At 32.4% G+C, this 72,089-nt stretch overlaps 4 protein-coding genes and 1 non-coding gene across 5 annotated transcripts; 3 read left to right on the top strand and 2 right to left on the bottom strand.

Annotated features, from left to right (window-relative positions):
• Positions 1 to 1,941: 1,941 nt before the first annotated feature.
• LOC149904835 (uncharacterized) lies at positions 1,942 to 4,624 on the top strand. The gene is made up of 3 exons (XM_090107581.1): positions 1,942 to 2,155; positions 2,308 to 2,421; positions 2,538 to 4,624. The coding sequence occupies exons 1-3, from the start codon at positions 1,942 to 1,944 to the stop codon at positions 4,607 to 4,609; spliced, it is 2,400 nt and encodes a 799-aa protein (XP_089963707.1). The 3' UTR covers positions 4,610 to 4,624.
• Positions 4,625 to 18,937: 14,313 nt separating this feature from the next.
• On the bottom strand, positions 18,938 to 20,327 carry LOC149904834 (peritrophin-1-like). The gene is made up of 3 exons (XM_090107249.1): positions 20,239 to 20,327; positions 19,585 to 20,159; positions 18,938 to 19,052 (listed from the first exon to the last, which is right to left on the bottom strand). Exons 1-3 carry the CDS (start codon positions 20,243 to 20,245, stop codon positions 19,002 to 19,004), a joined length of 633 nt encoding a protein of 210 aa, XP_089963375.1. The 5' UTR covers positions 20,246 to 20,327; the 3' UTR covers positions 18,938 to 19,001.
• Positions 20,328 to 23,492: 3,165 nt separating this feature from the next.
• On the top strand, positions 23,493 to 28,249 carry LOC149904833 (antichymotrypsin-2-like). The gene is made up of 8 exons (XM_090107099.1): positions 23,493 to 23,621; positions 23,987 to 24,130; positions 24,676 to 24,879; positions 25,472 to 25,570; positions 26,452 to 26,583; positions 26,926 to 27,138; positions 27,456 to 27,597; positions 28,119 to 28,249. The coding sequence occupies exons 1-8, from the start codon at positions 23,493 to 23,495 to the stop codon at positions 28,247 to 28,249; spliced, it is 1,194 nt and encodes a 397-aa protein (XP_089963225.1).
• Positions 28,250 to 29,479: 1,230 nt separating this feature from the next.
• LOC149904832 (netrin receptor UNC5C-like) lies at positions 29,480 to 38,290 on the top strand. The gene is made up of 12 exons (XM_090107580.1): positions 29,480 to 29,804; positions 30,063 to 30,273; positions 30,887 to 31,086; positions 31,538 to 31,616; positions 32,331 to 32,513; positions 32,851 to 32,907; positions 33,225 to 33,386; positions 33,845 to 33,976; positions 34,231 to 34,375; positions 35,498 to 35,610; positions 36,161 to 36,409; positions 36,891 to 38,290. The coding sequence occupies exons 1-12, from the start codon at positions 29,559 to 29,561 to the stop codon at positions 38,054 to 38,056; spliced, it is 2,943 nt and encodes a 980-aa protein (XP_089963706.1). The 5' UTR covers positions 29,480 to 29,558; the 3' UTR covers positions 38,057 to 38,290.
• Positions 38,291 to 46,573: 8,283 nt separating this feature from the next.
• On the bottom strand, positions 46,574 to 46,647 carry TRNAI-AAU (transfer RNA isoleucine (anticodon AAU)). Its single transcript has one exon. It is a non-coding gene; the product is annotated as a tRNA-Ile (tRNA).
• Positions 46,648 to 72,089: the final 25,442 nt, after the last annotated feature.

The raw sequence follows: 72,089 nt of genomic DNA, 5'->3' as shown, positions 1-72,089 counted from the left end.
TTACTCACCGATTGGCTGAGTTCCCGATGGGGAACCACCAACGCAAGCGGCGAGCGTGCACGGTGTGCAAGAAACAGGTGCGTACGTTCTGTGTTGGTTGCAGTAAAACTGTATGTATGGACCCCTGTTTCCTTTCTATTCATTCATAGTTACATAATTTATGTTAAATTAGCTTTTGCCCGCGACCCACACACTAGTTTTTACACGCCCTAGATCTATATTTATTTGTATAAATATGTCCATCCACAATTGTAGCTTTTGTTGCTGGTTAGGTATTCTTACGAAAAGTTGTTTTTCTAACATTTACGACCCTTTTTAAACCTTAGTAATTTTTATATTAATAAAGTTGTCGAGATGAAAATTCTTGACAAGAAAGTTCAATAGTAACACAATACGTGTACCGTTTTAGAAACATGATTCCATGATATTTTCTTGATAGAAAAAAAAAAATACCTAGTTTTCATTGTTATTTTTTTAAATCTCTGGCATCTTCAAAATAACAAACGTAAAGTTACGACTTTTTGGATATTAACTAAATAATAAAGAAACTAAAAAGAAGACACATAAAGGTTGGAGGAAAAAGAATGCTTACAATTGAAACATATTATAACTTAAAAAAAAATTCCATCCGGGTGTCCCTTGACACCTCGCAAGTTTTTGTTATTTTTTTTTTAAAGACTCTCGTCTGCAATGTTTTGATTTCATTTTGTCTTTTAATTTATTTTCTTCTTCTTTTTCTTCATGTGTAGATAAGTGGCCAACCCTGGTGTCGAAATTTCTAAACCGCCCAGGCTTTCGACATGGTCTAACGATTGTTACCAACCAAGACCGACGGCTTACGTGCCCTCCGTACTTCCGTAGCATGGTAGCGCTCGATTGAAATGCCACTTTGCGACCACCTATCCAAGGACTGACTGCGCCCAACGTTGCTTAACTTGAGTGATCGATCAGTTACGATCGACAAGCCAAGCTAGGCAACGAACTTCATTTATTTTAATTTTATGTTCATATTATTGGTTCAAATGTGACAGTCTTGGTCGTATCCGTACTATGTTAGTCATGTACTTTTTCCCCGTCTGTTGAGCGATCTCTAGGAGATTGATTTTGTGGTGAAATTGTTTAATTTAGTAGTTGATTTTAGAAATGTTTTACAAAGGCTTCATGTCTTTTATTGTGCTGATCGATTTGTAAAATTTATCATTAAATTGTAGAATATTTTTTTTATTATATCATAGGGATCTAGAATATTATAAAATCTTGTATGATGTAGAAACAAATGAATTAAAGGAGAAGATAGACTCTTTAAGTCATATCGCCTCTTTGCGAGAAAAACGTGATATTTCGCAAAATGTTTTTTTTTTTTTATTTGATAATCGAAACCGCCGTATTCAACTTTATTTTGTGCAAAAACGTGGTGTTTTAAAAGTGAAGGACAGCGAGACCATGAGCGAAAAGGACGTCACTACAGTGGTACGTTGCGTTATCGCGTTGTCCCTTTCACATAGTACTCTGTTTTCAACACTGTGACAAGTTAGTTTTCTCTTTAAGCGCCAAAGGTAAGGAGCTCTCAGTTTTCTGCAAAAACGTGATATCACGAGTGTACCACAGTTTTATTGCAAACATATCTTTAAATTCAGTGATATTTTTTGTTATTATACTGTGGTAAAGCAATATAACTCGGTTTTCTTGAAAAAATGTTTCAAATGCAACTTTTTATAAAATCTGATATCACGTTGTTGTTGAAATAATAACATTTTTGAATTGTGATATCATAAGGTGTAACATTGTTGATGATGAATGGTTTTTTATTACAAGAAATGAGTGATGGTCATTTATTGTTGTTCCGTTTTTATAGATATGTTTCTTATTTCAATGCAATACATAATGATTTATCACGTTGTAAGCACTAAAAGAAAATACTATTAAGACTTATTTTTTCAGATGGGGACGCGGTCCAAATACTTAGTTTTATTAGCAACAAAAGAAAATAATGACGGAGAACAAAGCAATTCCATTTCTCAAATGGAAATACATGAAAATGAAAGCGACAACAATAATATCGAGCAAGGCGATTCAACTTTTCCAATGGAAACTAACTATGAAAGCAACCGAAATGAGGAGGTGACTGGTTGCAGCGCTGCAGCAGTTGCCGAATGTAAGTAACATTATTAGTTAATTTTATTGTATGTAATGTTATTCGACGCCCGTCTTTTCGTGTGTTTCGTGTGAGGCTTATAGATGGTAAAGTGAAGCGTGGAAAACATTATGGTAGTTATCATAATATTTATCATTTTGATATTGTTTTAGACAAAGAAGACTCAATGGTCACTAATCGTCGCCGTTGTGAATCAACTAGTAGTAGCACCAGTAGTTCCTCAAGTAGCAGTAGTTCATCAAGCAGTGGTCCGTCTTTCTACGAAGGTATAAATTTAATAAAACTCATATTATTGTGGGTACTCGATAACTGTATCTTACATTTATTTACTGACTTATAGATAATTGAAAGTTTAATAGATTTTTTTTGGTTTTTTTTTTAGATAGTGATGATTCCGTAAAAGACCCCAACTATGAAATTATGAAACCAGCACGTGTGAGCTCTTCAGAATCTGACGACAACAATGACGTCTATACCAACATCGACTTTCGAAAGGATCAAGACGTTTTTCATTCTAGTGCAGCTACTGTAAGCACAGTACTCAATGCTATAGACCTGAATGTGACCCCAACAGATGAGCATGAAATTGTATTTCATACCGTAAATCAACAGGACCTGCTAATATCAGAAAATGAACCACCTGCCTTCGAAAATGTTAGCACCACGCAAGTAGAGTCAAATGAACCAGATAATACCCCTACTAAAAAAGGTAAAAAAAGGCCCAAAAGAGAATTATTATGGAAAAAAAATGTTGCGAAGCGACTAAGAAACTGTGGAAAATCATACAAATCAACAAAAACTAATAAAATTATACCGGAACGTAAACTAAAACCATCTTGCAAAGAAACATGTACATTTAAATGTGGATCTAATATCACTGAGGAGCAAAGACAACAACTTTTAAAAGAATACTGGGATTTAGGCGAGATTGAAAAGCAATGGTCTTTCATCGCAAACAATATCGAAGTAGTCGTCCCTAAACATCGATACGTTAAAGTTAATCCGGACGGAACCATAGCATTAAATCGTGATAATAATAATGCTTTCTTTTTGACTGTTTCTGGAGTGAAGATTAGAGTATGTAAACTGTTTTTTAAGAACACTTTGGGGATTAATAATCGCCCTATAGAGACGGCTTTAAAGAAAAAAAATAAAGATACTAACATTTCATTAATGAAAGATAATCGTGGGTGTCATCAAAATCACAACAAAGTGGATGAAAATATAAAAGATGGTGTAAGAGTGTTTATTGAGTCAATACCAAAAATTGAATCGCACTACATTCGTGCTAACTCGAAAAGACATTACATCGATGGTAGCAAAGCTATTACAGATCTCCATAGGGACTATGTTGAACAATGTAAATCCCAAAATACCCGTTTTGCAACATACTTGATGTTCTATCGCATATTTACACAAGAATTTAACATTTCATTCTTTATTCCAAAAAAAGACTTGTGCGATATATGCGAAGTAAATAAAAATAGTACAGCTGAAGAGAAGGAGTTAGGAAAAGAAATCTATGAGATGCATCTAAGAGAAAAGCAATTGTCACGAATTGAGAAGGCAAACGACAAGAATAACAAAAATATTTTAGTTGCTGTTTACGATCTTCAAGCAGTCTTTCAATGCCCTAAGGGTGAAATTTCAGTTTTTTACTATAAGTCAAAACTGAATGTACTTAACTTGACAATTTATAATATTCAGACTAACAATGCTGAATGTTTCGTATGGGATGAATCAAACGCTAACAGAGGCGTAAACGAAATCGGCACTTGTGTATTCAAATATCTGATGAAAGTTTCAGAAACGGCCAAAGATCTGGATGTTGTCTTCTACTCAGATAACTGTGCTGGCCAGCAAAAAAACAAGTTTATGATAGCGATGTACCTATATGCTGTACAGACTTTGCCAAATCTCAAGTCAGTGACACATAAATATTTAATCAAGGGTCACACACAGAATGAAGGCGATTCAGCCCATTCTCAAATAGAAAGAGAAGTAAAACGTCAGTTAAGATCAGGTCCTATGTATACCCCTGACGCATTTATTGGTGCCATAAAAGCTGCCAGAAAAAAAGGGGAGCCTTTCCATGTGAATGAATTGAGTTTCTGTGATATAAATGACTGGAAAAATGTATGCAACCTGATGAACTATGCGCTGGTAAAAGATGAAGATAATAACGCAGTGAAGTTTTCAGGAATAAAGGTAATACAAGTTAAAAAAGAGGACCCTAATGCCATATTTTTTAAAGATTCGTATGCCGACGTACAGTTCAAGAAGGCCATCGTTTTGAAGAAGAATAAGAAGATAAGTAACAATACCAATATTGAATTGAAAAAAGCTTATACTCGGAAACCTGGATTAGCCGAAAAAAAGAAAAAGGATATCATGGATTTGGTTAATAAAAACCTCATCCCAAGATATTATAAGCCATTCTTTGAAGCCTTGTAAGTTTTAATAATACTGTTTTGGAAATGAATGGCATATCAGCACAAAATATGAGTGATATGGTTTTATCTATTTAAAGTTTTAATAGGCGATTTTTATGTTTTTTGTTATTATAATGTTTAAGATTTTGCTCATAGAGGAGATTTATGTTTTGATAATTATTATTTTTTGTTTAGAATTTTGCTTACTTTATAAACATACGTTTATAAAGTAAGCACTTAATTGTGCAAATTTACTGATTACTTAGTTTATGACCGAGACTGAAAACTTAGATTACTAGTTTTTTGAGATTATATAATTAAGATGATTACAATGTAAGAAGAAATAAGCATAAAGTGAGAAGAATATTGATTACATTCAATAAAGGCTGACTAACTGTTGATTAGTAATAGTTTTGTCCAAAGAAACCACTGTTTAGCTACAACTATTTCATCTGTTTAATAAATGTTTCTAATTTCAACAATGTGTTTTTATATTATAATTTAGCATAAAATAAAAATAATAGCATCAACAACGTGACAGATTAATTTGCTACATCGTTCTTCTTATACTTTTTCAGAAAAAATGTGACATATTTTTTCCTTTTTTTTTTAATGCTTTTTTTGTCCTAAAATCTTTTAAATTAGGGTATTTTTTTTGCATTATGCAATAGTTAATAAGATAATTCATATAATTTGTTATAGATGTAACCCATAAAAACGTTCATTTACCTAATATACCTTTTTGAAAGTTTAAAAATGCTCTCCTGTAAAATCGCCTTTTTCGAAATAACACGGTTTCGTCGCAAAGAGGCGATATGTTAAATGATGTCAACCAGAAATATTCTGCTGCCCAATTGCAAATTAACGAGCATATACAAGAGGCAGATTACTTGATTAAGTTGAGCAATGAAAATATGGATCGCTTTGAGTCGCTGACCAATAAATATGTATGTCAGTGTTCAAAAAGTGACAATGAGCAACCGTCGCCCCATAAGCTTGACTGCACTGACATACATAGTGTTAAACCCGTGACAACAATTTCAACTAGTAAAACTAAACACCTTTCCGAGCAGGAAATTATTGTGTTGTCAGATAATATTGGTCAGGGTTTTTGGCGCTATGCTCAACAACTTAGGGCTTAAAGTCACTAATATTTGCACTCCTAGCAGTTCATTTAGTTATATCGTCAAATCACTTGATCATTTCAGGTTTAATAAGAATAATATTGTAATAATACTATTTGGAAATAGTTTAAATATAAAAAATAAGGATATTAATGTAGGATTTCAAAAAATGTTGGAAATTAGTAGTAAGACTAAATGTAAATTTATGTTGTGTACATTGCCATACCTACCTGGTTTGACACAAGAACAAAATAGATTAATTCATAATATGAATTTAAAATTGTATAACATAACAAATCATCATCGTGATGCATTCATTTACTTTGACATTAACTTATGTATTAAATCGTTTACTTTGACAAAGAATACAGTGTATCTGCCATCTAGATATAAGCGAGAACTTGCTATGTTAATAGCATATAATATTAATCAGTCTGGTACATGTTCGGTATCAGACCATCGATCTACTATAATTTTATGTAGTAGTAATTATATACATCAACCTAGGTTAAGTGTTGACAGACAATCTAGCCCTAAGCTAGATTTAAACTAGTTTATAAGACAACAGCTAAGCAGTCTTTTTCCATTGTGCATCAAAATATTCAAGGCTTGGCTAGCAAATTGTCAGAAATAGAATTGTTTCTGAATGATAACAATATTAAAATATTTTGTGTAACAGAACATTGGCTTAAACAATGTCAGTCGTTAGTAAATATTGAAAATTACAAATTAAAAAGTATATACTTTAGGACACAGGCTATTCACGGAGGTTCTGTTATTTTTGTACATGATAGTGTAAAATGTAAAGAACGAACTGACATTGTTAGTCTTTCTGTAGAACGGACCATTGAACTGTCCTGTGTGGAGCTGGAGCGTTATGTTATTGTTTGCGTTTATAGACCCCCTTCCAGTGACTATAATATGTTTGAGACAGTCATGGAAGAAATAATAAAGCGTTTAAGTAGGAGTAAAAAAAAAGTTATAGTATGTGGTGATTTTAATATTGATATACTTTTACAAACACAAACGGCAACACGAATTGTTAATTTGTTTCAGTCATTTAATCTGTATAAACTTTTTAATGAACCCACACGAATTACACCTACTTCTGCAACCTGTATTGATAATATATATACTGCAACTGCAACTGTTTAGAGAAAAATATTCTCAATACACTCACTTCGGATCACTGTGGCCAGAAAGTAGTTTTTGAATGGGATTGTTTACCTGAATTTAAAAGAATTAATGTTAGGCCTATAACTAAAAAAGGCATTAATAAATTTAGAGATAATATTAATAAAAACCTGCCCGTACTGAATGATCAATCCTGTCATAATAATCCTTGTGAAATGTTTAAAAATCTTTTTAATTTAGTGCATAATGAATTTGAAAAAATATTTAAAGTTAAATCTTTAAATATTACCAAGGATTTACCATTTAGTAAATGGGCGACACCTAGCATACATAGGTTTAGGATCGTTCTTTATGAGTTATATGGTATGAATCAATATAATAAAGACCCATCTTTTCTTAGTTATGTTAGAAATTACAGTGAAACCTGGTTAAGTGAGACATCAAGGGACCTGCAATGTCGTTTCACTTATAGAGGTATTCCACTTACCCAGTGTCTCAGATATACAGGTATAAATAAATATCTGTCTCATTTACAGAGGGTTCCATTAATAGAGGTGAGAATACAGGTTATTTCAGTTATACAGGTGCGATCATTTAATAAAATATATGGTAGGGTAGAATAGGAATGAGTAAACAAACAATGTTATCTCAGTTACAGAGGTTTATGCTTATAAAATTTACTCGTTGTCTCAGTTATAGAGGTAACTATGATGATAAATCGAAAGAACAAATCCCAGATACGGAGGTTTACCTCGTCCCACTAACAGAGGTAATTCAGTGCCAAAGTGTTGGGACCTCAGCATGAGTTCCAGTTATGGAGGTTTCTCACTTATCCAGGTCCCACTTAACCAAGTTTCACTGTACTCAAAAACTTTTAAAATTGTTTGTTTTACTGCGAAGCGTTTGTATATCAGAGATAAAATACGTGACTCGGATAATAAAGTTAAAACAGTTTGGTCTATTATTAATGGTGAAATGGGTAAAAGCAAATCAAGTAATACCATAAAACTTGTTAATAATGGCATGGTTATTGACAAAAATGTTGATGTTGCGATTGCATTTGAAGATTTCTTTAGTAGTGTCCCTGCTAGCATTACTAATAATTTAAATTCGTCTTCAGCACTTGCAGAGACCTTTTTGAGGGACCATGTTGCGGGGTGCAGCACATTATTTGAATTGCGACACGTAACTGCTAATGATATTGTTACAGCCTTTAAGACACTAAATTTAAAAAATACTTGTGATCTTTGGGGAATGTCCATAAATTTAGTTAATAATATAATAGAAAATATTGCGAACAATTTAGCTTTTATATTTAATAAGTGTTGTGACTATGGTACATTTCCTAATTTATTAAAGCTTAGTAAAGTTATACCTCTATTTAAGAAAGGCGATCAAGAAGACTGTAACAACTATAGACCTATCTCGATTTTACCAACATTAAGTAAGGTATTCGAAAAGTTAATATTAAACCAATTGACTAGTCACTTTGCATCTAATAGTTTGCTGCACACCAAACAGTTTGGTTTCACGAAGGGGCGCTCAACCACAGATGCTGGAGTTGCACTACTAACACATATATATAAGGCATGGGAAAACTCAAAAAATGCTTTGGGGATATTTTGTGACCTCTCCAAGGCATTTGACTGTGTTGAACATTGTACTTTATTGCGTAAACTTGGTCACTATGGGATTGAAGGACGGGCTCGGAACCTCATAGCCTCATACCTGCATGATAGGATACAAACTGTAGTTGTTAATGGAGAACGTTCTAGCGGTGCGTCAATTAACATTGGTGTTCCACAGGGATCTATTTTAGGACCCTTCTTGTTCTTGGTATATATCAATGATCTACCTTATTATTTACAGGATAGGTGTGAAATAGTTCTGTTTGCAGATGATACCTCATTAATATTTAATGTGGATAGGCATGACCCAAATGTTGACGAAGTGAACAGTGCTCTTTTACACATATCCGACTGGTTTACTGCTAATAATTTATTATTAAATGCCAAAAAAACAACTTGTGTTGAATTTTTACTACCAAACGTTAAAAAGTTAAGCAGAAATATTACCTTGAACGGGGAGGTATTACACCCTACAGAATCGACTGTATTTCTTGGGTTAACATTGGACGAGAAACTACAGTGGGGAGCCCATGTCAACACCGCTGCAGGTAGGCTCAGTTCAGCAGCATCTGCGGTCCGAAAGGTAAGGCGTCTCACCGATGAGGATAGAGCTAGATTGGTTTATTTCAGCTACTTTCATAGTATTATGTCCTATGGAATTCTACTATGGGGCAGGGCAGCAGATATAGAAACTATATTTATCTTACAGAAAAGAGCCATTCGTTCTAAATATATATAATTTACGTGCTCGGGACTCACTAAGAGATCTCTTTAGGAATACTGGTATCCTTACTGTACCATCACAGTATATATTTAATAATATTTTGCATGTACACAAAAACGCCGACTTACACACAAGAGTAGGAGATAGACACTGTTATGGCACAAGAAACAGAAATAGAATTGAAATGCCATTTTTCCGATAAGCTAAAGTTAAAAATTCATTTATGGGTCAAGGTATACGCTTTTACAATAGAATTCCTCATAATATTAAGGAGTTTAGTAGTTCTAAATTTAAAACTTATATAAAAAATGTACTAGTTCAGAGAGCGTACTACAGTATTCAGGAATATATGGACGATAAAAACCCATGGAGGGTTGTCGCGAAAAAACCACAGGACAGTTCTTTGGCATGTTATTATAATATATTATGATGTTACATATGTATTTTGTAAAATTGTGAAACTGACATGATTTAAAAGAGCAACTATGGAGTTTCTTGCCGGTTCTTCTCCGTAGATACCTACTGCTTTCCGAATCGGTGGTAAATTTTAAAATATGTAATGACGTTTCAAAAGTGCTTCTATAAGAAGTCTAATTGAATGAATAAATGTTTGAGTTTGAGTTTATTTGAAATAAATGCAACAGAATTCATCCTGATAACCAAAGTTTAAGAGGATCTTTTTTGCGCTTAAGTGCTTTTATTATTGTTTCATTTCTCATAAAATATACACTTCCTACAGCCAAACCTCTTTTTTAGGCAAGTATGTGAACCAAACTATAATATAAGTAATTAATAACCTAAGCCACTTGACCTACAGTATTCTCAGTTCTCAGATATTTTTGCCCGGCACTCGGACCGCTCGGAATGGCTAACCGCTAATGTATAATATTGTAAGCCTTGTATTGTAAAAAAAATGTTAAGGAATGTATGTTTTTATTATTTAACTAGCGACCCGCCCCGGCTTCGCACGGGTGCAATGCTGATACTAAATACACTACAGAAAAACTGTGAACGTTGTATATAAAAACATAGCGGCCCGGCCGGCGCGGCGCCGCGCCCGGCCGGTACCGCCGCAAACGCTACGTCCCGCAATTTTTAAATCTGTAATATCTTCGAAAATATTCACTAAAATCATACGGTGTAAAGTGCCATATAGATCTATATTAAATGAACAATGTATTCAAGGTATTTAATTAGTTAAGGATTAATGCTGTATTGGTGAAAATCGCTTCGAAAATTAGCTATTATTTGTCGTAAAAAGTAAATGACAAAAAAATGTTATTGTGGGTTATTCATAAGAGATAGACATATGCCATCGCGGACTTTTCTGTAGACCTTTTCAATGTGTATAATACTTAGTACATTATTTTGATAAAACTCGTAGGGTTCAGCCTGCGTTTGCAATATAAGCGGAAACAATGTAATTTTTTACGACATCACATTAGAAACCTCAAAAATAACAGTACTTCTCCACTATTTAATGGATGTTATTATACATATAAACCTTCCTCTTGAATCACTCTATCTATTAAAAAAAACCGCATCAAAATCCGTTGCGTAGTTTCAAAGATTTAAGCGTACAAAGGGACATAGGGACATAGGGACAGGGAAAGCGACTTTGTTTTATACTATGTAGTGATGATGTGTTTGTATATTTATTATTGTAAATACAATAAAACCTTTTTGTACGAATAATTGTTTATTTATTTATTTTTAAAGAGTTTTGTACAATGAACTAAAAAAATTTGCTCATCCTGATTAGCTTGTTTCATAACGTATTCCGAGAACGATAAGAGTAGCTCCTTACAAAATTTTAGAGATATATCGTCATTAATTGCCTCAATAGATGCGTGAACCATACAAAATGGCCGCCACAGTTGAGAGGACATAATAATAATATAAACAACGGCATATTTGATATTGATTGAAGATTAAATGTTTCGGCTAATTTAATCGTGGTATGTAAAATGAGAATAACTTTTATTAACGAGAAAGAACAAAACATCACAATTTACACGTTTTTTACTTAAATTTAATATTTTACATAATAATTAATATCTCTCATATAAATTAATGTAATTTTTTGAAACAAAATAAATTTTTAACCGACTTCAAAAAAAAGGAGGAGGTTATCAATTCGGCCGGTATGTTTTTTTTTTTTTTTTTTTTATGTATGTACACCGATTACTCCGTGGTTTCTGAACCGATTTACGTGATTCTTTTTTTGTTCGATGCGGGATGGTGTCGAATTGGTCCCATAAAAATTTTATTCGGATAGGCCCAGTAGTTTTTATTTTATGAGCATTTTTGTCTGTATTTGTAAATGTTGCAAGTGCAAGTTTGAAGTCCGTTGTTTTTAACGCAGTTATTGACTTGTTTCGGATAACTAAATCTATTCCCAATTTATAGATTACTAGCTTTCCGCCCGCGGCTTCGCCCGCGTTTTCAAAGAAAAACCCATTCCCGTAGGATTTCCGGGATAAAACCTATCCTATGTCCTTTCTCGAGTATCAAAATATCTCTATACCAAATTTCATGCAAATTGGTTGAGTAGTTAAGGCGTGATTGAGTAACAGACAGACAGACAGAGTTACTTTCGCATTTATAATATTAGTATGGATTAAATTAATATACTGCCGCCTACTCTAATTACAGCTATCTTACTGATACTTCATTTATTTTATGCATAATTAGGTACATACAATAAGTACGCGTAATAGGCACTTGACTGTAATGCGTCTTGCCTTAGGTGTGCATTTACGGAAAATACCCGAAGCGGCTGTCTATAATACCTATATTATGTGGTGAGCCGCTATATGCATCTTGCAGTATTATTCTTATATTTTGAAGTGAAACTTCTTTATCGGGGTTGGAAAAAAATTTAGTGTAATATTTTTCCGTTACGCACCATCTTGTTTTTATCCCTACCACGCGTGATTGACGTATTTTTGTAAAGTTGCATATAAGTAGGGTGATTGCGCTGGTTTTCGTCCAGTTATGGGAGTTGCCAACTTTGTGATGCGAAATAAATATTTTGGAGCACCCTTCCTTAAACATATAATATTTTTATTTAATCCTTATATAGTCTTCTTTAAGATGATATTAAGTGAAAATAAATCATTTTGATGTATCTTTTTATTTAAATTATTTTCTGCAAAAGTAGGGTATATGCTAGTTTTCGTCCAAAAAAACTGATTTTCGTCCTAGTGTAAGCTAGTTTTCGACCACCGTGTAGAAAAAGGAGGGTAGGTCAATTATTAAGTTAAAAACCAATTACAGGTAAATATATACTTTTATTTAATCAACATCACAATTTCTCACTACCTTACAGGTTTATAGTTTTACTAATAATAATCAATATAACTAGTCAACACTGAGATCTATGTAGCACTTGGCAGTCTTTATATGCGTTCGTGATGACTGTTTAATCATTCGTAATAAACTAATAAAGAAAGGAATGCGTTACTTACAATGTAAATGAATAAAGTAATAATTATAGGACTGAGAAATTACATCAAAAAACAGAAATATTCATTCTAATACTTTGTTTATCAAATGAAACGTACTATATTAAACACAGCCATAATAATACGTTTTAGCTACTAAAATAAACTATACAGGGTGTAATCGTTAAGTGTGCACAAGCGATTATTCCGTAACTATTGCAGATATCAAAAAACTTTAAACTGATATCGAAAGTACTTAACCTAATGAGTAAAATGGCCATAATAAATTTTTAAAAATAAAACGAGAAATAACCAAAAATGTTACATTAAACGCTCCCATACAATTTATTTCCCATACATTTTGTATTCATAGTAGATTTTCGAAGTGACGTCCTCATTGTGCAATACAATGAGGAGCTCTATTTACAGTTTCTAAATGAACTTCCCTCCAAATTTGCGAAGTAATTAAAGCAGAAAACCAAAAAAACAAAAAAAAAGCTAAAATCTTTCATATTAAATGTATAGGTTGATCCAAAAGTAATGATAATTGGGTATTTTCTGTGCACATAAAAATATAAAATAAATGTTTTATGCTTGCTCATGTAATCACTAAGTTATCACAAAAAAATTATATCTACAGGCCACGTTTCCAAGTATTAACATTAATTTTAATGTGAACAGTGCGAGCCAGAATGTTTCCCGACGAAAAGAAGAAACAACGATTCGACATTTAGAGGGTGAATTTCTAAATTTTTAATGAGATCAGGATAATTTTTTGTCACGATTTGTGACCATGGGCGTTACCTGGGTTCACCATGTTTATGCTGAAACCAAGAAACAATCAATGGCCTGGATGCGAGCTTCCAAAGCTTTTTACTTTGACAAAGAATACAGTGTATCTGCCATATAGATATAAGCGTGAACTTGCTATGTTAATAGCATATAATATTAACCAGTCTGGTACATGTTCGGTATCAGACCATCAATCTACTATAATTTTATGTAGTAGTAATTTTATACATCAACCTAGATTAAGTGTAGACAGACAATCTAGCCCTAAGCTAGATTTAAACTAGTATATAAGACAACAGCTAAGCAGTCTTTTTCCATTGTGCATCAAAATATTCAAGGCTTGGCTAGCAAATTGTTAGAAATAGAATTGTTTCTGAATGATAACAATATTAAAATATTTTGTGTAACAGAACATTGGCTTAAACAATGTCAGTCGTTAGTAAATATTGAAAATTACAAATTAAAAAGTATATACTTTAGGACACAGGCTATTCACGGAGGTTCTGTTATTTTTGTACATGATAGTGTAAAATGTAAAGAACGAACAGACATTGTTAGTCTTTCTGTAGAACGGACCATTGAACTGTCCTGTGTGGAGCTGGAGCGTTATATTATTGTTTGCGTTTATAGACCCCCTTCCAGTGACTATAATATGTTTGAGACAGTCATGGAAGAAATATTAAAGCGTCTAGGCAGGAGTAAAAAAAAAGTTATAGTATGTGGTGATTTTAATATTGATTTACTCTTACAAACACAAACGGCTACACGAATTGTTAATTTATTTCAGTCATTTAATCTATATAAACTTTTTAACGAACCCACACGAATAACAACTACTTCTGCAACCTGTATTGATAATATATACTGTGACTGCATCTGTTTAGAGAAAAATATTCTCAATACATTGACTTCGGATCACTGTGGCCAGAAAGTAGTTTTTGAATGGGATTGCATACCTACATTTAAAAGGATTAATGTTAGGCCTATAACTAAAAAAGGCATTAATAAGTTTAGGAATAATATTAATAAAAACCTGCCCGTACTAAATGATCAATCCTTTCCTAATAGTCCTTGTGAAATGTTTAATAATCTTTTTAATTTAGTACATAATGAATTTGAAAAAATATTTAAAGTTAAATCTTTAAATATTACCAAGGATTTACCATTTAGTAAATGGGCGACAGCTAGTATACATAGGTGCAGGAACATTCTTTATGAATTATATGGTATGAAGCAATATAATAAAGACCCATCTTTTCTTAGTTATGTTAGAAATTACTCAAAAATTTTTAAAAAAGTTTGTTTTACTGCAAAGCGATTATATATCAAAGAAAAAATACGCGACTCTGATAATAAAGTTAAAACAGTTTGGTCAATTATTAATGGTGAAATGGGTAAAAGCAAATCAAGTAATACCATAAAACTTGTAAATAATGACAGGGTTATTGACAAAAGTGCTGATGTTGCTCTTGCTTTTGAAGAATTCTTCAGTAGTGTCCCTGCTACTATTACTAATAGTTTAAATTCGTCTTCAGCACTTGCAGAAACCTTTTTGAGGGACCATGTTGCGGGGTGTAGTACATTATTTGAATTACGACACGTAACTGCTAGTGATATTGTTACTGCCTTTAAGACGCTTAATCTAAAAAATACTTGTGATCTTTGGGGAATGTCCGTAAATCTAGTTAATAATATAATAGAAAATATTGCGAAAAATTTAGCTTTCATATTTAATAAGTGTTGTGACTATGGTACATTTCCTAATTTACTAAAGCTTAGTAAAGTTATACCTCTATTTAAGAAGGGCGATCAAGAAGACTGTAACAATTATAGACCTATCTCTATTTTACCAACATTAAGTAAGGTATTCGAGAAGTTAATTTTAAACCAATTGAGTAGTCATTTTGCATCTAATAATTTACTGCACACCAAACAGTTTGGTTTCACAAAGGGGCGCTCAACCACAGATGCTGGAGTTGCACTTCTAACACATATATATAAAGCATGGGAAAACTCAAAAAATGCTCTGGGGATTTTTTGTGACCTCTCCAAGGCATTTGACTGCGTTGAACATTGTACTTTGTTACGTAAACTTAATCACTATGGAATTAAAGGAAAAGCCCAGAACCTCATAGCGTCATACCTGCATGATAGGATACAGACTGTAGTTGTTAATGGAGAACGTTCTAGCGGTGCGTCAATTAACATTGGTGTTCCACAGGGGTCAATTTTAGGTCCCTTCTTGTTCTTGGTATATATCAATGATCTTCCCTTTTATTTGCAGGATAGGTGTGAAATAGTTCTGTTTGCAGATGATACCTCATTAATTTTTAATGTGGATAGGCATAACCCAAATGTTGACGAAGTGAACTCTTTTACACATATCTAAATGGTTTACTGCCAATAATTTATTATTAAATGCCAAAAAAACCACTTGTGTTGAATTTTTACTTCCTAATGTAAAAAAGTTGAACAGAGATATTACCTTGAACGGGGAGGTATTGCATCCTACTGAGTCTACTGTATTTCTAGGGTTAACATTGGACGAGAAACTACAGTGGGGAGCCCATGTCAACACCGCTGCAGGTAAGCTCAGTTCAGCTGCATATGCAGTCCGAAAAATAAGGCATCTCACCGATGAAGATACAGCTAGATTGGTTTATTTCAGCTACTTTCATAGCATTATGTCCTATGGAATTCTACTGTGGGGCAAGGCTGCAGATATAGAATCTATATTTATATTACAGAAAAGAGCCATTCGCTCTATATATAATTTACGTGCTCGGGACTCACTAAGAGATCATTTTAAGAATACTGGTATCCTTACTGTACCATCACAGTATATATTTAATAATATTTTGCATGTACACAAAAGCTCCGACATACACACAAGAGTAGGAGATAGACACGATTATGGCACAAGGAACAGGAATAGAATTGAAATGCCATTTTTCCGATTAGCTAAAGTTAAAAATTCATTTATGGGTCAAGGTATACGCTTATATAATAAAATTCCTCACAATATTAAAGAGTTTAGTAGTTCTAAATTTAAAACTTATATAAAAAATGTACTAGTTCAGAGAGCGTACTACAGTATTCAGGAATATATGGACGATAAAGACCCATGGAGGGTTGTCGCGTAAAAACCACAGGACAGTTCTTTGGCATATTATGATATATTATTATGTAGTTAGATATAAGTTACATATTATGTAATATTGACATGATTTAAAAGAGCAACTATGGAGTTTCTTGCCGATTCTTCTCCATAGATACTGCTTTCCGAATCGGTGGTAAATGTTAAAAATACTTATGTAATGACGATTCGAAAGTGCTACTAAATAGTAGTCTAATTGAATAAATGAATGTTTGAGTTTGACGGTGAAGATTTTCAAAGTGAAAATTAGTGGGATAGATTAAAGCCGTAGTTTTTTGGGACGCTGAAGAAATGTGGAATATTTTAAGAAGGTAGCCACTACTACACAGGGCTCTTACTACACAGACCAAATTAAAAGATTGCGGGTAGGTTAGTAAGAAAAAGAGACATGGCAAACTTCGGTCTTGAATGTTGGTTCACCAAGACAACGCACCAGATCACAAAGCGTCAGTTGCGATGGCTGCCAATCAAAAATCGGCATTGAAAATGCTTGAACACCCACCCTGTTTGTAAGATCTAGCTCCTAGTTAATTCTATCTCTTACCTCGGCACAAGAAACACCGTCGATACAAGAAATTTTAAGACGACAGCGAAGTGATGGCCGATTTTGAGGGGTTTTTGTAGATGAAGTCAAAGTTTTTTTTTTTATAAGTTAAGGAAAAAAAAATATCAAAGTATATTATCTAGTTAGAAGACTATCTAGAGAAATACATAATTATTTTAACTGTAATGACCTTGTTTAATATTGATTATCATTACTTTTGGATCAACCCATGTACATGGGATATTCATATCTCATACTAAATGTATGGGAGGGTTTAAAGTTAATTTTTTAGATATTTCTCGTATTATTTTTAAAAATTTATTATGGCCATTTTACTCATTAGGTTAAGTACTTTCGATATCAGTTTAAAGTTTTTTGATATCTGTAATAGTTACGGAATAATCGCCTGTGCACACTTAACGATTACACCCTGTATATACTATACCTTACTGAACTATGCATTATTGTCTTACTGATGCCTTTATTAAAGATTCTTCAGTGTACCTACGTAGGTACTACGTAGCGTTTTTTTTTTCTAGCTTTCTTAGACTCCTTCGAGGCCATCTAAAAACAATAAGATCTTTCTTAGGATACGTTGAGTAAGTAGAATAAAAAAATATTGCATTGGCAAAACAGACCTAGAATAAAAGATGATACTCAAGTGAATGATAATCAAGAAAAATACAGTGTATTATGTCTGACCTACCCCCATTTATGCTACGAATAATTGACTCTACTTCACATAAGGAGAATGATACATGACTGAATGAATGACAATATTAGGTACCTACAACACTCTGGCCCTCACCAATTATTTATAAGGAAGATACTGAATAGAAAACTTTTCAATACGTAAAAAAGACGAAAAGTATTGCAAAAGAATAGCTATTTTTAATTTTTGTCCACTCCAATACTCATTCATGGACGAAAACTAAAGCGTTTAAAGCTAAATTTAGTTTTCGTCCACTTCTTTAAATATTTTTTTATTTTGGCAGCACTGACAAAGCAGTGGACGGAAACCAAAAAATCTAAACTAATAGCAATAAAGATCACTTCGGGAGAAACTATTCAGTATTTTAAAGGTCCGATACAGTAAAAAGAACCTAACAAATATTCACGTAGCTGTTTGAGTTTTCGTCCACTTGGACGAAAACCAAATATTTGGAGAATTTGGTAACCTAGTATCCGTCCACTTAATTTTTCGAAGAGTATTATAAAAAAAGTATGATAAACACTTCTAATTGCGTTTAATAGGCTTATAACTAAACATACGTACCAAAAACATTACGTAAACTAGCTAAAACAGTGATTTAACTTACCATGAACTTTTCTCGCCGGCAAATTTTTCTCTCACGCGATGACATCTGCAAGGCACGGATGGGAAGCGGCCACTTTTACGTTAATTTTTTGAACTCTCTTCTTGTCAAATCAAATTTTCATGTTGATAGTACTGTTGCTTACACATTATGGACCGTAAAAAGTGCAAACTTGCGCGTGAAGGTAGGTTTGTATTCAAGTTTTACGCACGTGATTGTAGCAGGTCAGTCAAATGGACGAAAACCGAAACTGGACGGCAAACCAGCGCAATTACCCTATAGTAAATTATTTTTTGAAAAATAAGGTCATAAAGAAGTTTCACTTCTTACGTGTGTACCCTAGTACACGCACACATTTTTTTATATTCTGTAGTAGGTACTAAGTATGTGGTCAAGGTAAATAAAAGCAAATTCCAATTTGAAAAATTATGTCTTTTATTCAAATATTTTACATTAGTAAGTTTCAAAATCTTATTGATATTGATAAAATGAATTTTAAAATCAATTTAATATTTAAATATTATCTTCCTTAAAATAATATGCTGTAACTTATCTGCTTGCAGTTTCGTTGCAGCCAGCTCTCTGGGGATAATCGCAAACCTGGGAAAGGGTAGAAATTAAGCGTAGATATAGTTTTAGATTCATTTTAAACTAGCATTTCGCACGCGGCTTCGGCCGCTTACGCTTGTCTAAAACCTAATAAATTAAACTATTCTAAAACTTGTGTGTGCCGAGCATACGTGTCAGAAGTGAAACTTCTTTGGTGAAATTTACTTTGGAAAATATACGAAGATCGTCGCCTTACTCCATTACGTGACGGTTTTGCCATGACTCGACCTTGAAATTTTACTCTCAACGCGCCTAAAGAAGTTTCACTTCAAAAAAACTGCATAAAAATTAGTTGTGTAGTTTTAAAGATCTAAGCATACATACAGACAGAAGAAGGAAGCGACTGCTTTTTATTTGTAATGGGAGTTATGAATTCGCCGAATATGTACATACAAAATTTTATAGCACGATCTAAATTAAATTAACTATTTCATAATTTTACTTGTTAAAATGATCTTAACTTTCGTATATAAACTGATGTAAGGTAGATAACATATACAATTCAAAAAAGAAACATTCATACCTGAAGTTCTCTATTGAAGTGTGTCCCAGGTGAACATTGTCGCAGAATTTTTGTATCCCAACCACAATAGTAGAACAATGTACAATCGTCTTCATGAGGCGTCAACCAATGGATGAGAGGATCTACAGGGCAGCCGTTTTCTTTCAACTCAATAGATGGTAATGTGCTAGTTTCTGGAAGCGCCTCTTCAGGACTCTCGACTTCTTGTTCAATTTCAGCTGGTGTGTTTTCGTCAGTGGCGTTGTTTGGATCGTCTAGGCTTACTTCGTTTACATTCATATTGGGATCTTGCATGCCAATAGCTCCTGCAGCTTCCCCACTTTGTTCAGATGATCCTGGCTGTTCGCGGCCGGTACAGTCCACTAAAGATGGCCAATCGCATCTTAGTGTTTCCACGTTGAAGACAAGAATGTAAGGGCAATGCATCTCCACGGGCTGACCATGAGCGCACTTGTAGAATTTGTTACATTGCTCATGCGGCAATAGTTTTTCTATTTCCCAGTTCCATACTTGTTCCTGGGGACAACCGTTTTCTGCCAATGCCACCGCTGCTAAGAGAACTAACCCTGCGAACGCTGTAAAACGAAAAGAATATTAAGTAGTATGATTTTAAATAATTATAATAATTATGACTGTTTTTGAGGTTGTGTTCACCTTTCATGTTTGTATTGTAATGGGAGACTGTAAGTATGTCCAGTCCTTTAAGCTATAAGTATTTATAGTAAAATTAAAAATGCTTATCTTTAAAATCGGAGCAATTGAAAAGATAGTATTTATTATACTTATCGGTATGATTAACATACTAACAAAAGTTTTGATAAAGTATGAGTTGTGGAGTATCGATGATTAATAGATAGTGAAGGTAAACACAATAAAATTAATAATTAGCTAGAAACGGAAGAAAGGAAAACTGATATTTGCCTTTGATTTAATTGCGTTTTTGGTGCTATTGAGAAATGAGTAGGTACAATAATTTGATATGACTGCTTATTGTTTATCGGTTCTAGTTATTAATAATTAATATACCTAATAAAATTATATGTTCAATACTTTATTTAGTTATTCACGCCTTTTAGAAATTAAAACGACATAGATCAAAGAAATAGCGCTCGTAGAGGATTTTCCACGTTCTACAAATATTTAGGGATAGGGGGATATATAGGTATATAACCTATTTCTGATGAAGAATATTATTTCACAAATTAATATTCAATGCTCTGGACAAAATTTGAGGTAACAATCGAGACAAGAAAAACAGTTTTTCAGAATGATGACGGAAAATATCAAGATGTAGGTGATTAGCATATCCCTGTAAATCCGTAAAAGTTTAGCGATAATAATTTAGTCTGACATTTTGCATAGAAATTATGAGGTCAATATTATGTTTATTAATCAATTAACATTTAGTTTTTGACCTTTTTGGGAGCTTTTCCATGAAAAGTTTATTATTAGTCTTTAAATGTCCAATTTCCAAGGAATTACCTACAATGATTCTTGGATATGGTTTATTAGATTTTGATATTTTCTTGTTTCAGTATCAAAATAAACACTACAATTAATGAAATTACAAATTATGAATTTAATAGAGCATCTAGATCTATTAGCATTTGATACATCCATACTAATATTATAAATGCGAAAGTAACTCTGTCTGTCTGTCTGTTACTCAATCACGCCTTAACTACTGAACCAATTAGCATGAAATTTGGTATGGAGATATTTTGATACCCGAGAAAGGACATAGGCTACCTTTTATTGCGAAATATGTACCACGGGCGAAGCCGGGGCGGACCTCTAGTTTATTATATAACGTGAAACGTGTGAAGATAACATAAAATCCCTATATCACATAGTTTACATAACATAAACCTGACCATGTTTTTCTCAAGGATCTACTTATGGGCACTCCATCGTTCTAACATGACTGCTACTGCGTCTTTCTAAGAATTAAAACATAATTTTAGCTAAATTATCATATGATTGAATTCTGACAACTTTTAAATGAAAAACGCCGCCTTTTCTTGGAATATGAATTATGAAGTGCTCACCCGATAATCTAACTAATATATTAAATGCAAAAGTTTGTATGTTTGTTTGCTTGTTGTTACTGTTTAGCGCAAAACTGCTTATCCGATTTTCATGAAATTTGGCGCACACATAGAGGGTAAATACCGGGATCGGAAACTATGCGTGTTTTCCTTTGACTACACGGGCGAAGCTGTGGGCAAAAACTAGTGTTGCACATAAAAAGGTTACAATTACGTTTATTTTTAATTATGTTTGCATGTTGGAGAAAATTAATAACGTGGTTAGATGTAACAACTTGTTATATTTAGATTTCTATGAGTTCTATTGTAGTTCTTAAGAATTTCGGAGATCCTGACCTACACGTACATAACGGATTAAATATAAAATTGTTTTCAGACATAGCTAGATTCAAGTTCACGGTTCAATAATTTATAGTTATTTAGATACAAGTTCACTGTTCAATTACGTTGTTTAGATAAATAGGTTAGTTAACGTAACTTTCTAAGAAAAATGTTTGATAAATCACGGCTTATGTTTATTTCATGTTGAGCAATACATTATCAAGAAAGTTTAATGATCGGAGTTTATTTCCTCAAATGATAAACAGAAATCGATAAGTATTTAATCACTCAGAATTGCAATTTCTTCTTAAGCTGTGCATACCTAATGACTAAATGAAAATGCTATTGTAAAGTGGTTTTTGACATAGGAAACATGAAAACAATATTATTGTGTGAGTATTTAACAATGAATATATTAAGTGAATACGATTATTCACTTAATATATTCATTTTAATTGAATTAATTTTATTAAACCTTCTTCTATCTTATCTTAATACTATTATAAAGGCGAAAGTTTGTAAGGATTTATGGATGTATGGATGTTTGTTACTCTTTCACGTAAAAACTACTGAACCGATTACAATGAAATTTAGCACACATATAGAGGGTAACTTGGATTAACACATAGGATAGGTTTTATCCCGGAAATCCCACGGGAACGGGAACTATGCGGGTTTTCCTTTGAAAACGCGGGCGAAGCCGCGGGCGGAAATCTAGTAATTTATAAATAATAAAAGTTTGTGAGGATGGATGGATGTTTGTTACTCATTCACGCAAATACTACTGAACCGATTACAATGAAATTTGGTATGTAGGTAGCTAAAGACCCAGAATAAGATATAGGCTATTTGTTATCCCGGAAATCCCACAGAAACGGGAACTATGCGGGATTTTCTTTGAAAGGGAGGGATGAAATCTAGTTACATTAAAATATGAATATACCTTAATCAATAGAGACACCAAATATAAGGATTATATAGCTATTACCACAGACTAATAATAATATACCTACTACGTATACAACTATTACTAGTTAATGCCTACTACAACGAATTTAGCCAAATTTAACGTTTTGTTATGTACTAAAAAGCGTTTTAATATAAAGAATAACTTAAAATTTATTATATAGATCAGAAAAGAGAACTGCATTTTAATATTTGAATATACAGGCAATTAGGTACTGTTTCAAGACCAAAAGAAGCTAGCCTTTCCGGTTCATTCTTATCCTACTAATATTATAAATGTTTGTGAGTGTGGACGAGTGTTTGTATGTTTGTTACTCTTTCACGCAAACACTACTGATCCGATTACAATGAAATTTAGCACACATATAGAGGGTAACTTGGATAAACACATAGAATAGGTTTTATCACAGACTAATAATAATATATGTACTATGTATACAAGTTTTATCCCGTAAATCCCACGGCAACGGGAACTATGCGGGTTTTTCTTTGAAAACGCGGGCGAAGCCGCGGGCGTAACGCTAACTTATATTATTATATTCTTATGGAAGTATTATTTCATTTGTAGTTATCATGTTTCTCGTAATCCAAACCTCAACTGGTCGAAAGAAAACTAAAACAAGGGATTCAGATGATAACGAAGCACATGACTCTTATAAGAATTTGGACATGAGCGGATCGTTGAGAAAATCTTTCTTTTTGGTAATTCGTTTGATACAGAAGCTGTTTTTCTATGTACTTGAATATAATTTTGAAGGTACTGATTAAGGAAAAACTAAAATTATATTCTTCTTTTCGTCGAACGAATGAGCATTATAAGCCGTGAACTTTTGGATTATATTTATTTTCTGCTACGGCCAGCATATGACTTACTACTTCATTTCTGTTAATCTGGAAATTTTACGTAAAATAGGTGTTTATTAATTGTTTCAATGAGATTTGATTTACACTATTTTTAAATCTATTCTTCGTACGAAAGCGAAGAAAATATATTCTACCTCTGCTTTCTGTGTTCTATATTCACATCGTTGAAAGTCCTGCCATTCACTTAATTAAATCCATTATAGGTAAACGCAATAGAAAACATTTACAACAACACAATATGTTCGCCGATATCCGCTCTGCTGCCGCTCGGAAAGCTGGCTTTGGGCGCAGATGGTAGTACTTCGGATGAACTGCTTACAGCCATTGGTGTATTTAATATTGACAAGGTAAAATCTAGCCCATATTATAACGTATTCATTCCTAAAATATAATGTTTCTCTATGAAATGCAGTCTACAGGTCTAAATCTATACTAATATTATAAAGCTGAAGAGTTTGTTTGTTTGAAAGCGCTAATCTCGGGAACTACTGGTCCGATTTGAAAAATTCTTTCGGTGTTAGATAGCCCATTTATCGAGGAAGGCTATAGGCTATATATGATAACGCTAAGACCAACAGGAGTGGAGCCACGGAGGTGAAACCGCGCGGAGCAGCTACTTTTGTAATAAATATAAACGTATGACTGATTCTTCGTCCTTATAAAAGTGTAGAGACGGCGTTATATAAAGCCTGTTATGTATGATATTGCTTGATATTAGGTACATAGGTACTCGCTAGAACCTATACTAATTACTTTATATGTTTTAACGTTTCAAAAGTGCTTCTAGAAGAAGTCTAATTGAATAAATATATGTTTGAGTTTGAGTTTACGAATAAATCGAATTAAAAATTATGTATTTTTAAGTTGTCACGTCTTTTTTTTGTTTATATAGCTTAAAGCACATTTCAAATTTCTCATCGCTAGCTTACGTTATTTACCCGGCGTGAGACTAGATGTCGCTAGTAAGCTATACATAAGCGAACAAACCAAATTGCTGTCCAAATTCAGTGATAATGCGAGAGATGTATTCACATCTAGTGCAGAAAGGGTTGACTTCACAACTCCAGTGGCGACAGCTGAAAAAATTAACAATTGGGTAAATTATCTATTATTTATCTGTCCATTTAGGAAGGAAAGCTTTTGATTGATATGCAAAAGTGGTAGTAAGTAATATGCAATGCATAGTCTAGAAAACTTTCTGTATGACATAGTAAAAAAGTACCTACAAGCCAGCTAACTAGGATAGGAAATGAAAATATGTACTATGCTGGTTTGATGTATGATTTGAGTATGATGAGATATATATGTATGTTTCTTACGTTACGTTCTTATGGAAACACTAAGAAACGATTTTTGGAAATTTTAGGTTGAAATTTTGTCAGTTTGAACCTAAATAAATAGAAAGGAAGACACGGGCAGAAATCTAGTCACTAGAATGACTTGATTATTATTGTATCGATAGTTAGAATATGAAATATTTTTTACGTTTTCCTTTGTTTTCAACTGAGAAGGAAAATTTCTTTCTCATTTATTGAAAAGTTCGATTCGAGAATGTAGAGTCATCTATTTTCCCTACTTATGGAAACTTTAATTCTTTGTAGCGTTCATATTTTATAAGTACTAAGTAACTATAGATAATTGTAGTTATGTATAAAACATTTTTAACTTTAAATTATTAATTAATATAGGTGGAAATGCAAACTAATGATATGATAAAACATATTATCTCTTCTGATGACATAAGTCCAGACACATCCATGATTTTGGTTAATGCTGTTTATTTTCTTGTGAGTATTTTTATATTTTATTGCTTATCAATACAAGAACCACTCTCTGTTAACAATGATATAGATTCTGTTGAACTTGGAATCATAATTTTTTTTACATTTAAAACTTTCTGACTTAGTTATTTCTTGTAACTGATTGTATCTTTCAACATCCTGTTTATTTACGAAGTATTTTACAAACATTCAACGACATAAAATGAACGTTATAAGAGCAAATTTTCGAAGCAGTTACGAAAGCCGCAGAATTTCTACCCTGTCTCAAAACACAAGACCGCAGTATGGTGCGGTTTCTACCTACGTTGTGGTATTTGTTTGCTGAATATTTCTGATAAAATCGGGAGATGTGGCTTTAAAATTTTAAATTAGTTGTTACAAAATAAATTAATGACATTTGAATATTTACTTAGAACTTCATGTTATGTTCAAGTCCTTTACCGATACAAAACTTAAATAAAAACGAGTGTTCTTTCGAACGAAAGTATGCACGTTACTCAAGTGTAAGGTCAATGTGTAGTTTATTAAAAAAAGACGGGTTGCACTCCGGGAGTGCCGGCAGGAGTGAAAACTTGATTATTAACGTTGAGCATGTTTGATATTTTGGAATGGTATCCGTCTTACACTTTTTCGATCAGGTCACGTGTCCTGACGCGAGTTTAAGATTTTATACCCATTACAGAAAAAGTGCTCAACGCCGCTAAGAAGTTTTCACTTCAAAATACTGACTACATAAAGATATTTTTGGAAGAATTGTTTACAACAAATTCTGAATAAAAACAGCACAACGACTAAAGTAACAAGAGACGCTATCATAATTTTCGTAGTATAAACATTTTTTCTTATAATTAAGTAAATAAGTATGTATATTTGAAAAATGATAATAGGGGAAATGGGAAGAGCCTTTCACAAAAGTACAAACAGGCACGTTCAATACTCCAAATGATGTCCGACGCATCAGCATGATGACTAAAGTGGCACATTTTAACTACACAGAAAGTGAAGCTTTGGATGCTAAAGTAAGTTTTACAATTGTTTTTATAAAAACGATTTCTTTTCCAATCCTCAGATTAAAGACGAATTTCAGATATTTAAAATTATTAAAATTTTGCTTTAATTAATGCGGCGATGAATTTTAAAGATTTAATGGATAAAGATGGGATTGCATTGTATTGGAGAGATAAATATTTGCGTAACCCAGGTGCGGTTTAGTAATTTAAAATTTTAGGTTGTTAATTAATACAGTATAACGTAGTTAATGAAAGTAGGCATGTCATGATAAAGATTTAATCTTTAAATTCCTAGAAGATTTTGCCTAGTAATTGTATCATTATACAAAAAACGTAATAATTTATCGACAGATACTCAAAATACCATACAATGGAGGTAAGGCATCGTTTCTCATGGTTCTACCAAACACAAAGAATGGCTTACCAATGCTATTAAGTCAATTAAAGTTGGCACCAGAAATATTAGATTCCGCCCTTGGAACATTAATAACTCGAAATGTACATGTGACAATACCAAAGTTTAAAATAGAAGGGAATATTGATTTGCGATTCATGTATGAACAGGTGGGTCATAAAATTAATCTAATGTAACAAAATAATCATTTACTATCCAAAAAACAAAATTAAGAAATATACATTTGATAAATTGGTAGCAGATATTCAATCTTTTAAATTGATGTTTATGGATAAATAAAAATTAAATTGTAGTCTTTGATAAAGATTTTGAATTTCGCTGCTCATATTTAACATCTTGACATTCAAGACTTTGAACGGAATCTTTAAATTATGAAGTTTTAAAAAATGATAGTTAATTGAAATCAATCTATTTAAACGGTGCTTAAGTCGTTAATTTTAGGTCATTAAAGTATTTACAATTTCAGATAGGAGTAAAACGGATATTTAATGAATACGAATCAGAGCTTAATGGTATAGTCAAAGACAAAACTCTGTTTGTATCTAAAGCAAAACAAAAGGCAATGATTGACGTCAATGAGTACGGTACTGAAGCAGCCGCAGCCTCTGGTAAATTATTTATAAATATTTACGTACAAAACTATAAAGAAAATAATTAATATAGGTCATTGTAAAAAAAATAACTAAAAAATCATGTTTGAGCTCAAGAAATCGTGTATTGTCACCGATTCTTGATAAGTGTACAAAGTTTGAATTAAATCTTTTTAAAGTGGCTCAAAATCGAGTCTAAATACGTCTGTTAAATACAAAAATACAGGTGAAGCTAATAAAAAGACAAACCTAAAATATTATAGGGACGGACGTTGTAAGTGTTCAATAAATTATAATACTCAATAGTTTCTATACAAATATTATTACAATAGATACAAATAAGAAGATTATGTTTTCACAATACGTCTATTTGTCGAATAGATACCTATTCTGTGGCTATGGCTTTGACGTGAAATTTATTTTCTTTTTCTAATAAACTTTCAAGCATCAATACGTCGAGCATTGTTATCTTTAACTGCTCAGGAAAGTTTAGCCACAAAATAAGTACTTTATCTTTTAAATTGAAGTCTCTCTTTCAGCCATAGTTGCATCAAAGTTGTCTTACGAGAAAACAATGCAGTTCCGAGCGGACCATCCCTTTCTGTTCTTCGTTCTTTCGGATAAGCAACAATTGTTTGCTGGGACTTTAGTTTATCCACCAGTCGTTTAATAAATTTGATCAAAAATCTTGGCTTTTATTTTATATTTAGTAGATATGATATCTGATACATATTATGTTAAGATTACACTACTTCTAAATCAAGAATGAATGAACGATATTGGTTTTGTTGGACTTGGAGTTTAAGAAGAATAAATTATTTTTACTGATGTATGCATATATTAGTATTTCATTATCTATAATTTACTCTCAATTGCAAATTATTCATTCCTATAATTATTTGAATTATTTATTTAAGAATGTCAAAGAAATCGATGCTGGAAATGATCGCAAATCCAATTTTCAGCATTTACATACTATTTAAAAGTTCAGCATCAATCGCTAACGAGTTACAAGTTCGGAACATCAATTCATCAGAATTTATCATCCGCAACTTCGTCGATTAGGGTCGGTTAACTTTTCGCGCATGCGCAGAAAACTTTTGCGCTTATAATTCCTGGCACCCCATATTTTACCCTCAGTGTTGTTTTTCATCCCGTGACGATAGCACCGTTTTCAGTGTGCGCCATTTTACGTAAACTTTTACGCAACGAAATTTTCCTGTCGAAGTTTTCTGTTCTTTTAAACGTATGAAAAGTGTTGAAAATGTGATTCGATAATAGTTATGGAAGAATATGGTGTTCGCGGGCAAATAATTGTTGTTTTAAAATATTCTACAGGATTTGAGTCTATAAATGGAAGTGAATTTTTTGGTGTATTTAGTGATTGCTCAATTGGTATTTTTTGTTGATGGACAAGATGCGGTGACACGTGAGTACTTAACTTATTTTATGATCATTATACGGAATTTAATTTTGTTTTTATTTATTACTTACATACTTATAAAATGGAATATAGGTAAAAATAATGTTTTGGAAGTTGGTTATTATTAACTGTAATTTTAACGAATTGTATTGTAATCTAATTTGAACAGAACACAGAACTTTTTAAATTAAATTGTATTTTTCATTAAGATTTATTACATTTAGTTCAACATAAGAAACAGATTATATTTAATGAAAATTGGTATAACAGTATTTGAAAAAAAAGTAACGTTACACCATTTGCATTATGATATATTATTGTTTTCTATTTCTATTTCGGTTGCTGTAACAATTAGTTTGAATACTTTTATATATAATTTGTGTTATTTGTGTTAAAACACAGCATCACTTACAATATCTTTTTAGATGGCAAAAAACACGAGGTTCCTAGTATCGATAAAGATGATGATGAAAAACCACTTGATTTTCTTACAAATAATCCAAAAAATGAAATAAAAGATTATTTTCTACCGCCAATATTTGAAAGTAACGACGAAATGGAAGAGGAAGACGAAGAAGATGAAGCAGAACAAAGTTATTTAGATTATGATTATAAAGAAACTAATTACAAAGGTTCACCAGATTCTGTAACAGCAAAATATGATGATTCGCAAATAGATGATAAATTACCGTTACACACGCCTAAAGATAATTTGCCCGTGTTTTTGCTTGAGCCAGAAAATACGTATGTTGTTAAAAACAAACCAGCTATACTGAAATGTCGGGCTGCTAATGCTTTAGATGTAAGTGCCTTAATTGATACAAATCATATTTTTTAAGAATACAAAATTTCTAAAAAAATATTAAATCGTTGAAAATAATGATCTAGATAATATTGTATCTCATTTCCATTATTTCCATATTTCTTTGTGTTAACCAAAGACTTCATTTAACATAATTAATACCATGTCTGTAAAAAAAATGTTTGAATTATAACTACTTAAAAAAAAAACCTGTTGGGACAAATAGTTAACAACATCTCATAAAACCGAATGTTTTAGGTATACTTTAATTGTAACGGAGTTAAAACGCAGGCTCTAAATTTTGAGTTCGTCGATCCTCAAACTGGCGTCAGAATTATTGAAGGAGAGTACAAAGTCACAAGAGATAAAGTTGAAGAATATTTTGGAAGTGATAAATATCAATGTTCTTGTAACGCTTGGACCAGTCGAGGGCATATTTGGAGCCAACCAGCTACTATTGAACTGGCTTGTAAGTATAATGACGATAATTGAGAAGTAAAAGAATTACGTAATGATTATTTTGCTACATCAAACCTGTGTTCTTGAAGTTAATGTTTTGTTTTATTATTTGATTTATATATAAAAACTGGGTAATAGGATTTAACTTAGGAATGAGGCTCATATTTTGTGTTTTCAATAGTGTTTAATATTAAACCCTAAATTGACAACGAAACGTTTTATCCAAAATATCAATTAACAATTGATCACGATATTATTATACCTACAGATAAATTCACATATTAGCAAGAAATATTTATTTATAGACTTTCCATGAATTGTTTACGAAGTTATTACATGGAAATGAAAATTCATATGACATTCAAAAACATTTACCGAGAAATTCACATTAACAAATTTTAATCCATCTGATCCATATAATTTGGCCAGTCCTAAGACTTTCTATCACCGATTAAATACCCTAAATACTTTAGTGGTTTAAATCATAAAAAAGCACAAATAACATTTTTTTTATTGGGCGAAAGGGAAGGGCTTGATCACAATCTTGCCTGCTGTTTAACTGAGATGTGACCTTAGTGTGTGTTAAGATAGAAGGTACACTATCAATCTTTTACTCTTTGTAGACATCAAGAAGCACTTCACAATAGCTCCCCAGTCACAATTAGTCAGTTTGAACAGCGGAGTAACATTTAGATGTGATCCACCTCAAGCTGCACCGTTTGCACAAGCATATTGGTTGAAGAATGGAGCCCCGGTAGTAGCTGATGATAATGTTCAGATCACTAAGGAAGGCAGCTTGGTGATCAAGCAGGCTACTTTGATGGTAAGATATGAAGTGGATGTAATGTTATGAAGTCTTATTTCTATGTAAATACCATATTAACGATCATAGATCGCTCATAACTACTTAAGTTTGATGAGATTATATGAATAAGGTATAGTTTGATATTGCATATAGCAACCCACTATTATTGGTAATAAAAAATAAATTAAGTTTATAGACAAGGTGATACAATTGGATAAGCACCGTTAACTAAATAAGTAACTAACCATAAGTAATAGTATGAGAATTGTCAGATTAATACTTCCACAAATATAAAAATACCTGAACACTATTTTAAGAAATACTCTCTCTAAATAAACGAACGGGAAAAGATTTAATATTCAGCAGCTGAAAGCGACAATGTAATATAATGTAGGGAAAATCATTTCACAGCCAACGAATTTCGTTAAGGGTGAAAAAAGGTGCTAGTCTAGACAAAGTTATTTTCCAGGATATGGCGAACTACACCTGCGTCGCTGAAAATGTTGCCGGGAAAAGAATGTCGGAGCCCGCTCTCTTAACTGTTTTTGGTGAGTTTCAATAATAACATGTGAGAAATATGCGTCTCTCTATTATTTGTTATTTTTGTACATATGAATGGTTGTGTTACTTTACTATTATTGGTATTTATATCATTCTAATTTGCTTCAGTTTAAGAAAATTCAACAATACTATCTAAAATCAAGTTTAATAACTGATGATTTTTTTTTAATTATCTATTTGCATAAAAACTTTCTTCTTTCATTTGCAAGAACAATACAAGAATAAAATTCATTCATTCACAGTGTAAAGTAATAGATTTTTTGTAGAAATAGAAGATTTGTTCAAAGAAAATAATGTTACGAGAGAAAATTCTTCACCGTTAGTGTACCCTCTTTGTAATAAAACGATTACTGCGACTTGATTCGAATTCAATTAAGTTCCTTACCTATAATCCATACTAATATTATAAATGCGAAAGTAACTCTGTCTGTCTGTCTGTTACTCAATCACGCCTAAACTACTGAACCAATTTGCATGAAATTTGGTATGGAGATATTTTGATACCCGAGAAAGGACATACCCGAGAAAGGCTACCTTTTATTGCGAAATATGTACCACGGGCGAAGCCGGGGCGGACCACTAGTTTATTATAAAGAAACAAGCAATTTAACCATGTAAACTTGATATAATATAATGAGGTTTTGCAATTTTCTTAAATTCTTCTTCATAAATATTATTGTGATGTTAACATTATGTGTCAGTAAACGGCGGCTGGAGTAGTTGGTCAGCCTGGACCGACTGCTACTGCGCTGGTCAGCCCAGAGACCAAGGTCGAGGGAGGAGGAGGGTCAGAAGTTGCACTTCCCCCAGACCCTTGAATGGCGGACAAGCGTGTGTTGGCCCTAGTGTTCAAAGAACGCAGGATTGCTTTGATTGTGATTTAGGTAAATATTTGTTAGTTGATAAAAAAGTAACGAACGATAAATGAACTTTGTTAACGTTTCTTTTTCACGTTACTTGCTAACATATTTAAATAATTTGTCAAACATTGGCTTGTAAATATTATGTGAAGATATTTTAGAAAGAATAGTTCCTATAGCTTGAAGAAGTTAAACATTATCTTGTACATAATTGTAAAATATTAGATTTTAATGTCGTCATGGCGCACAGATTTCTCTCTCTATTTTGAATAACTTAAGATTTTTTACATCGTTTTTTACATTGCTAATAATAATGGATAAAATACTTATATTTGTGTTTCAATTACGTAGTATTTTTCAGATGTGTACGTCGATACTTTGGATGAATTAGCAGATGAATCATCAGATATTATAATCGGTGAGTATATTTTATGTATTTCATGCGTCATCCGTAGCCTTAAGAAAACAAAGACAAAGCTACTGCAGTGATTGAGTTTAAGTTTTAGTTGCATATTAATTATTATTATATTAATAATACACAGGCTTTATTTTTGCTATGCGATGGAATAGTTTTGTAGCCATGACATTCTATCAATGTTAATAAGACAAACGAAAGCTTAAGATCTGCCTCTTTCAAATCAAGTACTTTACCAACCCATTTAAGAATCACATACATTACCAAGTTTTGGTCAAAATGGTCTGAATACTCCGTTAAAGAATCACATACTTCACCAGGTCGCTGGTCAAAATGGTCGGAATGGTCGCGCTGCGACTCCGACTGCCTGCAAACACGGCGAAGGCGCTGCGTCACCAGCACTGCTTGCCTTGGCAAGGATTACCAGGTCGCGCAGTGTCCTTTGTGTATACGGACCTCTAAATCGGATCTGCTGCATGATGGTAAGAACTCCTTGACAGGTTCTTCATGAGTGTAAGGAAACAATAACAGCTCTGCTTGTCTTGGCAAGGATTACCAGGTCGCGCAATGTCCATTATGTATACGGACTTCTAAATCGGATCTGCTGCATGACGGTAAGGATCAGTTGATAAATAATCCTTGACAGGATCTGTATGCAAGGTGTCTACATGGTAGTTAGCACTTTTTAACATGAGCTTCTTGATGATAATGACACCATAACTGGTTTCGCATATCAGTAAAGGCTAGCTTCCCTTAACTTAGGTCTTCTCAGTTAAATCTGCTGCATGATGGTAAGATTTTCCCCTCGGACATGTTTGGACTTCTTGAGCTGTGAACCCACGTATTAATCTCAATATTTAAAATAGAAAGTTTTCTGTGTGATTTATGTTTCTTCTTTAAGATTTATTGATATATATGTACACGTTTAATTTTGTTACAGGATCATCATATTGGCCGCTTTTTGTAATAATATCCATTGCGTTTCTTATTTTCATCGTAGTGGCTGTATTGGTTATAAAATATATGAAAATTAAAATGAACGAAGATTCTCCATATGTTAAACCACCACCAGGTTAGTTTTTCTTCTATATGATAAATAATAGTAATGAAGTTTTATATTTTGCTTTCAAATATTTGTAGTGACCCATATTAATCTATATTTTCTAGAATAGAATTATGTATTTTAACCATTATCCACGAACTCGATCAAATGTTTGTTCGTGGAACTGTAAGCATTTCATACCTATGAGTATTTTAAAAATTAGTTTGTTTAAGACAAATACTTAATAATTTCATAACATTAATTCATCGATTATCACACCGTAGGGTCAAACTATTTCGGTAACGTTATAAAGAGAACACTCACAAACCAGCCAGACTTGATCCACGAGGAGTTCCAAACGGTGAGACAGACGCACAGACCGAATCCAAGACATGAACATTTGTATGAAGTGCCACAATTGGCTAACAGGTAAGGAGATCAAAACTAGTTTCAGGTTTTGGAGAAAAAGTAAATTAGACACGAATTTTCTTAAGTGATTATATTTATCTATATATATTTTTATTTATATTTCGTATATGCACAACACAAACCTTTCAATACCTTTAAAGCAGTTATTCGAATATTTTTGGATGTTTATGCATATTTACTTGGTTTACATTTGCCTCAATAATAATTGCACAGTTAATAATCTTTAAATTAATAATTATGTAGCCTATCTAAAAACATTTTTTGGTCCTAATAAAAAAAAACATTTTTCAAAATTGCACCATGTCAAGTCAAAAGCACAAAATTAATACAATAAATTGGCATAGTTTCATGGAGTACGAAAGATAATTTATCATAATAATACTCAATTACTTTTTTTTAAATATTTCTATCTATAAAAACAATTTGTATAACAAAAAGGCCAACGCAACTCAGTTATTATTTTGGCTTCGGGATTTTTCAAACTAAACTTTATTCTATTCACGTCACATCGCCCTGTCGCAGTGGTTCATAGTGATGGATTCATCAAAACGACGATTCATTACTTTTTTTACCAAAAACTAATGGATAGAGAATAGAGAAAATTAAAAAAAGAGGCAGAAATTACACAATACATTATAATTACAAAGCTAATCATTTAACGAAGACAACACATTATATAAAGTTCAAGAGCAATCATTAAACCGAAGGATTTAACAAAAATAAAATGACTTTAGCCCTATGAACTTATAAAGGACTAGATATTGTATATAACAATCAGTAATAAAAAAAGAAATGTCTTAGGACCTCCTGATAATCATTTAATTTTAAGATTGGAAAAAAATATCACAAGGCATCGAATCCGCATTTAAGCGATCAAATTTTTAAGCTAATACATAGCTTTTATCTCAGACTATGAGCGCGACGACCGAATGTAAAAATTCCGTAACGAAAAAACCTAACACCCCCCACTCCAACCGGCACAGCGATGCTATGCAATAGCTTTACCGCGGCAGTCCTCGAGAGCCACACGTATTTTTTATATTCTTAACAATTTATAAAGCAATTGCATGCTATAACTAAATATAGAATTCAGAATCAGTGTAACCAATACATTTATTTCAGTTACATCGCGCCCATTGATCACGAGGTAAGCACAGGTCGGAATCAAATGGAAAAGTTCGCTTGCAAGGATAACGTGGGGTCGGAAATATCTGACTCCAGCTGCTTTCTGAGCTGTGAGTTGCCTTCCATTGAAAGGCATCTATTTTATTGTGTGTAGGATTATATATTGATTATTTGCGTTACGATTTCTGCAAGATTATTGCTTAATAAACTAATCTTTCAGTTCATAATACTGTTCCTTTCTGAAAGTTAATTATACAGCGATAAATATTAGACTTAAATGTTATCTACGTTATTAAAATATAGATAATAAAGAGTTTTGTTTCCCTGGAAACGAATTAATACTGATCGATGTTCTTAGTTTTCTATTAAGCTTTGCAAGTAGCGTTAATTTTAACGCATATTGAATGAAATATTTGTATTTCTATTTTTGCATGGGAAATTTTAGCAAAAGTAGCTTTAATGTTTTTACTTTTTATCACACAAAAAATTAACCAGGCATTATTCTAACAAATAATTGCTTAAATCATATGAAAGTTTGTTTTTCTATAAAAGTAATAAACAACATTTAAATTGTACATAAGAATGTACATAAGTCATAATATAAAAGAAACATGACATGGGTATCTATCTACGAAATATACAATCCAATACTGTTTTCAGCGGGCTCGTCGTACGGTAACGATAGTGTAGAAATGTCGCCATCTCTGAAAAACAACGCGTCAGTAAATTCAAAATTTCATCAATATTTGGAGACAACGGTATCAAAAATAGTGGCTGGCGATGGCGATTGGTTGAACTTGAATAAATGTGGCGTTAGTTTGTTCGTGCCTGATGGGGTTGTTGAAAAGGAAGAGCTGTTCTCTATTGAAGTCACTGATGAAGATTGGAATAGACCTTTGTTACAAGAAGGTGAGTGGTCGTTACAAAGATAAATAGGGATCTACAACAAAATAAGTAAATATAAAATGTGGTCAAAAGATGTAAAATTATGTAAATATAATATTGCTAATTATTATTTAATGCCAGAGAGTTATTCCTTATATAATTTAATAGTTTAATAATTATTCGTAACAAATGTATGTACTCCTGACAAGGAGGGATTTACTCCTTATCAACGGACAAAACACGACTTAAAATATCCCATAATAACAATTTTACATTTGCATTTTATTTAGATAAATTAAAGAAACCGCAACAATACTGTCGTCTGGGTCAACTAAGATAGCGTCTGGTGAAATCAAATGGACCTATTTCAGTGTCGCTATATTATTGGCAATAAATTGTCTCGTCTGCTCTAATTCAATTTTATTTTTACGCGATTTAAGAGCTTTTTCTTTAAATAAAAGTTTTATCGAAAGTCTATAACATAAAAATGTGTTTTGTTTACCAGGTGAAACTCAACTCAGCCCCGTTATAAGATGCGGCCCAAAGAATTTTCACTTTAGCAAAGGAGTCGTTCTTACCTTCCCACATTGTGCAGCTTTGAAAAACTCCAGCTGGATGCTATCAATTCTTCAAAAACCAGAAGAAGTCAATTCTAGAGAATGGCGAAAAGTTCTGACTTTAGGTCAAGAAACGCCGGGAACTCCAATATTCGCTCAAGTCGATCCAGGCAAAGCATATTTAGTTTGTGAATTTTTAAGTGACTTTGTATTGGTAGGAAGAAGTTTCAACGGCTTGGACGCTAAATTGTTAAAAATCGCTATTTTCGTTAATAAAACCGGCGAAGATGGTTACAATTTAAATGTACGCGTTTTTAACGATACTCCATTCGCTTTTTATGAGTGTTTTGAGAACGAGCGACGTTCCGGTGGCTTTTTGCTTTGTGAGCCAAAGACGTTGTACTTTCAAGAAAATTGCTCGGATTTGTGTTTTAACGTTAGGGATGTTGGAACCGGCTGGAAGATTCAGCCGGAAGCGAAGTACCAGGACCTTTCGTATTTACACGTCTGGAATATGAGCGTTAGGTCTTTGTACTGCGTATTTGCTTTGACACAAATCGACGCGATTAATTGCTTGGAACTCAACGTTACTGTGTATCAGAAACAAAAGCAATCGAACTCCGTCAATTTCAATTTGAAAACGAACGATTTTAATTCGAATCTCAGTTGTAATAAGCGTTTTAGTTACTCAGGCGTGGAGATGGGTTATAGCGTTAATATCCTCGAAAATCCATTTAATTATTCGTCGCTATCCAAAAAGGAGGGTAGGTATAATTATACGCAGCGAAATGGGATTCAAAGAAATAATTACTCTTTGGACAATAATCATTATAGGATTAATGTATTGACGAAATCAGATAGAGTTATTCTTTGTAAATTATTGGATAGTCAGTCGTCTAAAGGGAACGATTGGAGGTTGTTGGCAGAAAAGTTGAAACTGTCGTCGTATTACTACTATTTTTCTAATACTTGTTCGCCAACTGAGAATATATTGAATTTGTGGATTTGTAGGAACAACGACGCGAATATGCTAGTTAATTTGTCAAGGATATTTAGAGAAATGTCTCGGGTGGATTGTGCGACAGTGGTCGAAAGACGCTGCTTTCTGAATTAGACTGATAGAAATTGTTCCAATAATTTTGATGGTGAAGTACTAAGGATGTTTTATTTGTACTACGATGAGGTTTACGTTATGCACCGTTCACTGCTTTAATACTTTTATACATTCATAACAATTTACTTTACAGAGGAGATATTGCAAACCTAGTTTAAGTTAGTTAGTTCACGAGTGCCACTTTATTCTAGTCTTATCACGCCATAGATTATTTAATAGACAATATTTTTATTTCATAAGAGATGATTTCAATTTTTATATGCGAAAACTTATGTTTTTCTACCTATCTACCAACACTAGGAATTTGTTGTTTTATGTATTTAGTACCTACAACTTATTTTCATCTTACCTATATAAAAAGATCTTAAAGCGTGTTGTATGTTAGCACTTTCTCGCTACTTAAGTGCTTGCATCTAGCAGCTCACACAATAGTACGCAGGATCATGTGTTTCAAGCCTACTAAGGCTGTGTTCTGGGTTAAGAGGAGCGGATTAAATAGAGAGCCTTTAATGGTCGGACTTTTTTGCTATCTGCGATTATATTTCGTCTCCTATACAATAGTATAGGGTGAAATTATTGGTTTACTACAGTTTATAGCTTCTTTATTGATTATGTTATTGATTAAAAAATACTTTTTTATTCTGTTATAGGTATTGTTCATAGATTACAACTTAAATACATTTATAGTTACAAAAGACAAAAACAGTCAAATTACTATGTTATGTGTTTGTGTTGCTTTCTTTTTATGATTAACAATTTCGATAGACTAATTAAAATGGCAATACAAAACAAATCACTATGTTTATGATATATTGCGCGCACTACGTTACGTTATATGCCGCTCCGCTTATCGCTCTTTAAACCACCGTGACTTTACTATTTCAGTATTGAGGTTGAGATTCCATTGTGTTGGTCGACTGGTAGAAAAGTGCTTGAAGGATATTGTGTGAGAGTGTTATGTATGAGCGTAAAGCGAGATTCTTGGAGCAACAACGCATCGAAATGTTACAAGCGATTTTCGGCTCTTTATAGAACTGCGACTGTATTGTGAACCTTTAAAATTATTATAACGTTTAATTGGCTCTGTACCTACAAGAACTTTTTTGCTCTTAATTTAATTGCGGGTATATTGTGAAACTTTAAAAGCTTATGTACTGTTTAATTGTTCACGAATTGATTTTAACATTTCGTGGCTTATCTTTAACATTGACCATTGTAAACTTCTGCTTTAGTTCATAATACTTCCGTGTTTTGTATTTTATCTTGAATGTATATTTCTTTTGTGTGACGTCATTAATATATTGTGTTACGCACACTGCAATATTGTAGCACGCACACAGATGTATTTTCTGGTTATCAATACTTCTGAAAATTATTAATAACGGTGCGTTCTTTTGGAGTATTGTATAAAGCTATATAAACAATATTTTAGATGTTTGTTGTAAAAATGTAGGCCTAGAGTGCTTATACTAAAGATTATGTTTCAAACATAAATAGTTGTAAATTTCTGAACCAAATAGAAATGGTACTAGATAAGTATAAGAGTAGTGAGTTTAAATTTTTGAAATAAAATATAAGTAATTGAAGATATTTGTTTTATTTATCACCCATTTATTCACATTGCAAATGTTATTACTTTAATATTGGTTAAAAAACTAATGCTTAATACAGAAGCCTTTCGTTTCTCTAACAGAACATAATATATAATAATAAATTTTATAATTTGTGTAATTGTGTATGTAGTTACACTGTAATCACCTTTAATTATATAATAAATGTTAAAGTTTGATACCACTGAACCGATTTCGATAAATTTGACCATACGAAAGGGAAAGCGACGAATCACGTCAGGATAAAATTAGTTTTTATCTGTGATATCATATTTTTAAAGGTTAATAGTACTACCACAGAATACATAATAGTAGCTAAACGCTACAGAACGGACACTCTCCGCCTCCCGCCAAAATTAAACTTACCTCACCCCCGCGCGATCAGACATAAAATGGGCCATATTTTTCTGCAAGGACGATACGCAACGAAGATTGACAACCACGGACATATATCAAGATAGACTAAGCGAGTGTATGTACTTCCCGTGTCCAAACTACGATTATGAAACTTACTTGACGCTGGCCTACACTCAGTCCGCGCTTGCAGTTCGCCAAGGAAAGACGTGAAGCTGAATAAAGTAAAATGCCGAATTACGCCGTTATTAACTGTAGAAACTCCACAGCTGTGAGTGGCCGAGTTAGCAGAGATGTTTCCTTCCACCGGTAAGTAATTTTCTAATCAGAATATGCACTATTTATTTTAAAATCAAATAAAGAATATCTGTGGAAAACGATCGTGACAAACACGGATACCAAATCATACGAAATGATTCGGAATACATTGCGGCTTTTACTTGGCACGGTAAAGATCGCGTCGTATGATAACAAGCAATGAATAGCGTCTTCTCATTTTGCTGTTCTCATTTTTCTGTCCAATTTTGTGGTTAGTGATGTTCATTTGATGCAACAGTTCTCGATTCTAATCGATTTTATAATCGAACAGATAAATGATAATTTGAAGGAGCAATTTTTCAGAAAAAAAGGCATAGATTTTTTTTGTCATTTAATACGACTTGACCTAGAACTTTTAAGTATTTTAATACAAAGGTACTAAAAATAAATATTATGACATGGACGCCATTAGTTAAAGTGTCATCTTGGGAGTTTTTTAAGAAAACTCCTTATTGCTTAGACTATGTTTGTTTTTTCAGTTTTCCAAGTAACCCGAACATAAAAGGAAAATGGATCGATGCAACGGGACATAAAGATTGATTGATTGACAGTTTCATTACTTTCTTTCGATGGCCTCTCTAGTACGTAGTACATGGTAACTCAATGGGCATATGTAAGAAAAAGCTAAAACACATTAGTTTACTTGTTAGAATATTAAAAGGTTTATAACTTTATTTTATCATCCCTCTGTCTATGGTAATTATCATTTTTCTGTCTTGAATCGATTTAGTAATCGATTACGATTCATTTATTTGACTACCTCTTAGACATAGATCTAGTTTGATCTGATTTCTTTCGATTTACTTCGATGGGATAGGACGATACTAGAATCGCCGCGCGAGTGGCGGCCTAATCGATTTAGCGTAAAATGAAATTAACATCACTAAAAAGCGCTCGTGACGTCATAACGCGTCAAGGTCAGTACAAAAAATATGACACGCTTGGTTTTCATACAGATCGCGGTACTTGCGTTGTCTACTTATATATACATGTCTGTGTTGACAACATTAATCAAATTGACTTAAAGTAATTTTATTATTTTGGATTTGTGATTATCGTTTTTCGTAGAAAATGGTTAGATATTGTGCTGTTTACGGATGTATTTCATCAGAAAAACGCGAATTTTTTTTTACGCTAGTCACAAATGTGCCAACCATAAATAAAGCGTTAACACACACATTTGCAGTCTCTACAGTGTGACTGTCAAAACGTGGTCAAAACGATCATTTTGTATGGAGTGTCCGGGGTGTGGTACTACATAAAGTTAATAATAAAAGTTAGTAATAGTATTCAACTGAAACTATTTATACATTATTATTAGACAAATTTAATTTTCCATTTGTGTTCCACTAAGACATTTTGTACCTCAATTAAGATATTAATAAGATTTTTTTCACTGTGAAAATCCATTCCTAATTTTTTTTTTCAATATCACATTGAAATAATTTCAAAATGCGTATGATCACTAAATAATATAGGTACGACACGGTTCCCGTGTTCTCTGACCTAAATACAGAGTATTCAAGTATTTACGTTCGGGTTGGAAGCGCCCGCGATTGCATTGCTTAATAATTAATACCTGCTTCTACATTACTCTGTATTCCTGTGGTACAGGAGAGGGCGATTGAAGTGTGAAAATTGGATAATATTTGAGTTACATAAAATGTGTTCGGTACATATTTAGATAGATATTATTATTAACTAGCGGTCCGCTCCGGCTTCGCCCGTGGTACCTACATGTTTAAACTATCCTATCTCTCAAGTTGGATCGAACTGCACATGTGCGAATTTTATTATAATCGGTTAAGTGGTTTAGGAGTCCATTGATGACAAACATTGTGACACGAGATTTATATATATTAAGATTATACATTTTGGACAGAGAACTATTAAAACAAAAGACGAAAGTAGTAAAAAAAGTCATGTTTAAACAATCAAAACTTGATGGACTGGGTGTAACTCTACTTTAGTCGAAAGTAAAGCGTATTCGATTTCGACCACTACGAATGCTTATGAGTGGTGATGATGGCCTCATCAGTTAACATACTTTCCCGTTTAAAAGCACTTTTAATAAAAAATACTTTGTCTATGATTCATAATTCATGTCATGTGCATTGTTTGTAAGATTTGTTGTTTGCTCTTAATATCTTCTTATATATAAAATTCTCGTGTCACAATGTTAGTCTGCATACTCCTCCGAAACGGGTGGACCGATTCTCATGAAATTTTCTGTGCATATCGGGTAAGTCTGAGAATCGGCCAACATCTATTTTTCATATGTACCACGGGCGAAGCCGGAGAAAGAAGCGGACCACTAGTTTTAAAATATATTTTAGACAATGAAACAAACATTTCTTAAATATAACGTATATTTTTTGCCAATACAGATTGAAATAATAAAATATTTAAATCGCTTTCTCTTATGATATGTGAAAAGGCAAAGATTTCACGGGCTGTCTTTCCTTTCGGTTAAAGAAACCCCTTAATAAAGATGAAGGTGTTATACGAATGTACGGCCTTCTGCCCAGAATACTGAGAAACTAATATTTTATTCTGCATCATCAAAGCCTTTTCGTAATATAGAAGTTATAGAATACGTAGTATAGAAGTGAATCACAATGTAAAGAATTTATTTTTAAATATTATTAATCTATACTAATATTATAAAGCCGAAAAGTTTGTTTGAACGCGCTAATCTTAGGAACTACTGGTCTGATTTGCAAAATTCTTTTGGTGTTAGATAGTCCATTTATGGAGGAAGAGTACCTATATTTATGGAAAGTAGGTATATGAAAGATAATAATTAATATTATGTTTTAACCCTTCCCTAAGACATTAATATACATTTTAACATTACAAAATACATTAGCAAGACCATTCAATTCACTTAAATCCAATAAAACCAATCCAATAGATACGGCACAATTCAATGAAGTTTAAAAGAACAAAGAACTTATTCAATTAAGACTTCCAGCAGTTAGTTAATTGCCAACTGGGTTCTAGAAAACTCGGGAACAATTTCCTTTAGGCTGGGCAGGATTTCCTGCTGATGACTGGATCAAAGATGCGACTCCATTGGTCCGTGTAATGAGTTTCGGCTGTCTCGTGTCCATACTTCCATTTTTGTGAGACTAGTTTTTGCCTGTGACTTCGCTTGGAGATAATTTGTAATTAGCTATTCTGTTATGTGTTGCATAATATTTCCTTATCTTAACATTTAAAACTTAGTTTACAGCGTTTTTACGTAAGTATTTTATATCATTAGTAATATTTATAATTATAAAAGATATAGGTACTTGATGTAAATTGATTTAAGTTTCTTCTGGAATGTATCAATTTTTTTACCAATTTCTAGTTAATCCCGCTACGCTTCGGTGTAGCACATGCTACATCAAATTTACTGCTCTTGAGGGAACTTATAATTAAAAAGTATCTCTTAGAAACAATATTATGTAGGTACAAGGTGAAGTATTATCATGTGTGATGATGATATGAATAAAATTTAAAAAAATAAATACTTATTGTATCTGTTTATAATATTGAATAAAATACATTACATACACATACATGATATCATTCAAATACTTAGATATTCCATACTATATTAATATTATAAATGCGAAAGTAACTCTGTCTGTCTGTCTGTTACTCAATCACGCCTTAACTACTCAACCAATTTGCATGAAATTAGGTATAGAGATATTTTGATACCCGAGAAAGGACATAGGCTACTTTTAACCCCGGGAAATAGGATAGGTTTTATCCCGGAAATACCACGGAAACGGGAACTATGCGGGTTTTTCTTTGACTGCGCGGGCGAAGCTGCGGGTGGAAAGCTAGTATATTATAAGAGTTAAAACCAGACGTTTGGTTTCTTTCTAAAAAAAAAAATAATAATTAGAAATAATATTTCCTACTTGTTTATAAATATATGATATATATAATATATTATAATATATATTATATTATAATATATTATACTTGTAAATGAAGATAACAATCCTCGAAACTTACAAAAATACACGACCCGATGATCAAGTAGCGCGTGTCACATCACGTACAATGCAGTTTATAGTACCTATCTACGAAACTTCTAGAAGTATTTAGAGTTTAGACGTAGCCATGAAATCGTTTAAAAACACTTCCCGCTAAGGGCTGGTCTAATTGGAGGGTGCTTACGTCACGGGCCCTCCAGTGATCTTATAAAGAGCTGCGGTAGCTGTCTAGCATTTACTGAAGGATTAATTAGCATTAAAAGAAAGAGTTGACTTTCTTTGTAGGTACTATTTTATAAATATATAGCTTTTTATCTTTTTTATGTATGTTTATATAGTTTCTTCTTAGGTAAAAAGTACGTTTCCTATTTAAACAAATAAAAATAACATAAATTTTGCATTATTTTTTTTATTTGTAACTTTAACACTGTTCGGTAACCCTGTAGAATTTATACCCTGTATAATATCTTCTCAGCAGTACCTGAAATTAAAAACATAAATTAAATAACTTTTAATAACAATACGTTATACGTATTGTATACATTTACAAACCCTAAATACAAACCACTTTACCCTCACAAATAACGATACGATCGACATAATATTTCAAATTGAAAGATTCATCACATTATGAGACAAAGCGTTCCGAATGGGCCGAAGTGCATCACAAAAGGTAACAAATAGCGCTTTTAACACTCGCTACTTGAATACAGGGGCGTAGCCAGGTAAGCAAGGGCCCTTGGGCAAATAATAATATTGGGCCTTTAGAAATTAAAAACTTTAACGAATTTTAAACCCGATTTATTCATTATATTATTAAACCCAAGATTCCGCACAAGCAAGCGTGGTCACGGGGAGACTAAGATGTTGACGATCGATCTTGACGGTCATACCTCTCATTCATATAATATAAATAAATGTCATTAACGCGTAAAATCAAACACAAGAAAATAATAAAATTAGGTTTTTCAACGACCACGAGAAAACAATGTAACGACTACAAAAGTTGCAACCTGGTATTTTTTTTAATGGAATACATTTTCGTGAGTTCAGTTCGATTGAGATTTTCTTTTAAGATTCCGGGCCCCCTGACCTCGAGGGCCTTGGAGCACTGCTCCACCTAAACCCTGATAACTACGCTACTGTTTGAATCGGGTTCTAGCTATGATAAATACGTCTCATCAGTTTAGTGGAGCGTGTAGGAACGAGTGATGGAGTAAGAGAAATATGAGTGAGAATTGTGTGTAGAACAGAAGCAATTAGTACACTAGGTTTGTTTCGAAGTATATTTATTGTGAATAATTTCTACTCCAAACAATAGAATAATTTAAACGAAATTGAATTCAATACGGGGATAATTAGGAGACTAATGAAATATTCTTCTTCTAGTTCAATCCTTATGTTTCAATCATCTTGAATGAAAAAAAATTATTAGTTGATTCGATTACTTGATTTTGTATGTAGAGTCAGTATTAGGATTGTAATAAATGACTCATTTATAAATTTGTGATTTTCTTTTAAATTTATTCAAATAAAAGAAGAAATATTACAACTTTCATACCACGTGGCCACCTATAATTGTACACCTATAAAACCATGTTTTTGGTAAGCAAAGTAATATTATGTCACGTAGTATAATCCCTAAATAAAGATTTTTACATTCGAAACAAAACCATCACAAGCCGATACAGTACGTGACGCGTCACCTACAAGCATCGACAGCAATTAGTGACAGATGGACCCTAATAGGCTTTAGTAACTATAGGATTATGGAAGGGAACTTTGGGAATTTTCGCCCCTTGGACTCATGGTATGATGAGATTATGTTATAATATTATGTAGGTAGTGTTTTGAAGACCCTTGTGTATGTGTAGAAGACATAGGTACTTACATGGTTATTAGATTCTAAATTTTATTTAGTAGGTAATTAAATTGATATAATTTATAATTTGTATTGTTACCTCTTGATGGAACTGCATTTTATTGTGTTTCCTTAAAAATTCTTAACTAATTAACTTGATAAACAAATTACACTTGTTAGGCAGTTTTAATTAATTGTAGAGGCAATAATTTTAGAGACGACAATCAATTCTATACGAGTAGAAAAGAAAGTATTATATATGTTAGCCAAATGTTAGCGATGATTTTATCAACCAATTTGATAGTAGACAATCATCATTTTACTTAAATATGAGGATAGAACATGGTATGAGACGTTAAATAGTATTAAAAAAGGTACTTGGCCCATGAGGGGATCGAACCCGCGACCTTCGCGTTATTAGCACGACGCTCTAACCAACTGAGCTAATGGGCCGATGGGTGGGTAGCTGAAAAATACACTCGCGATAAATAGAAGAAAAGTTTTAAAATATGCAACATACATTGACTTGCTTATATAGTAGAGTCTATTTTATTCACGCAGTATTTAATTTGCGATCAAGACTTAGATGAAATTGTTTTGATCTAAGTCTTGATTGCATTTCATTACAGACAAAATATAAGTAAAAAAAAATTAACTTCATAAATATTTTAAAAACAAAAATTAATATTGGTAATGATTGCTTCTTAAAGTTGAAGTTGTTGAACTTAGCTGGTTATAAACATGTATTATAAAACGAAATAACGAATAAGAACCCATTGAGGTTTTAACTACATAAATTTCAATACATTTTCATTCAGTTATATTAATAGTGATAACTAGACATATGCACTAACAAAATGCCAAAATATGCATGCAAATATGCACTAAAAAAGGCCGAAATATGCACTAAAAACGACTGATATGCCTAAAATATGCACAATACAAAATCAAAAAACCTTTATTATTTTTATATATTTTAATCAAAAACAGTGAAATTTTCTTGAAATTAGGTATAGTTTTTGTGCCAATATACAATTAAGCATTTTTACCTAATTTTCGAGCGCAAATTTGTGACGTTTGTCACCCGCGAGCCCAGTGTTGCCACCTTAGACCTTTCCGGGCTAAATCTAGCCCTTTTTTGGAATTCAACCCGTGTTTTAAGTTTTTAGCCCCAAAAGGGTAATCTAGCCCTATTTTGAATGGCTCAAAATTTACTTACACAGTCGCACGCGCAAGCTCCTGCGGTGCGTACGTGATTATTGTTGTTCCAAAAACAAATAAAAACATGGTGCAGTGTAAATACTGTAAGTTGTCAATAGCGCGAGTGAAGGGGGAGTCAGTCAAATGTAACGGGTCTTGTGAAGGCATATTTCACAAGAAATGTGCGGGAAAAATCATTGCATTCAATATAACAGAGAAGTGTGACGAATGTCAATTGGCGGGGCCGGCAGAATCCGCCATTACGGTTGAATCCGCCATTACGGTTGACCCATCAAAAGTTTCGGCAGAGAAGATATTAGAGGAAGTAAACGAGAAATTAGCTATTGTGTTTAACATGAAGCAAACGCTGGAATCCATGTCTAACGACATAAGTTTTTATGCTGAGAAGTATCAAGAATTAATCGAAGAAAAAGAAAAAACTGACAAAAAAATCAAGGCGTTAGAATATAAAAATTTACACCTGGATAACAGTAATAAGGCATTAGAGGAGAGAGTAGCCTACCTAGAAGTTCGTGAGAAGGAGAAAAATGTCGAGATAATAGGAATAGACGAAAACTTAACCAAAAATTTAGAAAGTACAATTAAAAGTCTTGCAAATAAATTGGGAGTAGAAACAAATACGATCAGTGAAATAAAGTGGGCAGGCGAAAAGAAAAAAACCAATGCGGGATCTAACCAGCAGGGCGATATAAAACCGCGCCCCGTCATTGTTACTATGCGAACACGAACAGCTCGTGACCAATGGCTGGCAACAAGAAAAACACATCAATTAACAAATGACGACCTTTTTCAAAACGGCAACATGAAGCGGATATTTATCAATGAAAATTTAACTAAGTACACGCGTAACTTACTCTGGACTGCAAAAAATGAGTTGAAGCAAATCTATAAATATATTTGGGTACAAGAAGGAAAGGTACTTATAAGAAAGGATGATCCAAAAAATCCCAAAATTAGAGCTATTCGTACATTAAGTGATATAGACTTATTTGCAAGTGAATAAATCATCATGACACAATCACACATCAAATAACAAAACAATCAGTTAATTACTATATTTAGGGTTGCCAGGCCATAAAATGCAAAGGCCGGACTGCGCACTATATAAGGCCGGACATTTTAGCCTAAAAGCCGAACATGTTTTTTTATTGCCAAACATAATGTTTTTACAGCTGGGCTGTTGAAAAAAGTATTTATACGTGGTGAAAAGTGAGGATATTCGATATTTATTAAAAGATGGACATAATATTTATAATAAAAAAACTCGTTTACGAATTTGAAATGTTTATTAAGTTACACTATTACAGTTTTACTTACAAATGGATCATCAGTCTTTTGTAGATAATTAAATATTATTAAAACTAAAAAACAAATGAATATAGCTCTCTTTTGGCATTCTTAATACTATAAACTAAAAAATATAATAAAACAAATAAAAATAATCATTCTTCTGGAAAGTAACAAAAAGATAATATTAATTTTACGGCTAGGTAAGAATTTACTTTATAGTAGGTATTTATAGAACAATTTAAAATCTTTAAAAAATAACAAAATCTAGTTATACTTATATTTGGCACTTGCACCTACTTTGTCAAGAATTTCGTTTTCCTTAGAAATCATATCGTAAAATTCTTTACATGTTAATTTTAAATTGCATAACAAGAACATCATCTTAGCAATTGTATCTGTTTGTAGTCTACTGCGTTCCTTTGTCCACTGGGCGTTTATTAAAGAGAAAACTCTTTCAACGTTGGCATTGTGGCCTGGTATTGCAAAATAATATTCTGCCAACTTAAGCAGTTCCGAATAAAATTCTTCATTATTAAATGATTTAAAATACGAGGTCCACTTCTGATGTGCCAACAGAGTTTTAAAGTCAGAGTCATCTTCGTTCAGGTCGGGCGCTCGTCCGCCCATCGTCGTACGAATCGCCACTCTGACAAAAAGCCTGACAAAAGCCGGACAGGCCAAACACGTACATATTTGGCCGGACGCGACTGCAAAAAGCCTAACATGTCCGGCTAAAGCCGGACACCTGGCAAGCCTAACTATATTACAAAATTCAATAACTCCATACCAGATATACAAAATAATATAAGATTTAAAAAGTATACAACTTTAAACAGCTGGGAAGCAGATATTATTAGCAGACAAAATACAAATATAAATATTATTCATTTAAACATAAGATCTTTAAGAAAAAACTTCAATCAATTTGAAACATTGATAAGTAATTGCAGAAATAAGATTGATATCATTGTACTTACAGAAATAAACATAAAAAAAAATGAATTGGATTTATACTGCCTACAAGGATTTGACACTAGTATACACACAAGGGAAAATAAGAGAGGGGGAGGAATATTGATATATATAAAAAATACATTAAAATTCAACTCAAATCTGCTAAATTGTAACTACTCAGAGGCCATTCATTGTGAAATACTTCAAGACGGTGAGCTGCCCTTGCATATACTGTGTGTTTATAGACCACCAAAGACAAACAAACTGGGATTTCTGAAGGAAATACAATATACTTTATCCAGATTGCCTAAAAATGGCGAGTTGGTAATGATTGGAGACACAAATATTGACCTAATGGGGGGAACAAACAGTGTAGTGAATATGTATAACAACAACATGTGCGAAGTCGGCATGCAATGTGCAATCAGTGACGTAACACGCGAGGAGATATATTGTGGCTCAGTGACGAGCTCGTGCATCGATCATGTGTGGGTACGAACCAAAAGAAAGGCTTCTTCATATGTTTTAAATAGTAAAATATCAGATCATTATCTTATAGGCTTGTGTATAGATAGTGAAAAGAAAATAGATATGTGTAACAAAGGAAACAGTGTAAGTGTAATATGTGATAAAAAAGTGCTAGAATTTCTTGAAAATGTTGAGTGGACTGATCTATTGAACTGTAAGTGTCCGTTAATCTTATATGATAAATTGTATACTATATTTAATATGGCCTATGACCAAGCACATATGTTCATAAATCTCAATAAAAAGAGAAAATGTAAGCCTTGGATAACAAAAAAATTAAAAAATATGATTAATACTAGGGATAAATTGTTTAAATACTCAAAAAGTAGGCCAATGGATTTGAATTTACGTTTACAATATAATAAGTATAGGAATAGAGTGAATAAGCATATTAATAAGGCAAAAAATAGTTACAGAAAAGAGGAAATTTTAAAGTGTAAAAAGGATCTCAAAAAAATTTGGTTTAAAATAAACTCATGGACAGGTCAAAATAAAAAAAGTATAGATGAAATTATTATAAAATATTTAGGTAAATCGGATACTACAGTAAACATTTGTGATAAATTTTCTCACACATTTACAAAAGAGATCTCAAATATTAAACACAACTGTGATTATAAATTCCTTGATCGATATACTTACATTAAAGATAGTTTAGTGTCACTAAGGTTTCAAAAAGCATCATCCAAGGATGTTGAAAAAATAATTAATAATTTAAGTTCTAATAAATCGCCTGGTATAGATAAAATAAGGGTAAAAGAGATAAAAATGTTAAAAAGTACACTGAGTCCAATTTTGGCATTGTTTATAAATTTATGTGTAGACAAAGGGCTGTATCCTGATATGTTAAAATCCGCTATAATCAGACCTATTTTCAAACAGGGAGCACATACAGATTACACAAATTATAGACCCATAGCAATATTGTCGGTTATAAATAAAATTGTAGAAAAATATATTGTCGGACAGATTAGTAGTTTTTTAGAAAAAAATAATGTATTAACCGATAACCAATATGGATTTCGGCGGGGCCGAAGCACGGAGACGCTCCTGGCACGATTCACGGATGAAGTTAATGAGGCCCTAGACCAACGGAAGCAGGTGGTGATCGTTTTCATAGACTTCAAAAAAGCTTTTGACACTTTGGAGCACCACCAGCTGCTTCAGGCAATGGAAGAGTGTGGGGTCGCAGGGAGTGTTAGTAAATGGCTCCAGGCGTACCTTGGGAATAGAACACTTGTAACAATGGTTAGCGGGGAGGCCAGTAAGCCGGCAAAGGTTGAGTGTGGCGTGCCAACCGGCTCCGTCTTCGGACCCGTTGGATACATAATGCATGTGAACAGTATGTGCAATGTAGTACGTGATTGCAGTATATATATGTATGCGGATGATACTTGTCTACTCTATGCGCATAAAGATATGCACATATTAGAAGCTAAAATACAAAATGACTTTACAAATATAATAAAATGGGCGCACGATAATGGAATCATAATCAATATGAATAAAACAAAATGTATACATATTCGCTCACCTTATAGTAAGACTATGAATTCGCCAAAAATATTAGGTCATAATTATGAATGTCTACATATTGCAAAGAAATGTAATTGTAAAAATATTGAATTAGTGGAAGAATACAAATACTTGGGGTTAGTTATTGATAAATACTTTTCATGGAAATCTCATATTCTTAATCTTTCGGATAGGCTGAGGGCAGTTCTTGTTAAATTTCATCATCTTAGTTTTATTTTAGATAAGGCCACTATGTATATTGTGTACTATGCATTGACTGACTCACTGCTTTCTTATGGATTGGCTAGCTATGGGCGCACTTTTAAGACTTACCTTGATAAAATAAAAGCGCTTCAATTAAAATTTATTAAAATATTAGCACATGAAAAAGTAAAAATCCGCTGTAAAAAAAATAATGATTATAACTATTTGTTTGTAGAGTGCAAGATGCTGCCTGTTCATGAGAAGGTAAATATGTTAATAGCAATGGAACAATTTCATAATGATGAATTTAAAATCTGTATTAATAAAACAATGTCTTATAACTTAAGAACTAAAAATGTATTAGAAGTGCCACACTATTGTAACTACTATGGGCAGAGACATAGGAAGTACTTAGTGCCAAAACTGTTTAATAGAATCCCAATGAAAATTAAGGAAAGTGATAGGAAGGATGGAATTATTAGGAAGGAATTAAGAAGATATTTTTTAAATGCATTTGAGAGTGAGTTGATGTGTTGATGATCTGTGGCCGTTGAAATGTAACATTGTTAGCTGTTAGAATATCAAAGTGTTAAATTAAATTGTAGTGTTTTATAAGTAAAATGGAAGTACATATTTTGTAAAATGGAGCTACATCTGCCAACAAACTGTTTTACAGTTTGGCAGAGTATTGTGATAATATGTATATGTGTCTTTGGTTCTGAAATAAATAAATAAATAAATAAAAAAAAAAAAAAAATAAACTTAAAATGGAGCCCATTTTGTAATTTTTTGCCATTCTACCATGCCAAAATAGGGTTTGTTTACTCGCTGAGCGTTCTGATTGGCTAATAAAGGTTAGTCAACCAATCAAAACTCCCGCTACTTATCGAAATATGCACGATTGGGGAAAAAGGCTAAAATATGCACTAACGCCGTAATTAAAGAGTTTTATGCATTTGCATATGCAAATATGCAAATGCATATAATCCGATGTCTAGTGATAACTATTAATTTTCAGTAAACTATTGCGAGCAGCTTCCAGCGCGGTCACTATATCATCAATATAAATAAATAAATAAATATTATAGGACATTATTACACAAATCGACCTAGTCCCACAGTAAGCTCAATTAAGGCTTGTGTTGTGGGTACTAGGCGACGATAAATATAATATTTAATAAATACATATATAGATAATAACACCCAGACCCAAGAACAAATAATTGAGTTCATCACACAAATATTTGCCCTGACCGGGGATCGAACCCGGGACCGTCGGCTCAGTAGGCAGTTACTTTACCACTGCGCCAACCGTGTCGTCAATATACTGCAGTGATATTTTTGTACTGAAAAATTTACACTATGTATGCATGTTAGCAGTTATTTTGTTAATCAGTAGCCTATTTATTATTACATATAATAATTAAAACGGTATTACACCAATTAATTATTACACCTAAGGATGGCTTCAAGCTTTTCCTGGGAACTTCCAGTTGAATTTTTTCAACAAGTAGATGGTAAAAGTAAATTTGTATTAGTGTTTTTAACTAGTATAATTTAAATGATGTCGAGTATAATTTCTTTCATCTTTTGATATATCGTTAAAAGGCTAAACTTGGATGCAATCAGTTAAGTTTATGGGTATTAGTGACTTAACATTAGCCAATTCACCCCTTCGTTATGCTCCGTCATAGAGATTCAGGTATTTAGGTCTTAAATCATTGATTCTAAGATGTAACGTTACACGAATACTGCAGGCGAGTGGTTTTGGTTTGATGCCAGAGAGAAAACAATTTGCACTCTTTCAAAAGGATTTTACGTGGATCTGTGCCAGAACGGAATAGATTCGTAACTTAAAAAGTACGATACAAATGCTATTTGTATCATATTGATCGGAAAATGGAAAATAAATTATCAGTTTTTATTTGTTTTCGTATAAGTAATGGTATTTTTATTCAATGGACTTTTACTTCCTATTTATGAAGTGTCTTTGCGCTATTTACTGCGTATTTAATTAGTAAAATAAAATCGTTACAAGTAAATCCATACTAATATTATAAATGCGAAAGTAACTCTGTCTGTCTGTCTGTTACTCAATCACGCCTAAACTACTGAACCAATTTGCATGAAATTTGGTATGGAGATATTTTGATACCCGAGAAAGGACATAGGCTACCTTTTATTGCGAAATATGTACCACGGGCGAAGCCGGGGCGGACCTCTAGTTGTCAATAATTTCACATTTAACAACACGATCATCAGACTATTGTAGAACTTCATAAGATGAATTTATAGATTCTGTTCAATAATTTCCAATAAGACAATACAGACTATGCAAATACAGCCCTAAATGTTGGTCGATTTAATCGTCGAACTTCCAGTACGAAGGGTGAATAAATTTAAAAACCTCTTAACAGAACTTAGTAGGTGTTTGAAGTTTATGTTTATGCCAAAAGTATGTTTTGCGTTGTAATCTCCGAGAGTGGTTCTGAGTTTGGTGAACGTGTAAAGTGATGGGATTGTAGTTTGATTTGGCTGTAAACTGAAAATTGATGGAGAAAGGAATTATCAAGTTGTGGTTTCGGATTTCACTCATACATTCAATTGTGTGGGTGTGATGTACAGAATTGAATGTAATACGAAAGTGATAGGATAAAGATGAAAAACAATTTAAAAACATGATCGTAATTTAGATATTTATAGGTAACTAGCCTTCCGCCCGCGGCTTCGCCCGCGCAGTCAAAGAAAAACCCGCATAGTTCCCGTTCCCGTGGGATTTCCGGGATTGCGTCATTTTCCCGGGATAAAAAGTAGCCTATGTCCTTTCTCGGGTATCAAAATATCTCCATACCAAATTTCATGCAAATTGGTTCAGCAGCATAAATTAAGTTTTGTTATGAATTTTTTGTGTGATCATCAAATATTTATCCTGCAATTAGTTTCATATATTTTGTCGTTGAATAAATTGTTAAAACGCCCGCATAAATTGCAATTGTCCTCTGCACGTTCAGTAATTATTTTGCTAGAGATTGTTGTACCTATAACAGGAATAAAAAGGGGTTTTTTCACCAAACTAATACGCTTTTTCACTAGTAAAATTGTTTGAAAGTTTCCTCGCATCAACTCATCCTTTAGCGTCGTTTTAATTTCGTTTAATTTGCGTCGTGAATCTTCATTTATTATTCATTTTGGTTAAAAGCGTTCACCGGTTTTGAAAACTTTTTACTGAGCTGATTTATAGGGAATATAAAATTATTTTACAGATAAAATGTTACTTAGGAAAGGCGGATTTGGGATAAGAGTGTTTTAGTAAAGTTTTAGCTTTACGTTTAAGATTTTTTTGTTTTATAACAGAGCAATCGAACCAAATGTGAGAATTAACGCGCAAAAAGCAAATAATTAATTAGAGGCGGGAATAACTTTTATAAATTATTATCATTTATGTTTATTTCAAAACTGGTGAGATATTAATTTAGTACTAAGAAATAACGTTCACGAGAACCACTTTTAATACACCAAATGAAATAAAACGCAATTTTCAATGCATGAAAGAATACATAGAGCCTTACAAATACCCCTGAACATCATACCAAGAAAAATCGTCATTAATTTTCAATGCATGCGTTCGATATCTATTGAATATTTGTTTTTATATACAAGATAGATGTGAATCCACATGGGGGTTGATGCAGTCACTCACGATCCCATAGCAGTGGGGTGTAGTGCAGAAACGTGTAAATCAAGTCGTGCAAGTAATTTTACTAAATGACAACTGGATTGTTTTTATTTTGTGTAGAAAAATCTGTGGAAATGTTCGATAAAGTATCTGCTACTGTCGTTGTCTGTTGTCCGATTTTAGACAGATAGTATTATAAAGCTGAAGTTGTTTGTTTGTTTGTTTGAACGCGGTAATCTCGGGAACTACTGGTCCTATTTGAAAAATTCTTTCGGTGTTGGATAGCCCATTTATCGAGGAAGGCTATAGGCTATATATCATCACGCTAAGACAAACAGGAGCGGAGACACGCTGGTGAAACCGCGGAGCGCAGCTAATCTTAATCTTAATATATATAAATCTCGTGTCACATAATGTCGGAATAACTTTCCGATATTTAGATATGTCCGGAGACCAAATAAAGGCTAATTACTATCACAGCCTCGAGATGAATCGCTTAAGTGTTAAGAAGTAACAAACAAAGTACAAAGTTTAAGCCCAGACATTGTAAAAATAAAACTTACAAATCCAAAAGCACTTGTCTTACACTCCCGTTGAATACGAATTTTAGGCAGAATTTTGGAAGCGTTCCGCCTCACTTGTCCCCTGTAGGAAGGGGAGTGACATGTGACAGGCTAGGGCCTACATCCTGCTCTTTTTGTAAAAGCTGGCTATAAATGTTTAGATTTTACGTCTTGGCACGGTCTATTGCCGAGTAACCTTTGCGAACCGTATGAATAAAACAATGATTAAGTATTTTTGGGATAAGTGCTCGAAATAATGGTATATGTTTAGTTTTTAAGGATATTAACAAAACATCTGAATTAGAAGAGTTATCTGATACTCTACATACTTTTATAAATTATTTTTGGAAGCTAAAAACTTTTTCGATCCCTATAAAAATGGAAACTTTTTTTTAGTCCATAAATTCCATGATTGCCATTGGCCTTCTCTTCTATCTCGTTCCAAATTCTACTAATGATCGACTATTGTAAAATCTCAGTTTCGAAATAAAATCATATACTATTTTCCTCTATTTTCAGTATATAAGTTTCAACAAACTGTTAGATCCTATGCCAGAACCCTGCTAAGTTGAAGAGTCGCGTGATTGCGTCTGCACGCTCCAACGGCCACTTATGTCACCTTTGACTGCTCTGTAGCTCGGATATCTAGAAGTTAGGATATACGCACCATTTCTTTGGTATATCGACGTATTGTATATTGCGAACATATTAATGTATGTATAGTATGACAATATCTTTCGTTGTATAATAATTAATAGACTTAATCCTATTTTGCTTCATTACTTTTTCATTATTTAGTAGAAGGCTCTTACAGATAATACGGCAGGATTTTGGGAACAGCTACTTTAATTTTGATACCTATTTTCATCAGACATACAACTTTCGCATTATAATATGATTATGGGTTCATTATTTTCATTCATTTATACTTAAACAGTATTTGTTCATTTGCATGAAAATGTATACAGTTAAGGTTTACTTTTGTGAGGTCCCATTAGGTACTTTGGAAGTATGAAATTTATTCTAGCGTTTCAGTTCGCAAATGATAAAATATAAAAAAATGAAATTGTTTAAAATTACTTTACTCGCATGCAGGTGGTTCAATGATGAATAAATGGAGAATAAATTCCTCTAAAAGTATTTATTTTACGGTCCGTCGTACATCACTTGATTGAATTAAAACGAAAATCCAATAATTTTTGTCGGTCATTTACCTTTAATACTATTTATTCATTACTGCTTTTAAATGCAACACTTAAATTTTTCTGTTTCCGCAGATATTGTGCACAAAAATATTAAGAAATATTAATTATCTGATTATATCTCGCTTTTTTGGGTATATAAAAAATATTATGAATCTCACAAAAGGAGATGGTGCGTCCGACTCATGCATATACATCATACTAGATTTCCGCCCGCGGCTTCGCCCGCGTTTTCAAAGGAAAACCCGCATAGTTCCCGTTCCCGTGGGATTTCCGGGATAAAACCTATCCTATGTGTTAATCCAAGTTACCCTCTATATGTGTGCTAAATTTCATTGTAATCGGTTCAGTAGTTTTTACGTGAAAGAGTAACAAACATCCATACATCCATACATCCTTACAAACTTTCGCCTTTATAATAGTATTAAGATTATCTGAAATTACAGCACCTACCTACTTATATCGAATTTACTATAGTGCAATCATATTTTAGCTTTTAATCGCTACGATTAAACTCGTAGCATTATCTTTTATTTCTATGCATATTATATACGACGAAGTATCATGCACGATGCATCTTTGAACCGTAACCATATATCAACTTTCCAGTTCAACTTTCCAAGCAAACCCGAACAAACCTGTAGTTTAGCAGTACCTGTGTCGCGGGCTTGTCACAAAAGGAGACGACCGAGAAATTGCTTGCTAGAAACTGTTAGCTGTAGCTAGCTGTTCCTTAGAAAACGTTTGTCACTTACACGTTATATGCATGAACAATGTGTAACGTTGTTGAATATGTATTGGACGCGTGTTTAAACTCGATAAGGGAAAGTAATTCAGGTCTTTTTTCATTATTTTATATTCGAATGTTTATGTTTTTAATGAGTTTTTAATGATTATGGAAGGTAAGGTTAGTCATTAAACATCATTAAAATAAATAATATTAAACTGCTTATATAAAACAAACACAGTAAGTACATACTCGATTACTTTGATTTTTATTCCTTATCACGAATAACATTTAAAAATTTTGGTTATTTTTTTATTCGACATATAATATAAAATCTATAATGTGTATCAATTAAAAACAAGCCCAAAATAGTACTCTATCACTCGATTTTTTTCAAAAAGAAAAACTGAAAGATGTATTGTTATACGAAAAAGATTAAAAAGGCATTACAAAAAGTTTTATTGAAAATTGTCCCGTTATTGTGTTGCCAACTTTCTCTAGAAACTTCTAAACCGCCGTCATTTTTCCCGATTCCTTCCAAAACATAAAACCCTTACCGATAGATGATAATTATTTTATTGTTCAAGTATTTCTATGTAGCTGAATAAAATATAGACATTATTATTGTGTGGTACAAGTGAGAAGCAAACAGCGGTTAAACACAATAACTATTTTTATGTTAGTAATGTTACGTTGTCGGATATTATTCTAATATAATAATCTTGTAAAATATGTATATCTCTTCTTGTAGATACTAAATAAAAATAAACACAATTATTAAAATTTTTCGTTGGGAAATGTTTAAACAAGCTACAAATGTTTATAAGTATTTAAGCTACGCTATCAGTTTTAAAAAAGCTTTCGACTGCGGCTTCACCCGCGCTAATAACATCACAATACAATCAAAAGAAGCGGAGTAACATTGAAAATATTGTTTCCGTAGCATGATAACTAAAGTACATAGCTCCTACTACTATTTTTTTCAATGTGTTCTAATCAATGTGGGTCCAATGCACAGCTAGAAGCTTATAACTTAGTGTGTGCTACTGTCCCGCTCGACTGAGCAAAGCAGACAAGCCGAGGGGGAATATTTTAACGGAGGCTGGGGAAATTTGGACAGTTTAATGCGAGTTTTGATGTTTTATGCTAATATCGCAAGTTTGTCGAATAGTCATTGAATCGGCGATCGTTAGGGTCTCAATTGTGACGATACAAACCACTGTTATATTCGGTTATTGTATAAACGGTTAAGGGTTCAAGTATTTTTGAAGTTTAGTTAATTAATTTAGAAAAAGCTTAGATAATTTTCCTCTTGTACCTATGTATATGTAATGTTGTCTGTAGTGGATATTTATTGATGCATTCTGCCTAAGTTTGCATTTAATTTTAGAACACTGGTTACATTTTTAATTATTACTGTATAAACTTATAATAAAAAATATGCGTATCACAGACTGATTGGTCATAAATTTTCATTTTTATTTTATAATCTTCTATATAATAAAAAATAAAAATGAATCGCTAAATTTGTTGGTAAGCGCAAAACTCGAGAACGACTGAACTGATTTTGTTAATTATTTTTTACAATATTCCTTGAAGTATGGGGATTGTTCTTAGGGAAAGAAAAAGTAAACATGTACCACGGGCGAAGCCGGGGCGGACCGCTAGTGACTTATGTTATGATCTTATTTTTAAGGAAAATGGATAGACGAAAGTGAAAATTCATAACATAAATAATAAACTTTTAAAATTTTTCATAAACAAATTGCACAAAATCGGTATGAATTTATTATTTATATTTAAAATAAAAACACATATTTTTCCATATTTTAAACATGGCGCCGCTGGGTCGCTTCGTTACTACGAAACAGGACGAATCCGAGATTTATTACAATACGATTTTTAGCTAAAAGCATGGGCGGAACGAGATTCTATTTAATAAGAGCATCGCATGCACTCGGAGGTTTATAGCGGCTATAAAGTTAATGAATAGTATGTTTCTTTTATCTGTAATGTTGACCGGGGGTAAGGAACGCTTAGTTTATCGGTAAATCCCGTCGCCCGCACTTTTAATAATAATAATAGTTAAAAAAAACTAAAAAACACGCTTTTTATAGAAAACCGAACTAAAAAATAGAAATTTTTTATCAAATTAGTGTATTGTCATCGGTCCTCAATAAATCTACAAAGTTTGAACGAAATCTGGCCGTTTAAAGTGGGTCAAAATCGCGCCCAAAGAAGTCGGTTACAAACATACAGGTGAAGCTAATATAAAGCGTAGGAGCTAATATAAAAAATAGGAGTATCTTGTCGGTATTCAATCATTTTGTGCCAAAATTAGAACATTATTGCACTGGATATTATGAAAATATTGTTTTCATTCATGTATGCAAGTATAACTTAATAAAAACTATATTCACGTACCTTTAATTGATCAACATCCATCATTGGGTAAGGTTTTTGTTTTTTCCATGCTTTATTTTCACTTTTATAGTTGTGTTGATCGAGACTACGACATATACGAGTCATTAAAATAATATATTATAGTTTTTCTTCAGAATTCCATATTCTTTTGTTTTATTTTATTTGTACATACAGTCTACTCACAAGTGTAATAGCAAAGTCCCCCATTTATTATTAATGGTGTGCACATAGATCGGTAACCTATCTCCACGGATGACTTAACAAATTACACAGGGCATCAGCAAGTTTTTTGTCTCACGTCCCCTCGAGACGTCTCTGTAATCCATTAAGTTGTCAAACGATTGATATAACAAGATCTGTATTGAGTTACATCTTGGGTGCATTTTTAGGCAGGTTATGTCTCCCAAGATTTTTGGTTTGTGAAATATTAATATTTCACGATGCCTTTTATTTTTCACGATATTTCACGGCCAAATAGTGAAAAAGTTATTTGTACCTAAGTATAGTAATTAACGGCTTCTGGTTGAGTCACTCAATAATCTAAGAAGATTACGACTTAGTTTTGTTTATCAGTATGATATTAATATTCAAGTCATTGGAATAATATAATTTTACCTATCAGTTACATATTGTGGTTCATTTGTCGAACAGCTCATACATTATACCAAATAACAAACAGAGTTTCTAATTTGGCCATTGTTTAAATATAGGTACACACAACATTCAGTAAAGATATTCATTATCTGCAATAATTACAATGTTTTCACCCCTTTTTCATTTTAACCACGACCATCCCACATTATATACAACAATATAATGTTTGAAACATGGCAGTAAACGGTTCATTTTCAGACCGATGCGGAACAAAATTGCTTGCAAATTGATACGTCGAACCGAGGAAACAATTAGAAGACAAGGGATACAATAATGATGCAACCCCCGCTAGGGTCGACGTTTGCTCTCCTTTGTCAGTCTCAGAAAACCTATTAAATTTTTCTACATCAAGTGCATTTCGCGGGAGCAGTGATCCACGAATGGTAATTGGTAACTGTAGAAAGTTGGGGTTTTACTGGCATTTTATTTACCAGTAAAATTTTCTTCAGTTGCCAGTTTTATTCTTTTATTCTATAACTAGACTAGAGTAGATAATTTTTGAAACAAAAAAAAATCGCAGTCGGATGAAACCCATTGGAAAAGGAGGGGTATATGATAAAAATATAAGGAAAAATAAATTACGGTCAATCCGAGTTCGGGAAGCGGGAGGGGGGAGCTTTTAAGAGAAAAAAATGGTTTCTCTCGATTTCCGACAAAACTACAAGTGCTATAGAAAAAAGTTCAATGGCAAAGTTGTAGGTAATTAAAAGTTCTACAACTTTTGTATTCATAATTTTTTCCATAACCTCAAAATTTAGGTGAAAAATTCGAAAAACCAAGTTTTTGGTCTTTTATTTTTATCTACTTCAAAATTTATTTTTTTTCTACGAAATTTGGTGGAAACTTACTTTATTATGTCCCAAATACACTGTAATTTATTTGATTGAAAATATTTATTTTTTCGCCTTATTTTGAATTAATACCAAAAAAACAACCTAATTTTCAATCGAAAAGTCACCCGTCAAAATATCAGCTTTTTTCAAAAACTTGGGGTGCCTTTTATTCATAGAAATCTCTACTTTCATATGGTGTAAAAAAAATAAACACCACCATAGTAAATGTTCTCAGAAAAAGCATACAAACAGTGTGAAAATCAGCTTTTTCTAAATCAGGCACACTTCTCGAACTACCTGAAATGTTTTTATCGACATCATTTTGCTTTTGAATATGCTGTAAAATATTAAACTTAGAACAGATAATTATTTTTCTTTTGAAATATTACCGAAAAGCCGATACAAGAGAAGATATAGAGTTCAAGAAGTGTGCCTGATTTAGTAAAAGCTCATTATTACACTGTTTGTATGCATTTCCTGAGAACATTTACTATAGTGGTGTTTTTTTTTTTTACACCATATGAAAGTAGAGATTTCAATGAATAAAATGCACCCTAAGTTTTTGAAAAAAGCTGATATTTTGACGGGTGAATTTTCGATTGAAAATTAGGTTGTTTTTTTGGTATTAATTCAAAATAAGGCGAAAAAATAAATATTTTCAATCAAATAAATTACAGTGTATTTGGGACATAATAAAGTAAGTTTCCACCAAATTTCGTAGAAAAAAAAAAATTTTGAAGTAGATAAAAATAAAAGACCAAAAACTTGGTTTTTTGAATTTTTCACCTAAATTTTTAGGTTATGTGAAAAAATTGTGAATACAAAAGTTGTAGAACTTTTAATTACCTACAACTTTGCCATTGAACGTTTTTCTATAGAACTTGTAGTTTTGTCGGAAATCAGGAGAAACCATTTTTTTCTCTTAAAAGCTCCCCCCTCCCACTTCCCGAACTCGGATTGACCGTAATTTATTTTTCCTTTTATTTTCATCGTATTCCCCTCCTTTTCTAATGGGTTTCATCCGACTGCGATTTTTTTTATCTTTTCATTATTTTTAAAGGCTTCTACCCCAGTCTAAACGTATTATTGTCAAACTATAAAATATTATAGTATGTTATGGAACACGTGTTATGACAAATGTAGCGATTGAACGTTAGGAAGGTTGAGAAATTTGAAATCGTAGTAGAAGTGAAAGAGATAGACACTAAATCGATGATATTATAACTTCTTTAAACTACTATCTCAAAGCTTTGTTACATAGGACACGTTTACAGCTGTTCAAAATTTTTTGTCATCCGAAAAAATGTGGTTCAAAAATTGTTGTCCATATTAAAGCGCGTCATCAATCAGGCTATTATAAAAATATATCAAAAAATACTATTTTGAGTAATATTTATGTCCGACTTTAATGGATTAAGCCCTGCTACAAAATTGATATGACAAATAAATCAGGGAATATTTATCGCTAGCGAAATTTCGTGCCATCAGGACGTGAATAGTCCTTCGAGCTTTTTGTAATGTGGAAAGTGAGTGAAAAATGAAAATATCACAAACACTACCCCCTCCCCACGCATTGTCGCACTTCCCACCCGTGGTGCGGAAAAATGACAATCGACAAAGAATAACGTAAATGTTAATAATTTATTTAGACTTGTTTTATTCTGTAGGTAGGTATTAGGCAGGTATATAAAGTAAATAATGCTTGTTAAAATGTAGAGCGTGGATGTCAATCAATTTTTGTTCAGTGGTAATATTTATAAAGGCTTTTTATATATGAAAAACAGTTAAAAAATAACTGAAGAAATACGTGTAGTATTTATTTCAAAACGATGGCTATTCTTATTATCTCATAGCTACGTTCAAATAAAAGTAGTAAAAATTCAGCTCGTATAAACAAATATAGACGCCTGGTAGAAATCGCTTAGTAGCGATAAGGCCGCCTTTTTAGCTTTATAACATATTGTCTGTTTCTTTTTTACGTGTATTTACTTGGTGCTGAATAAAGTGTATTTATTATTATTATTATAAACCGAAATAATGGTTACTTACTCTTTGACAACACGCGCCGGAAATGACGGAGATTTTTCAAAAGTTCCCAGTTTCCTGTTTACTGATTGTATGCGTCCAAGTGTGAGAACGGTTTTTTGTGCCCCCGTGATACAAGTAAATACTAATATATATGCAAACTCATATGGAGAGTATTTACCCAAATGTTATTGCATAATTTAGAACCTTCCGTATATTTTCAATGTAACTCAATACTATGTCGGTCAGAAGTAAGGAAAAATTCAATACGTCTACGTATACGTAGGTGGGTAATTGAGGTTTTTTTTTGAGACTATAATATCTACAAATTAGGTAATTCATGCATTTTTATAAATCAATCATTTATAACAAAAAATACCATTGTATTATTATTTTAAATATAACAATATTAATAAAAAATAGAAAATGAAAGCTTTTAAAATCATTAACTTTATGAACTTTGTCTCACATTTAGGACACACAACTCTTACACTATACGGACGAAGTCGCGGTCATCTAATATAGAAAATGAGTTAAACGACATACGAATTTACTGGCCAAGTTGTCCGGAAGAATTGTTTCCTCGGAAGGGGTAAAAATTATCAATATCCGATCACCACAAACAACCGTACAAGATTTATGAGTTCACTGCGAAATTGTTTTCCTATATATTTCACTATTCGTAATTCGATGACCATTCGTGAAAATCTCTTTTTATAATTGTTTCTGATTTATTGGACTTTATTCATTTGTATGTTAAACACATTTTTGTTATTGAATACAATTTGTTAAATGGCTATTAAAATGCTCGCAAAATTGAATAGCGTATTTATTGTGTTAAAATAGTAAATGTTACGTTAATAAAATCAGTCGTCTTTTAATCGTCATATTTTTTTATTTTTTTTATATCAATTTACCAATAAATTTTTATTTAAGAAATTTTTCTTACTAAAGATTAGCATATAATTTGTATAACTATAATAATGATAAAAACGTGAATGTTGTTTTATTTCCGTTATTATAAAGTTTTCAATAGCAATGAAAGTTCTCTTAAAGCCTGCATCAAATATTTGAGATTTTTTGATACACAAAGTACTGTACAAAGGCTTAACTTTACTACGATTAAAATATTTAAACGACAGTAAAGTTTACAGCGACAATAACAGACCTCACAGTAAAAGTTGAACAAACAGTTTTATAACTCTATAAAAATAACATTACAAGTCCAATAAAAATGAGTTTTAAATTTTTACAATATGGCTGTGTGGTTTTGATAGTCTTCTTGAATGGAACTCGAAGTTTATAACATTATTATCTGTTTAACAATAGAATATATAATTAAATTAGATATAGATAAGCTTTATTCTTTCTGCCTTTTCACACTATATTTTTTTTACTCATAACTTAAGGTACTGCACATAAATCGAAAACGATACTTAATTAAAACAAAAATATATTTATTTAATTGAGCACATTTTAATTTCACAAGAACAGTCTGTTGTACAGAAAAGCACCATGCGGATAAGATGTTGAGTAGGTAGTTAGTAGCCTACCTATTACAATAAGTTTCATACATAATATATTCATATAAAACACTGAATAACATAACAATATCAAAAGCAAGTCGCAATAAATATATTTCAGCGGAAATGGAAACAGTATCCCGATGAAAACGCATCCGTTCCACATTTTAAAATAAATCTTGCCTCAGGCTCATATTCATAAAACACAGCTAACAACTGGAAAAATGTAAAAATACCATTTTTCTTACTTGCTAAACACAATGGAAATATGTAATGGTTAAAGTTGTAATATGCAAGTTAGTGAATGTATGCTAGCGCTTTGGCTACGATATTTCTCGCGTATGGTTGAGTTATGTTCTGTTTTTGTATGCAACCTAAGTTAGGTTAGCAACTTGTGTAGGATTACATTTCAGATATTTTTTAATATACTGTTAAAATATAAATGTACTTCTAATCTACGTATACCTAATAAGGTCGGTATCATTATTCTACTAAATCCGCTGACGGACATTTATTTATCATAGAAAAGGTGCAAAATTTTAACATAAACAAAACTAAAAAAAAATCTTGACAATTCATAAAATCTATACTGTAAAAAACGTATATTAAAATTTACCTCATTCTATGTCAAAAAAAAGTCGAAAAAAATATCTGAAGGTCCGTTAAATACTCCGTAACCACGCATTTACAGAGTCGAGCGGTGTCCCTTGCGGCATCCATCACTTGCTAATAGAGTAATGGCCGATGTGGCAGCCCCTGATTGATCGCAGCTAAATATGATGTATCGGTGCCTGCACGCTTAACTTTCACTTGTTTTGACTTACTGTACAAATTAATATTATAAATCGGAAATTAAGGAAAAACTTTTTTGGGCAAAAGTAGCAATAGCATCCCTAATTGAATGCGTTAGCGGTTTGATAAACGCAAACGTTTTTAATAAATTTTAGGAATGTTTGCACTTACTACTCAAAAAACTAAATTGTTCAACAAAAAGTATATTAATTATCACATTACTTTACTAGAAAAAATATCTAAATACGTTAATACACTACACGTTTAAATACTAAGAGAAAAATGCATGGAAAATGTTTAACAGATCCACAATAAAAAGCAATGCAACAAACCTCGTACAAGTCTATAAAACTATTCACACGTCTACAATAGTTTGTACAAATATTTCAAAACGATTGCATAACAAAATCAAAGAGGGTTTGTTTAAACTCTCTACAAAGTTACATCGTTAAGGTATTCCCTTAAGCAGCAAATATTTGATCGAAGCCGTGCATCCTCACAAAGGTGTTAAGATTGGCTCAATTTGCTGTAAGCACGGAGCGGATTGTAACTGTTTTATCCATGGAAAAATCTTTGTACGATGTTATTGTATTGATTGTCTCTTGTTTGTGTTGTATTGTATGGATTAAGGATTGTTGTATTGATGATGAGGCTGGAAGTAACGATGATAAAAGTCTTTGTTAACGAAATAGGCTGGTACAACTGAAGAAAATATAAATTATATAATTTCTTGCAAATTTTGTTCGTTTTGTAAGAACCATTATTGTGTGTCTGTATTTACAACTCATGTAAAAAAAGTAACACTGTTCTGTTATTTACCACCAAAACGTCCATGTTTCCTCATGTTCTTTTTCAATAATCAAAAAATGGCTGATACGACAAAAATTTGACATGATTACACATACGCCTTTGTAAATTCCTCGTCGCTCGTTCAAAGCAAAAATTTAAGCCTCGTGCATGATGAGTTTTTCGCGTAATTTAGAAAATGATCGTGTCCTTGTTATGAATCCTGTTAAAAAGGAACTTCGCTCTTGATGGAAATATTAAAAAACTTCTAGAATAAAGAGCACTAGTGAAACTAGCTAGAGCTGGAAGAGAACGATGGCTCTGCTTATTTATTTTATAAAATACTAGCGGTCCGCCCCGGCTTCGCCCGTGGTACATAATATTTACGTTTTCTCTACATAACAACCATCCTCGTACTTCAAGGAATATAATAAAAAAAGAATTATCGAAATCGGTTCAGCCGTTCTCGAGTTATGCGCTTACCAACACATTTTGCGATTCATTTTTATATATAAGAAGATAAGGATTTCAAGTCGTAATTAAAGTCTATTCGATAAAATAAATATTATATTAATAAGTGTGTACTTAGGTGAAAAATGAGATTATATCTCTTTATTGTATAAAAATGAATCGCAAAATGTGTTGGTAAGCGCATAACTCGAGAACGGCTGAACCGATTTCGATAATTCTTTTTTTATTATATTCCTTGAAGTACGATAATGGTTCTTATGTAGAGAAAACGTAAACATGTACCACGGGCGAAGCCGGGGCGGACCGCTAGTCTTATATATAAAAATGAATCGCAAAATGTGTTGGTAAGCGCATAACTCGAGAACGGCTGAACCGATTTCGATAATTCTTTTTCTATTATATTCCTTGAAGTACGAGGATGGTTCTTATGTAGAGAAAACGTAAACATGTACCACGGGCGAAGCCGGGGCGGACCGCTAGTAGTTAATAAAATAATGTAAAGCATGTAAAAACGTAATACTTTTCATATGTACTTTTATATAAACATAATAATATGACTTTAAATTAATCAATGATTCTTTTTTTAAATATTATCTAGACCTTTGTCAAAACAGTTATTATTATGAGACCCCAATTTAATCTTAAAGGACTGATACAGTTCCACCACTGGTCGAGATAAACACAAGGATAAAGCATACCCATCCCGAATTATATTCAATACAATTACGTCTTAACTAAATTGCAAGCTTAATCCAATAATATTGTAGACAGTGCATTCAAGATAAACATCGGACGGGTGTCCCTAATATATGTGGCACCAGATAACTGTCGCTAATTGAAACTGGCCAGATACGAGTTATGGGTTTTGGATTAATATTATGTACAAAATAATTAATTGTTAAATATAGGATAGTATACTCATATGTTCGAAATATATAGGGTGATTTTATTAAGCTATTGCATAGCTTCTATCGCGGGCCTTGAGCGCGGGGACCGAATCCAGAAATTGCGTAACGAAAAACCTCACGCTCCCCACTCCGACGGGCGCGGAGGTGTGGCTTGAGCCCGAGTGCCACACGTCTTTTATATAAGTTTTTTTGTTAAGGTACAGCATGAAAAGGTAAAAACTAAAAAGTAATATGTAGTACCTACCTGGCTACCTAGTATAGTCAAATGTTTAGAAGGTGTAGTATGTAGCTACTCGATACATATTGGTATAATCTTGTACTTTAAGTTTTCCTTATAAATTAAATTAACATTACTTATGAAAAGTCATTTTATCTATCTTAGCCAACTAATCAGAATTATTTATAAGTACATTCCATAAATACCAGAATAATTAAAACAATGTAAATGTAACAACAATAAACAATTTACCACACTGCCCAAAGCATCTACGGTAGGTATTGTACAGATTACCCGAATAACATTGCCCATAACATGGTTATGGTTTACGAGCATTGTAGTATTTATACCACAGATGTGTACGCAAGATAGTCGAATTGACCGTCTGAGTGTCTGAGAATTGGTACGAGCTTACACGGACTTCACGTAACCACAGATATTGTAATAATTTAGCCATTGATAATATTTTAAATACTCTAAGATAGTTTTAATTTAGCCCGGAAGAGTGAAAGGTTACTCAGGAAAATTGATTTAATTGTAACATTTTGTAGTAATACATTTTCAAATATATGATACGCATACGAAGTAAAGTAAAAACTACCTATATGGAATTCGAAGGTTAAAGAGCATAATATTAAAATAATTTGGAAAATCCAAAAAAGTGCACGCCTCATAATTTTTTTTTAATAAATATTTATTAATTATTATTTTTGTTTATTTAATAACAATTAAACCACATCGAATCAGACCCTGAAAAATGAAAGGGTTCTATTCCTGAGCATACTCAAGCGTAAGAGAAAAAAAAAGACTCGATTAGTAAAGTATTTCGGTCGCTATCGTGTTAACAAGAAAAAGGATCCGCACATGCCACATACAGACACACGGACGTCCAAGACAGAACTTTTTTAAACTGTTTTTTAACTAGTTTAAATAACAAAAATGACATCAAAAATATCATGAACGTTAAAAATAGTGTTTTTTCTTAATATGTGTGTGTATGTATTATCTTACAAGTGCAATGTATGATACATAAAGACATTTTAAGTTTGAAAAATCAGATGTTTTGCGCGAAGTGACAGTAGTACCCACCTCAACGCTTCGCTATGAGGCGTGCAAAAAACATGTCTAGAACAAACCTATTAATCAAAGTATTAACATAATATATACAAAATCATAAATATTGGCTCAGTAAGAAACGCGTTAACAGTTATCGATGTGCAAACTAAAGAAAGTAATTTCTGTTCCCAAATACTAACAAACACTTTAATAACAATCGAATAACAAACGTAATTAATAAACAAACCTTCAAAACCGCTGTAAACTAGTTAGGAACAAAAACAGTTACCACGTAGGGTCAGCGTGACCGACAATTAGTGGCCAGACTAATTACTCGTAAGTTTCCCTCCAAAACGTGTGTTCCTTCGAGAACCTTCCAGAAGTTTCGATTAAATCGTATTGTTCCTATTATATAATATGGTAATTGTATCACGATGAATGATGTGGAAATAGTTTTGTTTATGACGAATCTGTAAAGTAGAAAATTATGTTGAAATAGCAAAGTTATAACATGTAATAAAAAACTGAAATAATTTACTGAATATGAAATAATAACGAAAAAAATTCTTTTAAAATAAATAGGAAATTGTTAACTATACAAAAAGTAAATAACATCGTTATTAAAACATTTTTACAAACTTACACTGAAACGTATTATCAGCATAACGTAATAGTTAAGTTATTACACACAATATCCTATAAGCTATTACGAAACAATTATTTCTAATTCCTGTGTTATTATTCGAATATAAATGACATACCTTTCCCATCACCAACTCAGCAATTTTATTTAAAAAAATACACTTTTAATATGCTTTTAATACGTTCTACGCCGTACGCGCGGCGCGCCCATTTCATAATGCCACAGATTAAATAATGACACTTTTTGTGTTTTTGTTTTTTTTTATACAATTTTTTTAATCATTATTAATTATTAATTCTTTTGAAAGATATTAATTTTCAATTATCGATTTGATTCTTATAAAATAAACATTTCGGTTTAAGCGTCGAAATTATGCCTGTAGATAATAAAATAAAATGTCGTTTATCCATTAAAAATAAACAGCAATACCAGACATAACAAGTAACACATTATTAGCGTAGTTCGTATGTTTGTTAGTGAAAGAACACGGTAACGGCGCCAAACGGCCTGGCTCTGCAATTAATAGCTACACTGAGTTGGAAAGCATTGGATAAGCGCTTTCTGAACGTAATTTATCATAGAGATATAATTATTATCTATGCTCTGCTATATTTTATATCTGTACGTTAAAGACTGGACTGGCTGAAGATTGTTTGAAATTGGAATTTTAGAATGTGAAAAAAAAAAGTTTTGATGTGATTTACTAAAATTTAATTTTTTGCGTTTTAAATTGGTTTTAAAATAATATAAATCAAATGCAATAGTATATTTTAGGTATTATAGTAATACTAGATATTCTATATTGACTACATTATTGTTGGTAAGTATTAGATATAAGTTAGTATTAAAACCTAACACTGCTGTGCTATTTAATAACTACTATAAATATTAAATTAATTAAAAAATTAATTAATTATTAATTTTATTGAAATTATTGGTTTAATAATATGTATTAATCCTGTAACTCAAACAAGTGAACCGTGTAGGAATTTACGATATTTATTTATTATCTATTAATCACTTAATCGCTCGTATTTCGAACGATGCTTACTTCACAAATAATGTAGTTTTGGAATGTGTAAGTTGTAACTATTACTCGTTATATAAAATTACGACTTTGTATGAAGAATACATAGATAACAATCCTATTAATATTATAAATGTGAAAGTATGTATGGATGTTTGTTACTCTTTCACGTAAAAACTACTTAACCGATTACCATGAAATTTAGCACACATATAGAGGGTAACTTGGATTAACACATAGGATAGGTTTTATCCCGGAAATCCCACGGGAACGGGAACTATGCGGGTTTTCCTTTGAAAACGCGGGCGAAGCCGCGGGCGGAAATCTAGTATTAAATAAAATCTCAAAGTCTGTCCTTCACCCCAGTCTTTTTATTTAATACGTTCTCGCAACTAAATTAAGAAACCTATTTTCATGAAATTTTACATGTAGAATGCTAAAACCCGTTGATTTAGAAATCCTTCAGTACCTATATCTTTCTATTTAATACGTTTTCGCAACTTAATTGAGAAACCTATTTAGATGAAAATTGATATGGACGACGCTGAAACACCGATCGTTTATTTAGAAATTACTGACAATCAAGCAAATTCTATGGTTTTAAACACTTTCAAAGATATCAACGAAACGCCTATATTTTATTAAAATTCCCTCTA

This window comes from Colias eurytheme, chromosome 11, assembly GCF_061535395.1.
Source record: "Colias eurytheme isolate Ceu_HAF_F1 chromosome 11, ilColEury1 Martin Lab GWU primary, whole genome shotgun sequence".
Taxonomy (NCBI): domain Eukaryota; kingdom Metazoa; phylum Arthropoda; class Insecta; order Lepidoptera; family Pieridae; genus Colias; species Colias eurytheme.
Note: the sequence above shows the minus strand (reverse complement) of the source record. Positions and strands in the feature narration are given on the sequence as shown.

Excerpts from the sequence above, each read along its gene's own strand:
- LOC149904833 (XM_090107099.1), top strand. The coding sequence starts at position 23,493 with ATGTTTCTCGTAATCCAAACCTCAACTGGTCGAAAGAAAACTAAAACA. Across the intron at positions 27,139-27,455 it reads TGCGATTCATGTATGAACAG|ATAGGAGTAAAACGGATATT; the intron begins GTGGGTCATAAA and ends TTACAATTTCAG. Across the intron at positions 27,598-28,118 it reads TGAAGCAGCCGCAGCCTCTG|CCATAGTTGCATCAAAGTTG; the intron begins GTAAATTATTTA and ends TCTCTCTTTCAG.
- LOC149904832 (XM_090107580.1), top strand. The coding sequence starts at position 29,559 with ATGGAAGAGGAAGACGAAGAAGATGAAGCAGAACAAAGTTATTTAGAT. Across the intron at positions 30,274-30,886 it reads AGCTACTATTGAACTGGCTT|ACATCAAGAAGCACTTCACA; the intron begins GTAAGTATAATG and ends TACTCTTTGTAG. Across the intron at positions 33,977-34,230 it reads ATATGTTAAACCACCACCAG|GGTCAAACTATTTCGGTAAC; the intron begins GTTAGTTTTTCT and ends ATCACACCGTAG.
- LOC149904835 (XM_090107581.1), top strand. The coding sequence starts at position 1,942 with ATGGGGACGCGGTCCAAATACTTAGTTTTATTAGCAACAAAAGAAAAT. Across the intron at positions 2,156-2,307 it reads CGCTGCAGCAGTTGCCGAAT|ACAAAGAAGACTCAATGGTC; the intron begins GTAAGTAACATT and ends ATATTGTTTTAG. Across the intron at positions 2,422-2,537 it reads TGGTCCGTCTTTCTACGAAG|ATAGTGATGATTCCGTAAAA; the intron begins GTATAAATTTAA and ends TTTTTTTTTTAG.
- LOC149904834 (XM_090107249.1), bottom strand. Across the intron at positions 19,053-19,584 it reads ACTTCAATAGAGAACTTCAG|GTTTGCGATTATCCCCAGAG; the intron begins GTATGAATGTTT and ends ACCCTTTCCCAG.